The sequence below is a fragment of the Acomys russatus genome, chromosome 15 (assembly GCF_903995435.1).
Source record: "Acomys russatus chromosome 15, mAcoRus1.1, whole genome shotgun sequence".
NCBI classification, from domain to species: domain Eukaryota; kingdom Metazoa; phylum Chordata; class Mammalia; order Rodentia; family Muridae; genus Acomys; species Acomys russatus.
Window position 1 is genome coordinate 45,303,674 of NC_067151.1, and position 72,089 is coordinate 45,375,762.

Sequence of the window (72,089 nt, forward strand, 5' to 3'; positions counted from 1 at the left end):
GAGGGAGGGAGGGAAGGGAGGGGGGGAGGGAGGGGGGGAGGGAGGGAGGGAGGGAGAATGAAGTGGGTTGAGTAAAGAGGCAACGGGGACCTTGGAGGGAGCTCAGAGAAGGGAAAGGAAATGATCACACTATACTGTATGAACAAAATAATTTTAATTTAAATAAAAAGAAAGACCAGCTCCAAAAAAAAAATTACTTTAAATTTATCCACCCCATAAATTATCTGACATACATCAAGCATTTTTTGTTTGCCAGGGGGGCATATTTGCTTCCACACAGAAGTTTGTAAGTCATAAAGAAGCATATCAGAGGAAATTGTTGTAACTATCACCAAGTGATTGTCTTCCAGGACACAAGAGGTCATGTAGGCGAAGTACTGAAAGAGAAATACTAAGATTCGAAGTGGTACTTAAGGCATCAGAATGATTAATGATTAGAAAAGTGATCAGATTTTACCACTGGGGCCGAGATACGATGACAACAGATAATGGTGTCCTTTAGGCCAAAGAAAGAAATATTTTCAAGGAAAATGGAACAATTAGTTGTGAAAATGCTTCAATTAAATTGAGTAAAAGAAGTACTGAAAATTTCTCATTACATCTGGCAGTAAGATAATCACTGAAATTGTGTTAGATACTTTTTGTTTAATGGAGGAAAGAATATGATTTTTAAAAGAAAATGTTGGGGACATACAGAAGCAGTGTAGTCTCCCTCTCATTTCTAACTTGTTCCTGCCATCTCCTCCAGATGAATTTAGACTAGGCCTTATGTTTTGCTGTCTTCTATTTCCAACTCTGGGCCACGTTCTTGTTCCATAAAATAAAATTAATACTCAATATAAGAGGGAAGTTCGTGCTTAAAGTGAAATACAGTATGGGTCCTACAGCTCTTCTGCCTACTTTGAAAATTCTAAGGTTACAATGTGCAAAGATGATAGGACCAAAGGTAGTTGATATTCTGATTTGGTCATCATCTGGAGCATAAACTTAGACAGCAAAAAAATATATTGAAAATTAAGATAGTAGGCCACCATGTTAACAAGAGAAAAATTGATGTAAAATAATTTTAGAATGTGAAAAACTGTGTGTGTGTGTGTGTGTGTGTGTGTGTGTGTGTGTGTGTGCTCATGTGTATGTGAACATAAGAAAAGTAAGACAAACTTTTCTTCCCACAAGGGTCTCCTGACTTGCTGGCACCAGTCTCTCAGATTTCTCTTCTGTAGTCTGCATGCAATACTTCCTTACATAAACTTTTTCTCATCTTCAGGCTCAATGTTTTCCAACAACCTTGTTGTGTTTCCATATGCATAAATGGTATCAACTTTTACTTTTTATTCAACCATACACTAGATCAATATTCTTTCCTCTCCCTCTAACATCCTATATGTACCTGTCACCAGACCTACAGACACTTTCTCTGGTAAATCATCAAATGTGTTTCCTTCTTTCCGCATAGCTTGCCTGGTTTACGCAACCTGTCATACCTCACTAGAATAGCACATTTTCATGCTAATGTCTACACATGTAGACCATTATATTTGTTGATGTGTGCTAAAAGAAACCTAGGTTGCTTATTTAAAAACCCAGCAGTTTCACTTCTCAGAACCACTTGAAGACAATCCCATGGCACTTAGAATAAGTTTAAAATTCTTTAATGATCAGTATGACCTTGTCATTGTCTTTATGAGCTCCTCTTCCTTCTCTTCTGTCTTAGTTCACACTGTCTTCATGGGGCTTTATTCCAACACTTTTTCAGGTACCATGACTGCTCCTCCATTTCAAGGGCTTTGCTTTAAGCTGTATTTTTCTCTTATCATTAGTTACTTTTTACTTACTGAATCACAGTTTAAATGCTTTCTGGTATGAATCCCATCCTCTCAAGCACTTTCATCATGCACTTCATGACACATGTATGTGCTTTGGTTAGTGAACATTTCCCTTACTGTGTGTGACTCTGTTCTTTTCTTCCATTGTAGCCTTGATGCTAGCTCTGAGAATGTTATTGGCATAACTTGTATTTTTTCCCTCATTCTGTAGCCTGTCACTTTGCTCATATGATGGGGTTCTTTGCTGTACAAAAGCTTTTAGCTTCATAAGATTTCATTTACTAATTGTTGGGTCTTAATGAATTGTATGGTACTATTGGTGTCCCGTTCAGAAAAACTCTTCCTGTGCCAATGAGTTTATTTTCTATTTTCTCTTCTATAAGATTCAAGGTACCTAGCCTTATGTTAAAGCCTTTGATCCATTTTGAGTAGAGTTTTATGCAAGCTAGTAGATATGGATCTATTAGCATTCTTCTGCATGCAGCCATCCAGTTTGCCTAGCATTCCTTGTTGAAGATGCTATTTTTTCCCCCAGTGTGTTTATTTGGCTTCTTTGTAAAAAAAAATCAGCTATCCATAACTTCGTAGATTTATATCTGGGTCTTCAAGTCCATTGATTTATGTGTCTGTATTTATGCCATTTCCATGAAGTTTTTATTTTTTATAGCTCTGTAGCACAATTTAAGATTGGGTCCTATCCTGGGGGGGGGGTTGTTCAAACTATTGCACTGACCAAGGGCAATACAAGTAGTAAACATCAAACCCCTACTCTGATCTAGCCAATGGTCAAAACATTCTTCACAATTATGTGAGAGTGGGGACTCACTCTGACATGAATTCTGGTGACCCATATTTGACCACCTCCTCTGGGTGGGGAGGCCTGATGGCACTCACAGAAAAAATAAGCAGGCTACCAATATGAGACTTGATAGCCTATGATCATATAGAGGGGGAGGAAGTCCCCCTCAGTCATAGACCTAGGGGAGGAGAATAGGGTGAAAGCAGGAGGGAGGGAGGAATGGGAGGATACAAGTGATGGGATAACAATTGAGTTGTAATATGAATAAATTAATAAAAAAGATTGGATCTTATGATACCTTCAGCAGTTATTATTCTGGGTTTTTTTTGTTCATTTTTGGTGTGTGTGTGTGTGTGTGTGTTCTCATATGAAGCTGAAAATTATCTTTTCAGTTTCTTTGAATGATTGTGTTGGAGTTTTGATGGGGATCTCATCAAATCTGTAGATTGCCTTTTATAGGATGCCACTTTCACAATATTAATTCTGACCCACGAGCATGGGAAATGCTTCCATCTTCTGATATCTCCTTCAGTTTCTTTCTTCAGCATCTCAATATTTTTTTTTTGTCATACAAGTCTTTCACTTTCATGGTTACAGGAATCCCAAGTACTTTGAGGCTATTGCCAAAGGTACTGTTTCCCTGACTTTTTTCTTCTTACTCTGTTTATCGTTTATACATAGGAAGGCTGCTGATTTCTGTGTGTTAATTTTTTTTTACCCTGCTTATTTACTATACATGTTCATCACCTGTACAAGTTTCTAGGTGGATTTTTAGGGTCTGTTACATATAAAACTATTTCTTTTCCAATAAAGAAACTTTGACGTCTTCTTTTCCTATTTTTATTTCCTTGATATTCTTCAGTTGTCTTATTGCTCTCTCTAAGACGTCAAGTACCATCTTGAATGTGTTTGGAAAGACTAGACACTCTGTACCTCATGTTTCTCTAGTTAGGCTGACGTTTGGATGTAGGGAAGCTATAAACAGCCTTTATTATGTTGAGGCAGTGCCCTCTGTTTTTTGGTTTTTGAAACTTATCTTTTATTTTATTGATCTTTGTGGCTTGTACCTAGGGTTATTTGGGATAACAAGTCCTTATTCCAAGAGTTTTTCATCCTATCTCTTTCAAGGACATTGCTTTTCATGTATAAGGGTGTACCATACTCAACACAGATGAGACAGTGACCCTGACAACTCATAATTCAAACAGAGATTTTTTTTTTTGTCTTATATTGGGACATCTACTTCCAATTAAGAAAGTTGGAGTTTACTTTCTTCTGGCTGTTTTTAAGTCCAGTATTTCTAAAGAGTCATAAAGTCAGCCCTAAGCTATCTCCACTTCTGGCTAAAACTTTTGTATTTGATGCTTGAGACATGTCTATGACTTTCTTGAGCTTTTACGTCCTAAATAATTGACAGCTGTAACTTGAGAAATATCATCCTCATTTCACTGGTCTAACTAAAAGACAGAGATTGCCTCACGTGGTGCTAAAAGTGGCTTTTATGCCCTTATGTCAGTTTTCTGTCTAATCAGAGGGCTTTCTTAGGCAAAAGGAGAACCCTTCAGCTCACAAAGGCCTTCTGCTCTTTTGCGGTCTCTAATGTCTTTTTGCCTGCTTCTCACAGCCTCTCTCCCTTTCTAGTCAAAGAAACACTTTCTGTAAAATGATCTTTAATTAAGATATAGTTTCGGGAAGCTGTCAGTTGCTGTCAGTTGGAACTCCAGAAATCTATCATTGGGAAAAGGCAACTATACACACCACAACAATTAACTAACATTGTTTATATTTTCATAATAATCCACCAAGAAGTATTGTTATATTTATCCCTAAAATCACTTGAAAAAGGATTCAGAATGGATGAGTGCATTTTTTTGCCCTGGAACAAAGAAGGGAAAGAGATAAATAAATGTCTTGAAGTTTCTTTCAGGCTTTTGAGTTTATGATAAAACATGTGTTTGGGGTTTTGTATAATGATTATGACAACAGAGATGACAGTCACCATCACTTGCTGAATGCTCACTGTATGCATGCCACACTCTGAACTAAACACTTTATATTCCTATTTCAATTAACTTTTTAGCAAGCCTGGAAGGTGGACATCATTCTCTGTATTTAATAGGTAAGAGAACATAAGCTTACGGTGGCTGAGAAAATTGGCATCATCGTTGCTCTTAAATCTAGTTTGAGATTGTTGTGGATGTATTACGGAAGGTGCAGAAGTATTTTAAACAAACTACCTTAACACTACTTTTTAAATGATAGGAATTTGTATCTTCAGGACAAGCAATGGACTCTGGCTTTTTTAATTCTAGAACTATAAGACAGAAGGAAGAGTGGTATGTGGTTCACGACAAGTGACTCTCAGAGTTCACATTTGGCTTGCGACAGTGGGAGTGCCATATCACACTATGAACTTCCATTTTCTTATCGAAAAAGGTTACAATGGGATGGCATCTAAAGCTCTGAAACTCTATAAATCTGTGATGGCTGAGGGTATTTAAATTTCCATCCAGGGGCTGGAATAGCAGAGTAAATTTTGTGCCATGGACCAGCTCTCATAGGCACATCTCTGTGGGATGCCTCTGATCATTTCACGAGTGGCAAAATTATGCTTACCTTTAAATTTCAAGTGGCTACTTCCAGTCACAACTTACCTCTTGAGTAATATCTCATGCTGTGTCAGAACAGCACTGGGATGTCACTTAGGGCAACAGCATTGCCCTGCTAGACGGCCATCAGTGTCAGGCTACGAGGCGGAGTCCTGTTGCTTGATAAAGATGTTTAAAATCCCATTCTGCACCAACTGAAATGTTTGGAAGGATATAATGAGAGGTAATAGTAATTTTTAGATTGCCTGTCAAGCCTAAGCTTATTTCTATCCATCACAGAAATGATAAAACTTCCACTGCTCAGCCTTTGCTGATTTGCATAACGAACAGTATCAATGGCACCTCCGCTTCAGGACTTTGAGTTGCAATGCCTGAAAATAGACCTAGATTTATTTATTTTCTTTGTAAATGATATAACTCAACTAGCGATTAAGACAGAAGTAAGCAATGAAATGTTACAGCAAATAAAAGGTTTATGCACTATCATTATCAATACTTTTAGTTGCAAAAACATTTTGCAGTTTCTTTTCAAATGCATAGTTTTAGGCATTATCTTCATCAATACTCCTAGTGGCAAAATATTTTGCATTTTTCAATAGTTTCAAAAATATTGTGCAATTTTATCAACGCACAGGTCTATCTTATTATCTCACTATCATATTTTTAAAATTTTATAATTATATTTAGGTACAGAAAACTTAGCTGTGTACATTTAACCCAGTTTATTGGCGAGTTCTTTAGCATTTGCCTTTTCCCGCTTGGCAGTGTGAGCAACAGATTTAGGATCCAGGACATTGCCTACTCAGTGGCGGTGGGTCTCATCATATCTGTAGTTGTAATTGGTCCTAATAGCTTCCACCAGCTTAGCCAGAGCACCCTTGTCCTTCGAGTTAATCTGTGTGAAGGCAACAGTGGTGCAAGTCTTCCTGTGGACCAGCTGCCCAAGCTTGGCCTTTCCCTTGATGATAAAGCAGGGAAACCCCACCTTTCAACACAGGACAGGTAGGAAAGACCACAAGGTCAATGGGGTCTACGTCACGGTCAATCACCACCAGCTGTACCTTCTTGTTCTTCACCAAGGCGATGACTGTATTGACACCTGCTCTAAGACCAGGTGGTCCCTTGTTTGGTACGTCTCCTTTGCCAATAGCTTTCTTCTCAGCACCAGCCAGGAACCTTTGCTTCTTCTCCTGGTCTATCTCTAGCATGTACTTACGGGCAAGCTTAAGCAGCTGGGTAGCTGTCTGTGCATCCAGAGCCTGGATGAACTGGTTAAAGGCAGGAAGTACTTTGAACTGCTTATAGAGGATGGCCCTTTGCCTCTGCAGTCTGATGTAGCGGGGCCATTTGATGAAGCATGTGAGCTCTCTTTTGGGCTGGATATCCTGTCCAGTGCAGAAGTTAGTGGACCTTTTCTCAAGCAAAGGATTGACTACCTTTTTGGCCTCCTCTTTATCCATGATGGCAGGGGCCAGGATCGTATTCTTCCCTTTAGCCTTCTTTCATTTGTAGGTCTTACTGGCTAGGAGGAGAGAGCACTATCATATGATTTTAATTTGCCAGTTCTTATATGTACAGGATTCACACTCAACAAATATGAGTGGAGAAAATCACAATGAGGGTTGGAACTATTGTCATGAAGTTCCTCGTTGAAGAGCTGTTAGCAATTTATGGCTGCTGGAAAGGAAGTGTCAGCTTTCTTTAGGGATGTGGCCCCTCAGAGGCTATGCAAACTCCAGTAGATGGCCCCACTCCCATGCAAATACAGGCAACACTCAGTGGACTTAGTGTTTGTTTGTTTTAAGAACATACAAGGTTGGGAGGGAAAATTGTAACATCAGCATTTGACATTCTTTGATCATTTCTTTCTTTTTGGAATTTTTGTTTTGCTGGCCTTCCTGCCAATCAAATTACTGCACTGGCTGCTTTGTCTCACACTCTGCTCACTCTCTCCTGCCCATCTCCTGCCTCTCCATGGCAGTGGACTTATGGGGTCACTTTCTAGTCTTTATTTATGTATTCTCACAAATGAATGGTTTCTCATCTCTCTCAGCCTTCACTATTAGCTGAATTTTCATGTTTTCCAAGTTTATATCCTTATCCTTAGTTTCAACTTCATTTCTGAATTTTATGGTACCTTCAGACTCTAAATACTCAGAAGTAAGAAAAGAAATTATGAATTGCCTGTATGATAAAACCAGATACATTCTCTCTCTCTCTCTCTCTCTCTCTCTCTCTCTCTCTCTCTCTCTCTCTCTCTCTCTCTCTCTCTCTCTCTCTCTGTGTGTGTGTGTGTGTGTGCACGTGCATGTGCACACATGGGGCAGCAACTGAAGACAAGATCCTATATTGAGCTTAGTCTGATCTTGAAATCATGGTTTCAGTGTTGGGATTATAGGACTGCACATGCCTGGCTACAGTGCCACTTTTTCTGGATGGTATATGTAATATGAGATAAAGAAACACTTGGAATGGACCTAATTCAAGTCAGTTAGTTGTCTTGTATGAGGGTGGCTACATTCGTTCTGTTTTGTTTTTGAAAAATAGTTTCAAAAATTATTCTGCTTGGCAGACATTTTTCTCAACAAAAAGTTGTTATCATAGTACTTACTGCTAAGTGTCATGTTACTGTTCTGTATGCCATGTGGATGGCCCTAATACCAATGTGTTTAAAGGATTGGTTTACATAGTCACTTAGGGATCTAGTAGGTATCTCAGGTCTAACAGATAACAATGCAGTAACAAGCCCCTGGGTCTTTTCCATCCTAGAAAAGTACCATCATTGTCTAACTATATAGGTCGAAAATTCTATGTTATCCTGATTCATATTCTTTTTCCAGTCCTTACACTTTAAAGTGATACTATGAAATCTTGCCTGCTTCTACATTTAGAACATAATCTACATATGATGACTACTTACAACTCCCATCGCCTCTGCTGTAGGCCAAGTCATTGGCTTCCCTTTCTGAGAAACCTCTAATGTTTCCTAAAGTCATACTTCATAAACTCCAGTGTATGAACCATCTGGCAATAGTGTGCACAGATTTTGATGTAGTCAGTTTGGTATTTGGCCCTAGAGTCTTCATTTCTAGTGAATGAGGCTAGAATTGCTGGTCTGCAGCACTCACTAATCAATGACTACTCAAGTAAAAAAGAAAAATAGATATTGATTGGGCTGCGAGGAACCCCAAACAGGGTAAAAGAGTAAAGATTTACATTTATTTTTAGACAAAACAATCTTTGACAACAGTGTATCATGTACACCCCTGCTTTATTCCTCTCTCAATCTTCAGCTCTCTAATTTCCCTTTATACTTTGTTTAAAACCCTGGTGCTTGACAAATGCCTTTATAAAAAGAAGGATCAAGATATCTCTTTGGCCCTGCTTCTACCACATATCCATTCTACTTGGTATGGTTGATATACAGTAGCTTGCTTTGCCCTCAAGGTCTTAGCTCTTTCTTCAGTATATATGAGAACACAGCTCTCCATATTACATAAAAGATTATGTCTTCTCTTATTTATTTTTTTAGACATAAATTATCACCTATGATAGTCTGCAGGATGCACCCATTCTTGCAATGTCCACTCTTAATCCCAGAAAGTCATAACTTCATATTGTAAAAGGGACTTTTTTCAGCAGAGGTCAAGAACTTTAAGGCGAGGAGATTATTATGGACTTTTCTAGTAGGCTCAGTGTTATAAGGATTAGCATTAAGAGGAAGCATGATGGGAGCCAGTGCAGGAATGATACACTTTGAAGAAGAAGGAAGAAACCTGACTCAAGGAATGCAACCAGCCTCTAGAAACTAAAGTCAGTGAAAATGTTCCTTAGACTCTCTGAAAGGAAACAGCTTTGCCAATGTTTAGATTGTAGCAAGTAGTCATTCCAGATTTTTGACTTCAAGACTACAGGATAACATATTTGCATTCCTTGATGTACTAAATTTGTTACAGTAGAAATAAGAAGCCAACAGATTGAAACACTTTGTGTTAGCCTATACATATTCTAATTTATTTCCACTTCCCTGGTATTATCCATGTTCTATGAGGAGTAACATCTGTCATGTTATCTTCTACATCTGAATGGTGTCCAGTGTCCAGGATTGTATTTGACACATAGTGGATGCTATAGAACTCAGCTGAATGTACTGAAGTGTGACATGTGATACTGCTGTTAGTAGATTTGGATAGGCTGTGTATTAGTCAAGGCTTCGGAGGAAAAGCAGACCCACCAGGCTGCAGGGACATAGCCAAACGTGGATTATACTCTGTGTGATTGATGATTCTGATTTAGAGGCTCTGGTCTAATAAAGTTCACAAGACAGGTATGTAGAAAGGAAGATAGACATGAGCAGTGCGAGAATAAGAACCACGGGAACTGCACCACAAGGATGCAACTTTCAGTTCTTGTTTCTGACATGATGGCATAGTGTCTTTAAGGAAGCCATAGGTTATTGTGATATTGATAAACACAAGGGCCTGGCATATGAGCCGAAGATGCTGAAGGAGACTTGCAGTGAGATGAAGCAATTGCAGACTGGTTTACTACTCTTGCATGTCAACAACATGAGCCAGAAGACTAAGAAAGTACATGAACAGCAAAATGATGGCTGCTTCAATTTTACCATCTAAATTGCCCACTAGACTTTCTTGTGGTGAGCCCAGTTTAACAGAAAACAGAGGGGCAATCCAGAAAATACCATCGCGCCTAGCCAAGTGGGCACTTTGGGAAAGTCACGACTACATTCTGTCTCTTAAGTTGTCAGATTTTTAAAAAATATATGCTTAGTGACTATAATTTAAAACCAAGGATAATATACAATCAGGATTATAATGGTTTCAGATTTCAACTTTTATTATTGATGTCCCTCCGTAACGGACACATTTCCATCTCTTCAGCCACATAGATCCAAGCTCTTCTACTAGGCATCCAGTTCTCAAAACAATGCTCCTGAGGTCTTCCTCTCTCTGTCCTGTACAAATTTATATATTTAAAAACATTATCATGTGTTAAGATGGGCTTGAAGTAACAAGAATCCTTGTTATGCCTGTCCAATCAATAAACTTCAGCTAGAAGGTCTACTTTTTATGTTTTTAAGAATTACAATTATTTTAATTAATTAATTTTGTGTATATGGCTCTATGTGTATATGAAATGCATAGGTGCGTGCATGTTTGTGTGAGTGTGTGTGTGAGTGAGTGTGTGCGAGTATGAGTGAGTGTGTGTGACTGTGTGTGTGTGTGTGAGTGTGTGTGTGTGTGTGTGTGTGTGTGTGTGTGTGTGTGTGTGTGTGTGTGTGTGGGTATGCATGGGCATAGGCATGGTATGAATGTAGTGATCAGAGGAAAACTTCCAAGAACCAGTCCTCTGCTCCTTCTACCTTGGAGTCTCATGCTTGAACTCCAGTTGCCCACCTTACAAGTTGTATACTTTTGCCTGCTGTGTCATTTAGTTACTTCTACATTTATTTCTAATTGTTATGTAAAAACATTAAATTGTCCATATTGATGGGAGAAGTGGGTTATGTTTCCATACCATTATACAGTTTAATATTTTCAGATTTATTTATTTTACTTTGTGTGATGAAAGTTTTGCTTGCACAAATATGTATGTACCTCATGCATTCTTATTGAATTTCCTAGAACTGGTTTTGTGGATGGTTGTAAGCCATCATGTGGATGCTGGCAGGAATTGAACCTAAGACCTCTGCAAGACCAAGAAAAGCTCTAACTAATGATGGCCAAATGTATCTTTCTCCCCAAAAGTTATTTTTCAGTTGTTTGTTTGTTTTAGCATCTTATTATATATCTTGTTTTTCTCTCTTTGCATTATATATAGTTAACTCATGTTTGTTGTGTAAATTCCCTATGACAAGTCCATATATGCATTTATCATACCTTGATTATGTTGGCTGGCATTTGAATTCTTTTCAAAATATAGCAGTTCTTTTGGCAAATAAGACTCACTCTTTGGATTAAGATTCTGATTACATTGTTTTCAGTAATGCCATTTTCTTGTGTTTGAGACACTAACTGAATTGGGAGCTTTGAGAAGATTAATAAAAACCTGACACAGTTTTTTATACTGAATAGAATTATAGATAGAAGGCCAATCTTAGTATTAATTTTGTTTTATAAAAATATTTTCTTTCTTCACATACTTTGGGAGATATACTTTTTCTGTTATTATTACTATACCTTTTGCTTGTGAGTAATATAGAATCATAAAAAGGCATTGGTTCTGCTGCATGCTGGGAGAAAAGCATCTCAGGCATATTGTATTTTGTTTAGATATCCCTGCCATGTATAATTAGGGATTTTCAAAGCTAGAAGGGGATCATCTATGAAATTGCATTCCTTGCACTTTCTTTCTTTTTTAATATATTTTATTAATTTACTCATATCACATCTCAATTGTTATTCCATCCCTTGTATCCTCACATTCCTCCCTCCCTCCCATTTTCCCCTTACTCCCCTCCCCTATGACTGTGACCGAGGGGGACCTCCTCCACCTGTATATGCTCATAGGGTATCAAGTCTCTTCTTGGTAGCCTGCTATCCTTCCTCTGAGTGCCACCAGGCCTCCTCATCCAGGGGATGTGGTCAAATATGGGGCACTAGATTTCATGTGAAAGTCAGACCCCACTCTCCACTCAATTGTGGAGAATGTCCTGTTCATTGGCTAGATCTGGGTAGGGGTTCGAAGTTTACTGCATGCATTTTCCTTGGCTTGTGCCATAGTTTGAGCGGGACCCCTGGGCCCAGATCTGCCCATCATAATGTTCTTCTTGTAGGTTTCTAGGACCCTCTGGATCCTTCTATTTTCCCATTCTCCCTTGCTTCTCTCACCATCTGACAAAGGTCTAATATCCAATATATATAAAGAACTCAAGAAATTAAACATTTAATCCAATTGAGAAATGGGGCTCAGAACTAAACAGAGAATTCTAAACAGAGGAATAGTGAATGGCTGAGAAACAGTTAAAAAAAAATGCTCAAGCTCTTTAGTCATCAGGGAAATGCAAATCAAAACAAGTCTGAGATTCCATCTAATACCCATCAGAATGGCTAAGACAAAAAACTCAAGGGACACCACATGATGGTGAGAGAGGAACACTCCTTCATTGCTGGTGGGAATGCAAACTAGTACAGCCTCTTTGGAAATCTATCTGGCACTATCTCAGAAAACTTGGAATAAGGCTTCTTCAAGACCAAGAAGATGCTCCAGCACACAAGAACATTTGTTCAACCATGTTCATAGCAGCCTTATTCATAATAGCCAGATCATAGAAACAGCCTAAGTGTCCCTCAGTAGAAGAATAGATAAAGAAACTGTGGTACATTTACACTCTGGGATAATATTCAGCTATTAAAAACAAGGAATTTCCAAAATTTGTGGACAAATGGATCTATGCTGAAGAGGAGGGGGGAATATTGTAATATTTAGAGAAATTGCGTGTTTGCTTCTATTCCTGCCCATTCTTAAATGTTTTTTCATTCCTTAGCTAATTAATTACTTCACTTTACATCCCAATCCTAGCCCCCTCCTTCCTCTCCTATCTGTCCCACCCTCTCTCCCTCTTCCCAGTGTCTTCCCTCCCCCTCCCTGTCACCTACCCATCCCAGTGCATCAAATGTAACAAGTGAGTGCATCCTCTACCACAGTGGGCTGGCAAGGGAGGAAAGTGATCAAAAAGCATGCGAGAAAGTCATTGTTAGAGATATCCCCGCTCTCCTTACTAAGGGACCCACACAAAGTCCAAGCTTCCTATCGGGTACATATGTGTAGGGGGGCCCTAGGTCCAATCCATAAATGGTCCCTCTTTGGTGTTTCAGTCTCTGCAAGCCCTTCTTGGGCGTCCCAGGTTAATTGGCTTTGTTGGTCTTTTTGTGGAGCTCCTGTTCGTCTCTGTGATTCCTTCCACTCTCCCACAATGCTCTCTGCGCTCTGCCCTATGTTTGGCTGTGAGTCTCAGCATCTGTTTTGGTCTGTGGCTGGGTGGGGCCTCTCAAAGAACAACTACACTAGGCTCCCATCTGCAAGCATAGCAGAATGTCGCTGATAACGTCAGGGGTTGGCTCTCTTGCATGGTATGAAGTACAGGGTTAATGTAAGCGCAGAGTTAAGGGAATGTCCAGTCCATTCTTTTTTTTTTTTTTTTTATAGATTTATTCATATATTTAATAACACACACAATTCTGGCCGTCCAGCCAATTTGCTGAAAGAAACATGGCATGGCTTTTGAAAAGATCTTAGTACCAAATGAAACCCTTCCTACTTTTTAAAAAAATTTTTTTGTTATTAATTTATTCTTGTTACATCTCAATGGTTATCCCATCCCTTGTATCCTCCCATTCTTCCCTCCCTCCCCCCTAGATGAGAGAAGCATGGGAGAACTGCAAAGTAGAAGGATCCAGAGGGTCCTAGAAACCTACAAGTAGAACATTATGATAGGCAGATTTGGGTCCAGGGGTCCCACTCAAACTAAGGTACCAGCCAAGGACAATACAGGCGGTAAACTTTAAACCCCTACCCAGATCTAGCCAATGGTCAGAACAGTCTCCACACTTGAGTGGAGAGTGGGATATGATTTTCTCACGTACTCTGGTGCCTCACATTTGACCATGTCCCCTGGAGGGGGAGACCTGGTGGTACTCAGGTTACCGAGAAGAGACTTGATACCCTATGAGCATATATAGGGAGAGGTAATCCCCCTCAGGAACAGTCCCATCCATTCTTACACTAAAGCCGTTGTTCTATTTTTCGATCCTGACAGCAGGATTCTAGTAGATCCTCGTATTAACATTTTCTTCTCATTTTCCAGCCGTTATTCTATTTTTCGATCCTGACAGCAGGATTCCAATGTATCCTCGTTTTAACATTTCCTTCTCCTTCACTTCATTCTCTGAAATGTGGTCCACCGAGCCTTCCTGCACTACCGTCTTCATGGTGGTGCTCATAAGCCTTTAACACTATTTCCCTGGTGAGATCGTGAAGTCGTACCCAAGACACAGCTTTGCCATTTGTTCACTCTGGCTCTTAAAACTCTGTTTAGAAGCATTAGAAGGATCAATAGAAACAAAGAGTATAAGAAGCAGCCTTGATTAGGAAGTTGGAGTGCTTGAAGGTGAGGCATGGCGGAAAGTTGGGGAATGATGTGGCCAAAGTCTGGGAAGAATAAGGAAGGAGAAAGGGAGAAGAAAGAAGGGGCAGATATAAAGAACATCTCAGGGATTTCCTGTAGATTAAGTGGAAACTTTTCTGTTACTTTGACTGGACCAGGAATCATGCATATTAATTTTAATTATTTTCTTCCGCCCAGCCATTTCACAGGAGCAAGAAAGGCCAGGTTGGTGTCTCTCGTGAAGTGTTTTACTTGAGAAATATAAAATCTAATGCAAGGAGGGGCAGAGGCATGAAGGGAGATGAGTGAGCTTATGGTGAGTTTATGACACAAGAGTCTGCTGTAGATTGGACAGCTAAAGGGCCCCTGTGGGAGTGATTCACACAGAAGCCTGTCAGAGGACGTTTGGGTGAGTAAAGGGCATAATACCTGTGAAATCTTTCACACAGGACATCACAAAATAATCAGCTTTTCTTTTTGACTGGTTTTTAAATTCTTCTCTTGTAGGTTATACTGCATCATAGTTTCCCCTACCTCCTCCCTAGCTCCCCTCTCCTCTATCTAAATCTACTTCCTCCATTTCCATATAGAAGAGACTAGGCCTCCCAGGCATCCCCACTGAACATGACATAATAAGTTACAATAAACCTTGGCACATACCCTCATATCAAGGCTGGACAAGGACAGTGTGAGGAAAAGGGTCCCACAAGAATACCCCCTCTCCCATTTTTAGGAGTCCCACAAGAACACCAAGCCACACAACCATAATATTTATGCAGAAGCTGTAGGTCAGAACCATATAGGCTCCTATACAGGTTCAGTTTTTCTGAGCCCTTATGAACCTTGGTTAATTGATTCTGTAGGCCTTTTTTTCCCCCTGTTGTCCTCGACCCCTCTGGATCCTACAATCCTCCCTCCTCCTCTTCAGTAGGAGTCCTTGTGCTGTGCATAATGGTCATCTATGGGTCTCTACATCTGTTCCCATCAGTTACTGGGTGGGGCCTCTCTGTTGATGATGATGCTAGGCTCAGGTCTACGAATATAGCAGAATGCCATTAGGAATCATGTGTTTTTTTTTTTTGCCAGTCATATTTGGTTCTATCTTAGGGCTCGGGGATATCCAGCCTCTGATTCCTGGCCCCTATGCAGTATCAGAGGTGGGGTCCCTCTCATGGCTTGGGTATCAAGTTAGACCAGTCATTGCACGGGCATTCCCATAAGTTCTATACTACTTTTACACCAGCACACTTGCAGGCAGGAGAAATTGTAGGTGGAAGGTTTTGTGGTTGGGTTGTGGAAGCCTTGCCTGGTTACAAAAGATGGCTGGTTCAGGCTCTATATTCCACATTATTCACAGCCCTTGCTAGGGTCCCTCTCACAGGTTCCAGGGAGTTCCCATTGCATCCAGTTTCTACCTTGCCCCTGAAAAAAAAATCCAGTCACTTCTCCCAGTACTCTCTTCCCTGACCCCAACCTGATCCCTGCTGTTCCCATTCCTACCTCCTCCCAGTCCACCCACAAAATCTGTTATATTTCCGATTACCAGGGAGGTCCATGGATCCCACCTTGAGCCCTCCTTTTTACTTAGCCTCTCTGGGTCTATGGATTGTAGCATGATTACCATTTGCTTTACAGCTAATATCCACTTATAAGTGAGTACATACATGCTTGTCATTTTGAGTCTGGGTTAACTCACTCACCATGATTTTTTTTAGCTCCATCCATTTGCCTAAAAATGTCATGGTGTAGTTTTGTTTTAACAACTGAGTAATATTCCATTGTGGAATTGTACCACATTTCTTTAAAAAAAAAAAACCATCCTTTAGTTGAGGGACATATATGTTGTTTCTATTTTCTGGTTATTATGAATAAAGCTGCTATGAACATAGTGTCCCTGTGATAGGATGGAGCATTCCTCAGGTGTATGCCCAAGAGTGGTACAGCTGGATCTTGAGGTGAATACAGATGGACTCCCAATTTCCTGAGAACCACCATATTGATTTTCATAGTGGTGGTACATGTTTGCACTCCCAACAACAGTGGTGGAGTGTTCTTCTTGCTCCCCAGCCTTTCTAACATGAGCTGTCATGTGTGTTTTTGAACTTAGCCATTCTGACAAGTACAAGAAGGAATCTCAGAGTGATTTTGTTTTGCATTTTCCTGATGACTAAGGATTTTGAACATTTTTAAGTGTTTCTTGTCCATTTGAGATTCCTCTGTTGAGAATTCTATTTAGATCTGTATTCCTTTTTTAAAAAAATTGGACTACTTGGTTTGCCTAGTTTTGTGAGATCTTTATATAGTTTGGATATTAGCCCTCTGTCAGAGGTGGAGTTGTCAAAAGTCTTTTCCCTTTTTATAGGATGATGTTTTGTCCTATTGATGATGTCCTTTGACTCACAGAAGTTTTTCAATTTTATGAGGTCCCATTTACTAATTATTGATTTTAGTGCCTATGCTTTATGTGTTCTTGGTCAGTTCTTTCTTTAAACAGCCATATAGAGTTCTTACATGTCTAAAACTAGATTACAAAATTCTTCCATATGGGCATAATTTTCTTTTCTCTTTTCTTTAGTTTCATTTATTTGAGACAGGGTTTTTCTGTGTAGCTTTGGCTGTCTTGGAACTTGCTCTGTAAACCAGGCTGGACCTGAACCTAGATCTCTGCCTGCCTCTGCCTCTCGAGAGCTGGGATTAAAGACATGCACCATCACTGCCTCAGAGATGATTAAAAATAATCATATTGTGTGGCATAAAGCAGACAGAAGGTAAACAGCATATTAATAGTTTCATATTTCTAAGCAACAGTTTTGCAAATAAGAAGAAAATTCCACAATGAAAATGAAAACCAATTTGAAATTTATACTAATTTATTTGGAAGTGAGGAATATGTGTGCATCATTTATAAAGGACAAAGATTGACTATTAGGGAAATATTGTAAGAAATCTTTTTTTTTTTTTACTTTTTTTTCTTTTTTTATTAATTTATTCTTGTTACATCTCAATGTTTATCCCATCCCTTGTATCCTCCCATCCCCCCCCCAACTTTCCCATTATTCCCCTCCCCTATGACTGTTCCTGAGGGGGATTACCTCCCCCTATATATTCTCATAGGGTATCAAGTCTCTTCTTGGCTACCTGCTGTCCTTCCTCTGAGTGCCACCAGGTCTCCCCGTCCAGGGGACATGGTCAAATGTGAGGCACCAGAGTACGTGAGAAAGTCATATCACACTCTCCACTCAACTGTGGAGAATATTCTGACCATCGGCTAGATCTGGGAAGGGGTTTAAAGTTTACCTCCTGTATTGTCCTTGTCTGGTGCCTTAGTTTGAGCGGGACCCCTGGGCCCAAATCTGCCTATCATATTGTTCTACTTGTAGATTTCTAGGACCCTCTGTATCCTTTTATTTTGCTATTCTCCCCTGCGTCTCTCATTTAGAGTTCCAATAGGATGCCTTCCCCTCTGTCCCAGTTTCCTGGTAAGTGAAGGCTTTCGTGGGACATGCCCCTTGGGCTAGTATGCAGATATAAGTGAGTATATACCATTTGATTCTTTCTGCTTCTGGGTTAACTCACTCATTATGATCATTTCTAGCTCAATCCATTTATCCACAAACTTCGGGAATTCCTTGTTTTAATAGCTGAGTAGTATTCCATAGTGTATATGTACCACAGTTTCTTTATCCACTCTTCTACTGAGGGACACTTAGGCTGTTTCCATGTTCTGGCTATTATGAATAAGGCCGCTATGAACATGGTTGAGCAGATTTTCTTGTTGTGTGCTGGAGCATCTTCTGGGTATATTCCAAGGAGTGGAATACCTGGGTCTTGAGGAAGCCCTTGAGGCTGAGAAGCTTCTGTAAGGCAGGAGACACTGTCAAGAGAACAAAGCGACAGCCTACAGACTGGGAAAAAAATCTTCACCAACCCTACATCTGACAAAGGTCTAATATCCAAAATATGTTTCATGGGAACCAATGTAACTGTTGGTTCTTGGAATTTGTGTGTTTGTCTGTGATATGCATATGAAAATCATGTGTTTGTCTGTGATATGGATATGGAATTCATATGTTTAACTGTGATATGCATATTGGAATCATGTGCCTCTCAGTGATGGACATATGGAAATCATATATTTTTCTGTGATGTGCATATAGGTACTGAAAATAAACTTTATCTGGCTACATAAAAAAAAAAAAAAAAAAAAAAAAAAAAAACTCAAGAAATTAAACACCACCAAACCAAATAACCCAATTGAGAAATGGGGCTTGGAACTAAACAGAGAATTCTCAACAGAGGAGTATCAAATGGCTGAGAAACACTTAAAGAAATGCTCAACCTCCTTAGTCATCAGGGAAATGTAAATCAAAACAACTCTGAGATTCCATCTTACACCCATCAGAATGGCTAAGATCAAAAACTCAAGCGACACCACATGCTGGCGAGGATGTGGGGAGAGAGGAACACTCCTTCATTGCTGGTGGGAATGCAAACTGGTACAGCCACTTTGGAAATCTACCTGGTGCTATCTCAGAAAAATGGGAATAAGAAATCTTGATATATACTGATGTCTATGTTAGTTCATTTTCTCTTTGCTGTGATTGCATCCTGACAGAAACAAGGTGGAAGCCCTCACAGTGTCTCTGAGGTGTGCTAAGCATGGCCAAGTTCTTAGCACACAACTCTGAACCAGGAAACAGAGAGAGTACTGAGATTAACAATCAGGCTGTAGTCTTTGAAAGGCTAATCCTCAGTGACCTTCTGCCAGAAAGGCTCTACCTCCTAAAGTTTCTACAGTTTCCCCAAATCTTGCTATTTTCTATGGCACAAATGTTTAAAACATGAGCCTGCGGGGGCACATTTCAAACACAAGCCATAAGAGTCTTAAAGGCTTTTTAGAGAAAACAATCAGTGTTTCAAAAAGTATGAAACAAAAACAAAAACACTATGATCCTTTTGGTTCCTGTGTTTAGACTGTATTTGAAAAAAATCATAATATATATTTTTACCCATAATTCATCATTTATTTGTTAAAAAAGTGCTTTGGAAATCTAAATTTTAAAATTCTATAATACTTATTTTCAGCCTAAAATAACTTATTGTAGTATTTTAACAACTATCTACTATATCTTCTAGTATTTTGGACTTGTTTACAATTTAATTAATTAGACCATTATGATGATTAGTATAATGTACAAAGACTTACACTTAGATGCAGGATACTCTGGTTATTTTAATATGCCGTACCTATATCATGTGCTATAGAAGCAAGTTTCTAGTTCACTGGGAAAGGTATTACTTTGGAGATGATTTTTTATCTATAATTACATTTCTTTTCTGCTGTCACAGGGAACCTGATCCTCATTATAATATGTATTGCTTCATATTCACCAAACTGTGTAGGAAAGAAAAAAAAACTTTGTTTACAGTTTGAGGAGACTTTTGAAATTACTGCACGAAGATACTTGAAGCCTTTGCCTCATTGAAAGGCACTAGATGTTTTGAGAGAAATCAATAAACCATATTCCTTCTTCAACCCAAAGGGAACAAAGTTATTGAGGTTTGAAATAGCTTACCCCCAAATCATAATTCCTCCAGCTTGGGGATTTGTGAGCGCCCTGTGCAGCTAACAGCTAATCATACTGTACTTGGTGAATTACTTTCATTATATAAAATAAACTCCATCATTGCACATTATAAGGAATGTTTAAAGCTTTTCATTAAAAGTCCAGTGCTGTGCATACTATTAATTTTTAGGATACATTACTAACTGGGTCATGAATATTAAGTGAATACATTTGTTCTTCCCTTTATAAAAAATATCCAATATTAATTTGTAGTTAGGGCAGAAGCTTCAATTTCACAACGTAAAACAGAAGACAGACAGATTATCCGTTCAGCCATGAGATCTATCAGAAAATCCCAGATCATTCAAAGCTTAACAAGGCTATGACATTGCTGACATTTCTTATTCACTGTTCAGAGCTCTGAACAAGCAAATCTCAATTACTTCTTAACTTCAGAACCTTTGATGTTACCTGTTCCCAGTGACTGGCAGGTGACTTCTTCTTTGTGTGCTCTTGTACCCCGTCCACTCCAGCTGTGTCTCTGTTTAAAATTTACAGCCAGTTGGATGCCAGTATCATTAAGTTTGCAAGTCTCAAGAAGACTATGTTTTTGAAAACCCATCTTAAGACATGGTTGTCTTTGTGAAATATGGTTTGTAATGGACATTTTCTCATTAATAATTAATAGTTATTGCTCATATATTTCAAGCCTTAGAGGAAAAATGAGGTGTGTTTGTGATTTTTACCACTGAAACATAAAAACAGTCTGTGTGTATACCATTATTTTCAAACGTCACAACCCCAGGCTGAAAAGAGACAAATGTTTAACCACACTAATGTAACTTGGTTAGTGCTGCAGAACTGTGTAAGCAAAATGTAAGGTGTCAAAGAGTTGGAGTGGAAACTTTGTTTTGGGTGACGAGGAGAAAAGAGAAAATGGCGTTTGAGTCTACTTTGTTTGAATTTCCCCAGTTCTATTCAAATTTTACTTCTTTCTTATTTACTTTGGTAAATAAGTAGATCCCATCCTCTATGTCTGTAGCCAAGTGCTGTACTATGCATTTCACTTATTTAATTGCTTGCACCCTTCACTAGAATATGGATATGAGGCCTGGGGTTGTTGCTAGGCATGATTGCTCTCCTCCGTAAGCCCTTTCATTGTGACTGGCAGAGTGTCAGCACTTAATAAATAGGTGCTGAATGAATGATTGAACAAGCCAAAGATAAATGCTGGAGAATTTGCAAAGCCAACAAAGACCGAGAAGAAAAAAAATGAAATAGAAAATTTATAATATTGTCAAAGCATTGATTCCATTACAGTGTGTACCTTGAAGGATTATTTGCTGTGTATTTGTAGTTGTGGCCTTTGTTTTATGTAAATCAAACCACACATCCTTGTCAGTACTGTTTGCTACAGACAGAGAATATAAAAAGAATATGAGAATACAAAGAGATTAGGGGTAAGAATAAAATCCAAAGAGCAACTGTATGCAGAGTCATTTCTAAGTCTTTGCATGTTCTATGCAGCAAGGCAATTCTGCCTGTTAAAGAGCTTCAGATCCACTTGTGCCGGTCTTTGCTCCCTTACCGGAGTCAAAGCTACTCTGACACTTTAACTTTTTTGCTTGGGTGTTTGCAATTACTTTTTGAGTAATTACTCTCTCACATGTATATTTGCCTGCCCCTCTATTTCCTGGTCTTGTTTTTAACACAACGATTTTTTTCTTACAATAAAGAGATTGACTCTCTCACAGAATATTTACTTGCTTTTGTTCCATACTTAATATTCTTGCGTGGTTTCCAAATGACCTTGGGATGGAATCCTTACAGCTCCTGCATGGTAGAGTTAATGCTTGATCTTGCTCCCATTGTCATTGGCTTGTACTCAATGTTTTCTGGTGTGACAATTTCCTTTCTTTAGGTCTCTGTTGAAATGGTGCTTTGGGTGGATTGTTCTTATTACTTATATCTTCTTGGTTAAATGCTCCTCCTTATCCAAAGTTCCCTTTAGACGCTTTCTAGTTCACTCTCCAATTACCATGATGTCATTAATATTTGTTTCATTGAGTTCATGTGCTCATTACATCTTTCTCTATAAACCGACTTTTAAAGATATTCATCACCATTGTGTTTATATTCAGGAAGAAATATAAGATAGTTGACATGCATGTTTTTAGTCAGATCACTTAGTTATCATTTGCAGCTTAAAATCGCATGAGTCAAGGTGTCTAATATGAGTTTTACAGAAGCAGAAAAAAAACATCACTCATGTTCCTTGGCAATAAAATGGCCATTATGTTGTTTTATGAAGGTTTGTGTGGAAGGAAAAATACTTCTTCTGTCATAAATCACCTAGCAACACCCGTCAGTGTAGCCCAGGTGTAGTTTTAACAGCTTAACTGTAATAGCAATTATTGTGATGCAGTGGCAGTGGTCATTGCTCTAAGGTAGCAGTTTTCAATATGTAATTGGGGTGGAGAGTAAGAGAATTGATTGAGATTTTCATGTTAATCAAAAGGGACCCAGAATAAAAGAAAAGACATGTAGTAGCCTATAATGAAGAACTTTTCAAAGAGCCTCATATACCTATTGCAGAATCTCCTGCAAATGTGTGACATAGTTTGGAATGGGGAGATACTGAGAAATTTTACTGAGTTTCAGTCTTGTTGAGGTAGTCATACATGTGGGACTCTGCTGGGTAAGGTTGAAGTCTGATGTCTCCGGAAAGCCATTTTTGCACTTGGTCTATGACTGTGAACTCCCTTTTCTCAGTGGGGTCCTCACTCCACCTGATCTGCTAACCCCAGATTTTGTAAGAAGCGTCCCATAGCCCTCAAGGAAGATTAAAGGCCTGACCTTTTCCTGATAAGGAACTTGTTCAGCAAGCACAGGGAATTCCTGGAAGTACCCAACCCTATGCAGAGGAGATCCTAGTCTCCAGCAAATGACCTTTCATCATACCTGGAAGATCCTCACCAATAGGATAAGTAAATACCTTTTTCTCCTTCTTGTTACTCCTCTTGAGTTATGGCTTGTAAATGAGGCTATGTACCACTGTATGTAGATTAACTATCCTGGCACCTTAATCAGACACCTTCATCCTCAAAGCCTTACCCACTGCCCAAGGTTTATAAATAAAGACTGGCTGGGTGGGCAGAGCTGCCACTGGATGCCTGGTGGTCAGGTGGTCAGGCAGCAATGGCAGAACTGCCTTTCAGCTGCTAAGTCCTGCTCCATTGCTGCCCCTGGCTCAGTGCTTACCCCTGTTGAAGAGCCACTGGACCTGAGTCTCACCAGACCTGTCTTCCCGCTAGGCTGGTTTGGGGCTTCTACCCACTTCCTTTGCCCTGGTTAGCGTGGCACAAAGGGCTGTAACACTTTGTTATCATGACAGGCTTGTGGGGCTCCAGAGTCTCCACTGCCTCTGATACCAGCCATCTCATTCTAAAAGAGCTAAACTGTAATACTGTAGAAAACTCATTTTCCACCTCCCCTGTGAGACTGGGAACCCAGACCAGCCCCCAGCCTCAGGCCTCACCCGGAGTATTCTAAGCTGCCCCTGAGCAAGAAAAAGGACCTTGGAACCTTTCATCTCAAGGTCTGCCCATTCTTGCCCAGAAGCAAGCAGCACCTAGACCAACCTACCAGTGGTGGGACCAGGCCAACCCACCTGACTCTGTACAACACATACACGTATGTGACAATGTTCTGTTGTTTGGATTAGAACGGAATCTGAGTCCATCACTTCCTCCTTCATGCTTCTCAGATCTCCTCTGGACCACAGGGACAAGAACAGGCAAAGAAGCAACTATGAAAGGAACAGATGCCAAAACCTCTAGATGGATGAGAAATAACTGATCTCATCCAAAACCAATATTTTTTTCCTCCTTTTAATCTACTGAACCAGTAGGCTACTTAAGCAAGTGACCACAGGAAGCCACAATGTGTCTTCAGGGCATTTTGACGTGATACTCTATAGTAGTCACACATAATGATGAGCTGCTAGAAATTGCACATAGTGTCTCTTTTGGGGGTACCTGTACATTTTTTTTTAATGTTAAAGCCTAAAGAAAAGAGAAATCTTATCCTTAGTTTTTACGTGGAGTTTTTCAACCCTTGCCTCTAATAAGCACGTAATATTCTTATCTTTCTTTTTATTTTCTTCCTTCTTTCTTCCCTATATCTGCCTATGCCCATTTCTTTTTTTCAATGTATTTTTAATCTGAATGTCTTTTCAATACAGGCAATAGATTTTTTTCAAAAGACAAATAGTCAAGAACTAAAAGAAAAATCTATGTCTCATAAAGAACTTTTTCTTTTATGGATCTTGAATTTCTTTTGTATGATGCTACAAAGACAGAGAGAATAACAACAACAAGAAAGTCCTTATAAAACTGTGGACAGCGTTGCTCAGTTCTGTGCAGCAACACAGTGTGAGAGCTTTGAGGGCACTGCAATTCAAAGATACTCCCTGTCACTATTAGTTTGGATAAGAGTATTTTCGTAATCTATATTGCTTCACCAAAAATTCCAATAAAACGTAGTCCTTCAAAGCAACCACAAAATTTTCACGTCAGGGACTCTACCGGGACTGTCCATTGATTCTCACTTAAATCTCTCATATAGTTGCAATTACATATCTGTCGGGGTATACTTTTCTGAAAGTTTGATGTTGGCTGGAAGATCCACTTTCAAAGCCTGCCCTTTGTTGCTGGCTCATGGTATAAATCTGCCACATCTTATTATGCAGCTGGCAAGTTTAAGGTTCAAGATGTTTCTGGCCTCACTTCCTTTAGCTGGCAGTATCTTCATGTTCAAGTGTTCTCAGGGAAGTTCACTGCCTTCCCCATGTCAAGCAACCCTAGAAAGCATGGTAGAAGCTGTGATGCCTTCCTTGACATACCCTGGAAATCACACACTGCTTGATTTAAATTTATGGGTCATACTTGTCATTACTGATTCATAGTACGGGTAGAAAAGATAGTGAGATGACTTTAATATCGAGTTCCACAAAATAAAGCATATATATATATATATATATATATATATATATATATATATATATATATATATATATATTCATGAAGAATCCCTGATTCTTTTCATCCTCACTCCTGGTGTGTGCTGTGCAGAAAGGGAAAAGGATCCTATTAGACAACAAACATTTTGTCACTCTTTTAAATATCAGCATTAATTAGAAAGCTTCTTCCATTCTGAAGGATCTGTAAGGAGTAGTGATTTCTTTTCCAGAAGGAAGCAGGAACGGCCGTCTTCTGAATGCTGGACTGTCTCACTGGTGGTCTGCAACTGTCAGAAAGCAGGAGACCAGACTGCACCACAACGATCCTCTGGATTCTGAGTAAGACCCTGGTCCACTAATGAAAGAACTGATTTTTCCTAATAATTGAAAAATGTTAACTAGAATATAACTATAAAATTTGCCCTCTACCCTTTCTTCAATGCAATTGTTTCCTTCACTTGTTCTCTACTTCCATTTCCTTTTAGGTCCCCCTTCCCTTACTCCTCATATAAATGGCCTCTCTCTCTCTTTGTGTGTGTGTGTGTGTGTGTGTGTGTGTGTGTGTGTGTGTGTGTGGTATGCACATACTTGGATGATATAATTTAGGATTGATTGCTTGCTTTGGACTTCAGGGTCAACTACTTGGTATTAGATGCCCGATTAGGTGTCTCATCCCAAGAAAGACTGATTCTCCCTCTCTCAGTGGCCGGTAGCTGCCTATAGTTCTTTGCCTAGGGGTGTGGTTCCCAGAGCCGACTTCTGGTTCCTCTGGCTCTCGTACTCTTTCTGTCCCCTATCTATTCCAGGATGTTGCTTGAGCCTTAGATGCAGGCATTATTTTGTAGATGTTAGAACTAGGCACCTGATTTTAGCATCACTGCCATTTACTCACTGACTTGTCGAAATAGTTTTAAGTATCTTGTTGCTAGCCTTTGTTTCCAGGTCCTGTTGTGAAACCTTTCCCATGTTAATGGGCACACGATTTGTTTGCTTCTCAAAGGACATAAGGCATTATAAAAACAGAGTCAATTTTGTTAGTTACCTCACCCCATGTCAAACAGGAATTCTTCTTGTATCCACTTTATACACTGACAAAATACTTGTACTGCTAAGGGGGGGGGGGTAGGGAGATGCTGACCCACCACATCATCTTGAACAGCTGCACTCTGTGTGTAACGTAAATTATTAAAACAATTCTCCTGAGAGTATTTGTGTGGTTTCTTGCTTTTTCCTGCTTTAAAGGTTGGTGGATGAAAATATCAAAGTCAACTGTTTGTGCTCATCTCTAATTACATATGCATTTCATTCTTAGAAGTACAATACCTTTGCTGAATTTTATGAACTTTTAAATCAGTTTGCTCTTTGGCAGTTCATGCATGTGAGTAATATATTCTGGGCACAACACATTGCTCTTCCCATCTTTTATCATTTCCCCCTTCCCACAGTACTCTCTCTGTCTACCAAGTCCTTATATCTTTTTTTCCCTTTGTGATCCACTAGGTTAACCAGAGACAACTGTATGGGCATGGATATGAAGCCATGAAGTCATGAAGAAGGAGCAGCAAAACTCCAAGGGCCAGATGATGGCGAGAAGGGGAGCAGGGCACTGAGATGCTGTCTTATGGGCATGGCATGGCTGTGACAAACATTAACACACAGCAGGCTACATAAGTGCCATAGAAACTGATCCTATAAACTTCCAGGCAGGGGCAACAGATTTAGTAAGAGACCCTTCATTGAAAAGTAAAGTGGAGATCAATGGAGGGAGACAGTGTCAACCTCTGGACTCCATATACACTTGCATACATCCACATGAACACACACACACACACACACACATACACACACACATACACACACACGCATGTGCATACTCATGTGCTCCTCTCCCATAGCCTAATCATCCTATAGAAATAATGAATCAATTTATGCTTCCACCAGGTGTACTCAATGTTGAGTTGTCCATGTTGTTTTCAAAGCCAAATAATATTGTTAGCAAAGTATTTTCTATTTTGATTTTGTGTATATAATTTTAAATTTATTTTCCAAATAGGCATTTTCTTGTGTTCATTATTAGTTGCACATGTCATAATATAAACTTTTCATTTCTCTTAAACATCTAGGAAAACAATTATGATGGTTAAATTTTAATTTTTAATACTCAGTTTCATAAGGCTAGAACATCATAGGGCAGCGACCTATGTATGTAAACATACATATATGTATGTATCAACAATTAATGAAAAGGACTGGCCATGAATTTGGAAGACTGGTATGTGGTACGGTTTGGAGAGAGAAAGGGTAAGGAGAAAATTGTGAAATAATCTTATAATCTCAAAACAATAAAATAAATAATTTAAAAAGAAGCCATCTAAATAGACTTATTACATTGCAAAGGGAGTGCTAAGTGCAAGGATAATATGTATGTATATGTATATATACACATACACATATATAATATAATTTAAAATTATGTGGGAAAACTAATAAATCTATTTTAAGAAAGAAAGACAGCAAAATAGTGCATGCATTGTCCTTAGTTGGTGCAACAGTTTATGCGGGGTCTCCTTGGTCAAGATCCACTGGCATTGATGGTCTCCTTGTGGGGCTCCTGAACTTTCTGGGTCCTTCTATTCCCCAACCTCACTCTTCCATAGTACTCTCAGCACTCCCTCCAGAGTCTGGCTACAACTCTTAGTATCTGTCCCCTTCCCCCCACTGAGTAGTGTCTCTCAGAGGACATCTATGTTGGACTAATACCCACGTATAAGGGAGTATATGTCATGAATGTCTTTCTGGGTCTGGGTTACCTCACTCAGGATGATCTTTTCTAGTTCCATCCATTTGCTTCCAAATTTCATGACTTCCTTGTTTTTAATACCTAAGTAGTATTTAATGGTGTAAATGTACCACAATTTCTTCAGTTGAGGGACATGTATGTTGTTTGTACATTCTGCCTATGAATATAGTTAAGCAAATATCCTTGTTGTATGGTGGAGTATTTCTCAGGTATATGCCCAGGAGTGGTATAGCTGAGTCTTGTGACAGAACTATTCTCAATTTTCTGAAAAAGTGCTAGATTGATTTCCAATGTGGTTGTACAAGTTTGCACTCCCACCAGAAGTGGAGGGGTGTTCCCCTTTCACTACATCCTTGCCAGCATGTGCTGTCACTTGAGTTTTTCATCTCAGCTATTCTGATGGGTGTAAGGAGGAATCTGAGAGTTGTTTTGATTTGCATTTCCCTAATGATTAAGGAAATTGAGCATTTCTTTATGTACTTCTTGACAATTTTCAGTTGGCTTATTTTGTTTGTTGGTGTTTAATTTTTTAAGTTGCTGATTGTCAGATGTTGGATTAGTGAAGAACTTTTCGCAATCTGCTGACCACCATTTTGTTCTGTTGATAGTGTCCTTTGCCTTATGGAAGCTTTTCAGTTTTAAGAGTTCCCTTTTATTAATTGTTGATCTTACAGCCTGAGCTGTTGGTGTTCTGGTCAGTAACTTGTCTCCTATGCCAATGAGTTCAAGGATTTTCCACACTTTCTCTTCTAATAGATTTAGTGTGTCTTGTTTTATGTTGAGGTCTTTAATCCACTTGGGCTTTAGTATTGTACAGGGTGATAAATATGGATCTACTTGCATTTTTCTACATGGAGACATCCAGTTAGACGAGCATCATTTATTGAAGATACTGTCGTTTTTCCATTGTATGGATTTGTCCTTTGTCAATAATCAAGTGTGTCTAGGTATATAGGTTTATTTCTGGGTCTTTGATTCAATTTCATTGGTCAACTAGTCTATTTATTTGTAAGTGCCATGCAGTTCTTTATTTTTTTAAATATAGTATCTAGCCCATTTATATTTGTCATTGATACTTTTTTAACATATACATTTATTATATTACACACAAATAAAACAAACTACATACAGCAGGGAGTTATATAAATGTTGTATTCATAGTGGTTTGGCTATTTGTATTTGTCAGACTTGAAGTAAACATCTTTCCTATCTTGTTGGGTCTAAATTTCTGAATGAAATTCAATAGCTATCATATCTCATCTCTATTAATGTAAATCCTTATCTTGATCTAAAAAATCTTATCCTCTAACCAACTAAACTCATGCAGTTCTTATTAACATTCCTCTATAATATAACTTGAATCTAGGAAGGAGATACCTCCAGAAGTTCTTTTATTGTATAAGATGTTTTAGATAGTCTAGTTTTTTTCCATATAAAGTTTAGAATTGTTCTTTCAAGGCCTATAAAGAATTGTGTACGTATTTTGATTAGAATTGCATTGAATCTGTAGACTGCTTTTGGTAAGATGGCCATTTTACTATGTTAATTCTACTGATTCTTGAGCATGGGACATCTTTCCATCTTCTGATATCTTAAATTTCTTTCTTAAGAAACTTGAAGTTCTTTGTCATACAGATCTTTAATTGCTTGGCTAGAGTTACATCAAGATACAGACTGAAAAAACAATAGGGAAACTACTCCTTTTACAATAGCCACAAATAATTTAAAGTATCTTGTTGTTACTCTAACGAAGCAAGTGCTTACCAGTCTTGCTTGTATTGATAGTAAAATTTTATAAATTGACCAGCCAACTATTATTATACCTTGGCAGTTTAAACATATTATTTCTATTCCCATAATACCTCTAGGGAAAACACTTTTTAAAAAGATCTCCTAACTATAAATGATGAAATTTAATAGATAAATGTTTTTCCTGTATAAGGAAACTCTTTTCTTGATTTGGAGTCTTAGACTGAACTATGGTGTTTCATGAGATAAAGGACTCTTCCCAATTTGCCCTGTAGTTTCCACATGTTCTTTATGACCAACTTTACAATGCGATGTATTCAGCTTTAGTTTTGGTTTGGAATATTCCACAACCTGAAGTGCGCTCCTCCTTTCCCTTCTCATATTCCTCATAACTCCATGGCTAATACATATTCTCTTTCTTCCCTATTTATAAGACATCTCTTCTGCATTTCTTGATCACTAAAAGAAATAATAATGTCACGTTTACAACCACATAATTTTTATTTTAGTATCCATTTTCTAACACTTGTGAGTTTGTGAAATGACTTCATATTAATTTATAAAATATGCTTTGCAAATATAATTTTGTATAATCCTTCTTTCATTCCCTTGTTGTAGAGATATCATATCATATCCCCATTCATATATATGTATATAGAATTTCATTATATATAAATATATATTCATTTATATATATAAATCATATGTATATATATGAAAATATATTTGATTGTGAGCCTAGCCTTTAATGGTTGAGCCATCTCTCCAGCCATGAAAATATTTTTAACATGAACATATATATTCTATGTGCAAGAATCATGACAAAATATTTAAAAAAGAGAGTAGTGAAGGACCATGGAAGCAAGACTACCCATTTTTGAAAAATTTTATTTAATTAATTCATTCATATTACATCTCAATGGTTATCCCCTCCCTTGTATCCTCCTATTCCTCCCTCCCTCCCATTTTCCCCTTACTCCCCTCCCCTATGACTCTGACTGAGGGGGTCTTCCTCTCCCTGTATATGCTCATAGGGTATCAAGTCTCTTCGTCTGACTTTCACACGTACTCTGGTGCCTCATATTTGACCATGTCCCCTGAATGGGGAGACCTGGTGGCACTCAGAGGAAGGACAGGAGGCTACCAAGACTACCCATTTTAATCTCGTGGTTGATAGTTCAGTTTCATGAATAATTATTTCCCTTATAGTCAGAATTAATCTGCTCTTGCTTCTGTATCTCATCCTATGGGTGCCTTATAAGCATGGCATGCTCATTTTCTCTTAGAGAAGTGTTTCATGCTATTTCTAAGGGGACTATTTATCTACCCAGGCACTCATATCTGTTTCCTTAGCAGCCTGACATGTTGCTAAGCATATTATTTTAGATGAATGATCTGGTATGTGGTGTGATGTGCCATGGCTCAGCAATGAAGTGGGTCTTGATCTTCACCCTTATCAGCAGGTGACGAGGAGAAGGACATCATTTTTCCTGTGAAGTTCTAGGGAAGAATGGAGCCTGTCTTGGGATAATGAGGAGACAAACTACCAAAGTGAACAGGGAACATTTAGGTTGTAGACTTTCTTTTTGAATGTTTCAGTTTTAACTCCCATGAAAGAGATTATTAAAATAAAATGTTGGCCGTATCCTGATGGGTGTGAGATTTAACCCTATGTGTAGTAGAGGAGAATTTGGAGGAGTTGGCGGGGGGCGGGGAAGAAATCATTGGAAAATTGTGTGGTATAAAAAATGTATTTCAATAAAAACAAAGAAAAATTAGGAGGTATCATGTTTCTTTAAATGTATTAGGGTGTGATTATATCAAAGAGCGTGCAGAAGATATCTGCAGCTTTAGGTGAGACACAGATGATTATTTTCCAAGGTTAGTGTGAACATTGCTGTTGTTGTTGAACCTGAAATGCCACTTATGTCAACCCATAGTTGAGCAGTTTTTTCACTCTTTATTGCACTTTTCAGACCTCTGCATGTGGTGTACATATTCTGCTTTATTTTCTAGAAATTCTTTAAAGCAAGAACCCAAGGAAGCAGCCATTTATAAATTATCTTTATAAAATAGTCTAATTGTCCAGAGGTCACACAACTCAAATATAGTTCTGTCTCAGAGTAAGGAATTTAAAGTGCTTCCTTGATTTCCAAGGGGAGTCACCTTTAAACCCAGCCAGAAGTGACACATACAGAAATGCAATTTTTAGGGGCGTAGAGTAGTTCCTGTAGCCATCTATCGTGGGTGGAATGGATGTGTCATTTTACTTGAGCAAACTTGAAAAAAAAAAATAAGGTTGGTTCTCACAGCAAGACTTGCATGACAATAAAGGAGAATTGCTGCTAACAAAGAAATAGCTTTCATCTATCACCACAGAAGTGAACATGACCCTTCTCTGATGAGCTACAGATTCTCACCTTCCATCATCCATCTCCCTAATGGGGGTACCATGATGTTTCAGCTGATGCACTGAGATTGGAAGATGATTAGGGAGAGCTTTGTCCCTTCATGTTTTAGAATATCTGAAGGGTCAAATGAGGGGACGTTGACCAAAGGATGATAAAATATACAAATTGTGAAGAACACTTGGCCTTTGAAAGCACAAATTCTTTACCTCCTCTGTTCATTAATCTCTGTTTGAACTCCATTTTTAAAGTCACATTTACAAAAATATTTCTTTAAGGACAGAAGTTCCACATAATGAAAGTGGCCTGCTTTCACTCTACTCAGATGCTGTGGTCCTATGGGGGAAAACCAGAACAGAATATTTTTCTTGACTTAATATTTTATTTTTTTAGAATAGGGAAATGTTTTTTAGTGTAGTAATCAGATGTTTACACAAAGCCGATAGACTTTGATTGGTGGTATAGTGACCTGAAAGGTTGGTCCCTGGGAAATGTTGTTGACAGGTGATGGTGGGGTCTTAAGAAGATGGAGCCTAGTGCGAAGTCCTTTTTAGGTATCAGGGCCAGGTGTTTTATAAGACCCATGTGTCCTCTTCAGTCCTCTTTTTACCCTCCTGACTATGAGGCAAGCAGCTCTATTCTTAGATGCATTCTCATCCTAATGTGCTCGTCTTAAAAGGAACAGGACCAACAAATCATGCACTGGAATCTCTAATACTATGAGCCAAAATAGACTTTTTTCTCATTATAAAACAATTGTCTCTGGTATTTGTGGCCTAATAAAAAGCTGACTTAACAGAACCGGGAGTTTTTGTGAGTAATACCATTTTAAGGACTGGAGTTGCTGTATACTGGAGTGAGACAGTGATTCAGCCAGTTTTTATTTCCCTTCGTGATTCCTCTAGATTTTTGCATAGCATTAAAATAATATAATGGTATCAAAACAGTGGCTCTGTTTCTTTAGACACTTGCTTTAAAGACTTAAAAAGATAGAACAGAAAATTAATATCACACATAAAAGATCTGAGATGTACTTTAAACATAAAAAACTTTTAAACTGTAAGTTGACACAAATAAACTTGCTTCAGTTTTAGAAGTAAAAGAAAATCTTCATACTAGCCTTGGAAAATATTAACTATCCCATTAACAAAAATGGTCTATTTGTTCTAATAACACATGTTTTAGATCTAAATATTTTTTTTCCATAAAATGCTACCAGTAGCCACTGGTTGGGTATCAGTTATATCTAAAGAAATGTATCAGACATTTGGCACCATGCAAGGTGTAGATTTAGAGCTTAGGTTTAAAAATTGTTGCGATGGTCTTGGGGAGTCCCGACACTCCAGCTCTGCTGTCTGTTGCACAAGTGAATTCACTATTGGGTCTGTTTCACTCTAGGGTTTTTCTACAGTTCTACATTCCTGGGATCTCTAACATGCTGGAGGTTCTATGAGCACCTGGGCTTCTCTTTTAGAGTTTCTCAAGCTGGGTGTGGTGGCACACGCCTTTAATCCCAGCACTCGGGAGGCAGAGGCAGGCGGCTGGCTGTGAGTTCGAGGCAGGCCTGGTCTACAAAGTGAGTCTAGGACAGCCAAGGCTACACAGAGAAACTGTGTCTCAAAAAACCAAAAAAATAAAATAAGATAAAATAAAATAAATAAATAAAGTTTCTCGTGGTGACTTCCCAAGGCCTTCTTGTAGGGTTTTGAACCCTGCCACACTTTGCCTGCCATCATCAGCTTTGTTCTGGAAGTTAGTGTAGCCTTTTATGACCCCATTGCTCTTTCATTTTCTTTGCAAGACAAACACCATGCTAAAAATTCCAGATGCAACATGGCTTTTCAGTATAGCAGGAATGTCTTTGTGTGTCTGTTAAGCTGAGCTTGGAAAAACTCTTTCCCTAAGAAAGCATTTGAGCAGGAAGTCTCTGGCAGCAGCACTTTTGTGCCTGTGAAATGAAAATTTATTTTTCAGCCTTGAATTTTTTATGGGTGGAATTTATTATCCAACCATCTTTCCTGTTGCCCAGAACAAGGTGTGAAATTTCACTTTAATTAAAATGGTCTCTTTGATATTTGATACATTTTTTTTTTTACAATCTTTGATTCATTCTTGCTCATTTCCTTGAGAAACTGAATATTTTCTATATGTTTCTGATCCTCTTTGTTTTCCCTCTCTACAAATATGTCTAAGAGCAGCAAGTCATAACCATGTTATAGTCTGAATGCTATGCTGTATTGACATTTTCTTTACTAAACAACCTAGTGAAGAACATTGTGAGCCTCTCTTAAACTTGTAGGAGACAAACCAGATGTAGCCATATCATTTGCCAGACTATAACATCATCAGTCTCTAGACCAATTCCCCCAGTGTCCTAACTCCGCCTGAACCCCTGTGAGTCTGGACTTTACTGCCCACCTTTCTTCCAACAGTCTGGTCTTCTGAACTCCAACGAGAATGACCTATTACGTTATTTTCTGGTTTTGGACTTTAGGACTTTTCTAGTTCCAAATGTTTCCACATTTCTTTCACAAACTAATTCTAATGCCCTAACTAATAGTTTGGCTTATAATAGTCAGTTCCCAGTCTCTGTAATAGTTAATTTTTTTCTTAACGATGACAAAATTCCTTACAGGAAGCAGTTTGGATGAGGAAGGCTTTCTTTTCCTTCAGCATATAGTCCACCATGAAGAGAAGGACATTGCAGAAGGAGTAGCTCCTAGTGTGTGGAAGCAAGAGTGTGAGGCTGCTGCTCAGGCCACAGGAAATAAAGGGAGAGAAATTATCTATGAACATGGCTGGGTTCTAACTTCTATCATCTGTCCCCTGACCCCAACACTTGCCTTTTGCAGGGTCCCCTCCTAAAAGGTTCAATTGCCTTCTTTCAATAATGCTATAAACCAGGAAGCAAGTGTTCAACTCGGTGGGGGGGGGGGCATTTTATACACAAATAACAAGATACTCAATTTTGTGTATGTTATTTAGTTCCCACAGGAAAACTTCTTTTTTCCCCTTGTAGTTAGGGATTCAAATAGGTATTCTTTCCTCTTCCTTCTCCTCTTCTTATTTTTCTTCTCTTCTTCCTCTTTCTTTTTCCCCTCCTCCTCCCCCTCCTCATCTTCCTTCTCTTCTTCCTCTTCCTTTTCCTCCTTGACACCATGTTTGAGACAAGACTTCATGCATTCCAGGGAGGCTTTTAATCCAGTTGATGACCTTGAATTCCTGATCTTTCTGCCTCCACCTTCTAAATCCTGAAATTAAAGGCTTGTGCCAGTATTCCTGACTCTTCCAAATATAGCATTTATTAAAATGACGTGAAGGACCTGAATGAAATCATGTGAACTTTGTCTAGGTGTAGAGATAAAATCCCATTAACACACACACACACACACACACACACAAATTTTGTACATATCATCAGAATTATGTTTACTTATGAAGATGTTGGAAAGTTTGGATCACAAAGCAACCTTGACTTGAAATAAGACTATGAAATTTTGCTGACTAGATTAATTTTATCAGTTTAATTTTCCTCTTAATTTTAAATATTTTTTCATGAAATTACAATCAAACACAACTTTACTTCAGAGTCATATCTGTGATAAAAATAAAAAGAGGCCGTAAATTGATTATTTCATTAATAACTTTGAGATTGTTATCTTGACTAATGCATCATACTCTACTTCTTTACTACAACATATAAAATAAGAAAATACAGTGTTCTTGTGTAAAATGACGTTTACATGGATATAAGTGTTACTACTATGTCTTTAGGGATACCTTACAGTTCTAGTCATTTCTGTGACTTGTAGGTGTTATAACTTGGTAAATGAGATGGGTTGGTTATTATTTGTTGATTTGAAACAAACTAGAGTCATCTTGGAAAAGGAACCTTAATGAAGAAAATCTTTTCATTAATTGGTCTGTAGGCAAGGCTGTGAGACAATATGTTGATTATTGATGGAGCTTGGGAAAAAAACCAAAACAAATAATTAGCCATTGTAGATGGTACTACCCTGGACAGTTGAGCCTGAGTTGAGTGAAAATAAGAAAGCAAAGTTAGCCATGGAGAGCAAGCAAATAAATAGTATTCTTCTACAATTCCTGCTTCAGTTCTTGCTTCTAGATGCCTACTTTTCCAGTGTTGGACTGTGACATGGAACTTGAAAAAGATTCTTTTATCTACAAGTTGGTTTTGGTCAGTGTTTTTTCTTAGTAAAGTAAGACAGTAAGACTATTGATTACTTTTCTCCCTTGACAGCTTGGGTATCTGTTTTCAGTACTTTGAGGACCAGCTGGCTTCTAGGTTCAACCCTTTCAAGTCCTCAACCCAAAATACATGGTATGGTTTCTTTATTGAGACTTACCTTCAACTTTCTGGGAAGCAACCAAGGGCAGGAAAATAGCCTATGCTGTTTTTAGAGTCTCTCAGACTCTCCTGACCAGACCAACAATTTGCAAGGAGGTGTCCCATGATTGACACTGAGGCTTTTGTGGGGGAGTGTTGCCACCTCAAATTGTATAACTTCATTTAAACTATTTTTGTATACACATAAACCTAATACAATGATTTTGAGAACAATGTTTGCAGTCAGAGATTAGAAGGTTGAGTGAAGTGATTTTGCATAGCATATTTTATGGCTTTGTTGTATAAATTTAAATAAATCAGAATTTTAGATCAAACAAACATCTTCATTTTATTCTCCTAATCACAAAGTGCTTTATATTATTATTGTGGCTGAGAGTATATCATTAAAATTTAGGCCATACTTTATTAGAAAGTCTCTCAGGTTTGGAATTGCAATGGGGTATTTAATAGTGTATTTCAATAGTCTATATGGCTAGGTGTTTTGGCAGCAAAATGTCAGGGAAATCCATGCAACTTATTACCTCATTTCTTCTATAAATTAAGCCTTCTTAGTGAGAAGTAATATTGTTTGGGTTAACTTCATAATGAATAGACATTCAGGAAGTCAACAGATGGTATTGTTGGCAAAGAGTGGCAAGCAGAGCCAGCAAATGCAGATCCAAAATAAGTCTGTATTCTAATAAAGAAAACTCCACTATGGAGAAGGGCCCAAAATAACCAACTTGCTGCCAACAGGCTATCTGCTTTCCTCTGGATACGGGGACCTATCTGCGGTTCAGTGATGGTGGCTCTTGCTATAAAATTGGGCATTCAGTCCTGATGGTAGCCAAGTTTGTATTAGTGAGGATAAGACCATTTGTGAGTCTATTCAAAATCCCCTTACACTGCCATGGCTGCAATTTAAATGAACATGTTGAGTAAATACGGCTGGGATTCTAGGGAGAAAAACCAAGATTGACTGGCATCTCCATTTTAGAACAACTTGTCCCCTTGATTATTGAAAGGCTCATCTTTAGTGGGAACTTTTTGCTGAGCATTTGCATAAGATAAAAATAACTTCGAATTCTTAGTTAATTCCGGGAGGTTTATCCAAACCCCTTTGTCTCCCACCATCTGGTCAAACCATTAGTCATTGCCCTTCAGTTGTTCCTCATGCAATGTCTCCTTCCAGGAGAAGTGGACCACAATATGTACCCACGAATTCTGCCCACTAGAAGAATTGTCCTTTCCACTTTCCCCCGCCATCATTCCAAGCAGGATGGGAGCAGTAGGCCTACAGCAATTCATTTTGTACTGGTGCCAGCATACTGGATAGAGCTCTTTGTGAACAGGGCTGGAAAAGTTTTCTCTGTGCTCAACTCCTGGCAAAAACCTTGCCACGTGGCCACAGGAATGGTTTGAGGCATGCACTGCAGGTGGAATAGCACACTGAGTATTCCAGCTAATAGCCACATGTGTTTCCATTCAGTTATAATGTTCTGTTGCCTTCCTGCTCGTCAGCACCTAAGTATATCATGTTGCCAGCACAGAGAGCAGCATGAGGTTCTCTGAGTCAAAAGTAAATGTCTTTTATAATAAACTATGAGAGAGTCAGATAGTTGGTTTGTACTAGAGATATGAGAGTAAAGGGTATATTGTTGGCCTCTCTTAGAGTAATAAACGGATTCTTATATTCTGTATACCGTGAGTGAACAAAAGTCAAATATTTGTCAAATCAGTATTTATGAAGCAGCAGGCCAATAGGGGCAGTGTTTATTTCCTCCCCAGATGATAATAAAATTTGGATAAATGCTATCATGGGAAAAGTTTCTGATTAGGCATGTAATAATCTTTGCCATTTAAAAAGATTCATGCACCTGGGAGACAATGTGGACATGCTTTCTAGTTTTGGAGGGTATTTGTTCCAAGTATATATTTTAGAGCTGGGCTAAAAGCCAGAAAAATGGGGAGAACAACTTGTGAGAGCAACAGTATTTCTGGCAGTATGGCTCTTCTAGACCTTGTGCACTCATGCTTGAGTATGCATATCCTGCCCCTTGAACCTACTTGGGACTTGATGACTGATTACAGAAGCAGAATGGGGCAAAAAGGCACTGCTTTAGAAAATGTAGCTTCCTTCTGGGCCTGTCTACCTTTCTTGGAGTGGTGATTAACAGACAAGCACCATGCCGTACGGAAGCCCAGGCTGTACTCTGCAGTGACTTGGATAGGTTCTTGGCTAAGAACTCAAGCTAAGGTGACTGCCAATGCTGAGTGTCAGTTGCCAGCTGCATGAGTGAATGAGTCTAGAGACTACTCCAGGCCTCAGCCTTCAGTGCTAAGTGGAGAAGAGGGAGTTTTCCCTGTAAGTCTATCCCAAGTAACAAATCTACCAGTACAACAAATGTCCTTGTCACTGGAGCTGATGCAACGAGATCCCAGAGGACGCTTGAAGTAGTCGCTGGGCACACTATTAAAACATGGTCAGGAAGAGAAGATGGTATTCTATGCTTTGGGGCACTGAGTTTGAAGGTGTTATCCAGTGATCTCTGAGATATTTGCCTTTGTCTTTTTCCCCACTGAACATTTTTTCCACTGGTTATTTGCTCAAGGTTCCTTTGAGAAGCTCCAAAAGGAAGATTTACAGTAGAAATTCTGATGCTCCTTTAAAGCATTCTTCAGTCATCCCTGATCTCATCTCAGAAAAGTCACACTGACCTCCAAACTGTCAGAAGTGAACTGCCCAGTGGTCTCAATGGTCCGCAACTCATCAGGGAAGATCCCTGCACACTTGGCCATTCTGATCACCCTGACACTGGCCTTTATGAGCAGAACCATGCCCTGATTTTGCTGCCATTTAGAAGCTGTTTTGTTTTGTTTTTTGTTTTTTTTTTTTTTCCATTCAAGATCTCTGTCTCCTCTTCTGTGATAATCCATTTAAAAGCATCAGATGCATCATATTCCCAGCTGACAAAGAATAGCCATCTAAGCACTTTTTGAATGTATACTGATGTTCTCTAGGGAAATACCACTTTCAGTTTCTCCCTGAAGGGTGTGCTTTCTCTGAAATGATACCGTTTGGGTTCTTCAAAGGCACCAGGGTAATAAACACCAGGCTATAATGCATACAGTCCAGGTTTCCTAGATCCCTAAGAGTTCGGATTACTTTTTATGCATCATATTGAGAATTATTTACCCAGGTATGAGTCTATTGTTTTTTTCTACAATCTGAGTTTGAGTTAAGATTACAAACCATCAAAATGTTAATATACAGAAAACTTTTATCTTTTTTTGTAAACTTAAAAATATTCATATAAGTTTCATGCAGTTATGATTTACATGCCCCCGTCAAGGTCAAAAGGACTCCAGATAAGTACTTCTGTCAATCAATGTCCTAAGCTTCCTTGTCTACTGTCTATTCCTTCAGGTTCAAGTGTAAACTCAAGATAAAGGTTTTCCTCTAGGCTCTTTAACTTTACGTTCTGTCCCTAGTCTATATCTGTCCCAACAGATTTCCAATCAACTGAAGGCTGCAAGCTGCTTCAAATAAAAATCAGCTAGTCCTGGAATTGCTGAAAACCCATGTAAACTAGATGCTTCTGATAGAATTTTCCAACCAGCCTGAGGACCTGGCTTGAACTAGCACTTCCAGACTCCTCCAGAGTTGCCTGCATTTCAGTACCTCAGGTGGTCTCGCAGAATCTGGGGATCAAGAGTGACCCCAGGCTGAATCCTCTCCTTCCCAGAGCCTTTGATCAGCATTCTAGCCTCCCTAAGCCCTGACAAGGACACCCTAATTTCTGCAAAGAAGCAGTTGCAGAGCAGATTAAGTCACCCCTATCGTTAACAAAATAATGGGAAGATCAAGTCCGAAAGAAACCTGGGACAAGGTTAACTGTGCTGCCTATTAATGTGCTAAAGTGCATGCTGGACTCCAGGTTCACTCAGCAGAGCCTGCCTTTACAGTCCTCAGCTCTTCATCACACTCCTACATAACTCTACCATTTCATCCCTCTTGGTCCTCTTTCTTGCTCTCCTCTCTTCCTCCTTCTTTCCTCTCTCATGGCCCAGTTTGGTCTATTGGCTGTGTTTTCACCTACTACTTTCTCTCCCTGCACTGGGCAATTCCAGATGCCTCTGGCTGCAATCTTCCTCATGTCTACAATAAAACCATTCCCCTCAACCATAAAAATAAATCTTTACCCATTTCTGTAATTTAACCATGAATCAAGGTTTCATTTAATTAGCCTGCTAACTATTAGGTACCTTCTTAGCTCCTTAAGTGAATATCAGCAATTTCTGCTTAGTTTACTCATCATGAAAATGTAGCTTATTTGAAAATAGATTCTTTTTCTTCCTAGTTTATCATCAGAATCTACACTCATATATAGATTCACACACACACACACACACACACACACACACTTTTTATATTTTCTCTTTTATTGGTAAAAAAAAGTTAGTAGGTAAAATAGGTCTCTAAGAGTAGTCAAATGTGTACTTGGTCTCACCTCCCCCAAACTCCAACTGACTGAGCAGGATTTTAGATCCAACACCACCTAGAAAAATGAGAGTATGTGAAAGCTGGGTTTTGTGAATCTGGGTCCTGGTCTTGCATATTGATAATTATCTATGCAGAGAAGTACAGAAGAGGCACAAGTGAAGGGAATCTGTCTATACTGCTTAGAGGGGCCCAGCAAGGACCCTGCAGTACTCAGGGTCATTTGAATTTTCTTTTTTTTTTTTTAATTCTTTTTTTATTAATTTATTCTTGTTACATCTCAATGTTTATCCCATCCCTTGTATCCTCCCATTCCTCCCCCCCCCATTTTCCCATTATTCCCCTCCCCTATGACTGTTCCTGAGGGGGATCACCTCCCCCTATATATTCTCATAGGGTATCAAGTCTCTTCTTGGCTACCTGCTGTCCTTCCTCTGAGTGCCACCAGGTCTCCCCCTCCAGGGGACATTTGTAGGGGCTGTTCTCTTGTCTAGCTGATGCTCTGAATTTTGCCTAAAGAGTCTGGAAATATATTTAGATGCTATTTGGCACAGTTTAGTTACTTTGTTACCTGAGATAAGGAAATCCTTTTTAGCTTAGTCATGGAACATTCCTTACTGTACTTGGAGGAGAGAATTTGGGATATATGAGTGTATGCTATCCTTGTTTTGTTTCTTTTGGGATTTGATTTCTTTATGCTCATTCACACTGTTACGTTATGATGATTTCTCAGCCCCCTGAAGACAGACTTCAATTAGACCTTCCTTCCAGTTAAGTATAGGTGATAATTTAATTAAATGTAGAGTCACTGTTTCCATGGGTTACCTGAGGCTTGGAGCTTATTATCTCTAAATCCACGTTTCCAGTTTCCTCTAAAACCAGTTTCAGGTTTTGTTTCCATGGGGATATGGTACTTACTGCCATGCCTGCAACAACTCAATATCTGTCAAAATTCTGGTTAGGAACAAGAGAAGCTGCTTAGCTTGTTTAAATAGAAAAGAAGCTGAGAGGTGGCTTTTGCCTGTAATCCCAGCACATGGGATGCAAAGGAAGGGAGGAATGCTATTCCAACTTGGGCATTATTTTGAGTTCTAGGACAGAGTGAAAGCTGTCCTCAAAAAAAAAAAAAAAAAAAAAAAAAAAAAAAAAAAAAAACTAACAACAACAAAAAACAAAAACGAAAACAAAAACACAAGCAAATACAAATAAAACAAACAGATGAAATTGCCAGCAACCCTTAAACTGAGTGTTTACTCAGAAACAAAAGATGGAAATTCAATTTGTTAAAATATGTATTAGGTAGGTCGTATACTCTCCAGGAAAATTAGAGAGCTAGGTTTTAAAGCTGTATCACCATGGAAAACATATTCACAGCACTGTGAGTAATGCTTCAGCAAATATATCACTGCCGCCGCCACCGGGAGACAATGCCGCAGCGTGTGTAGACTCTAGATATTAGGAAGCAGAGACTGTTCACCTTGCTTCCCAAAGCTGATTGTTCTTTCATATTTTCAGTTAAAAAAAAATGACCTAGCCTCATTATGAGCAACAGCCTCATGTGTTTTGTTTCTAAACTGAAATTTTCTGTGAACATACCTGGCTTGTTTAAGGTATCACGTGCTAATATTTTGTCTGGACAGGGATTAAGAAAGCGAGCTCTGACTTCTAACTGTGGTAGCAAGACATAGCAATTAATTGTCTAAGACTGATATCCTGCAGGCTAGTCTGTAGGAGAATTTACCTCCTTCCTAGCAGAATGATTTAGGAACTAAACATTGCTCCATGGAAACTGGCTACAGCTCATTGCTTGAGGTAATCACCCTTGGTGGAGTGCTGAGGTGGTAAGGCAAGTCTATGGGCTTGAGTAATGCTGTATCTACAAGGCTTGCACTCTCCATTACACCAGTGGATGGATTGGTTCTTAAAATGGTACAGCTTAAATGCCTATGGCCCAAGGACCAAGATGTTTAAATATCCGTCCTTGCTAAATCACAGTAGCTACACTGCAGTGTGAAGAACAGTAGGAGAATTGTTCTCTTACAATTGTCTTTTGTAGGTCTGAATAGTGACTATAGTTCTAGAAGGTCTAACATTTATGATGTCTGATCAATTGCCTTTGATTGATCTGATTGACAAAGCTCATGGCAACAGGGACGATGAGATGAGCTTGATAAAACTTTATTGCAGATGAATAAACCCATATTATTTCAATTATATTAAAAGTACTGTTTTAATTGCAACAAGTTACTCAAAATTATTGGTTTTGGAAGAAGTATACAAAATATATGAATAATGTAAAAATAAAAATATATGAGCACATGAAAGCTTTTATAAGATGCCAGATTTGATGTGCGAAATTAGAGTCTTCACCAAATAAAATAGTTAACAATCTATTTCTTTGGTTCTTATCCAGCACAGTATGGTCTCAGTTTGACAGGTGACTTAAATGTTTTGTTATCCATCATTTTACGGAAATGTGTTATGTGGATGGTGAAGATGCCTGCTAGCCTGAGAGAATAGCATGGTTACATTGTTCTGTCTGCCTTATAAGAAGGCGTGGTCCAGAGTGCAATTTTTACTTCTCTCATTGATTTTTCATGTTTTGTCATTTTCACTTATTTGAATAATCAGATTTGATAGTTAAGTTTTTCTTATGATTTTTCTGAGGTGTAATGGAATGGATAACAAAGAGAGACAGAGAGGCTAAAATGTTGGAAATGTGAGCGGTCAAGTAATAGGTTTATTTCACTCAAAATTTTAAGTTAGTGTTCCAAGTAATGAGTTACACTCTGATGTTTTCACACATGTAACAGTGTATTTTGCTTATCTTCAGCCTAATTGCCTTTCCACATAGCTCTTTACCTCTCTTTTTACTTGCTATTTTGCCCCCAAATAGAATCCTTTCTACTAACACGACAAATATATAAGTATGTGTGTGTGTGTGTGTGTGTGTGTGTGTGTGTGTGTGTGTGTGAGAGAGAGAGAGAGAGAGAGAGAGAGAGAGAGAGAGAGAGAGAGAGAGAGAGAGAGAAGAAAGAGACAGAGACAGAAAGAGATGCTGAATCAAGATTTTAAATATGAGAAAAACCGTATTTTTTCTTTGCTTTCCCATTATATTTTTTCCTCATCTCTTCCCTCCCTTAAGACACCTTCCGTGTATATAGATTGGGATGATTATTTTAATAGAGGTGAGAATTCCTGCTTACTGTGTATGGTATTCTCCTTGGGGTTGGGAATCCTGACCTCCATGAATGGAAAAGGCAAGCTGAGCGTTATTGGAACACATACATTCTCTCTATTCTCTCAACCACGAAAGTTGACCATCTACTTCAAGTTTCTGCCACTTCGACTTCCCTTGAGGTGATGAATTTTAACCTAGCATTGTGACCCAGAACAAATATCTCTCCCCCCAAGCCATGGTACTTTATCCCAACAGTAGGAAAGACTATTAAGACAGCTGTAGCTGGAATTTACCTTATTCTTTTACTTTTCAGAGAATACTTTTCTGCTAATTTTTTCAGCTTGTTTCTTCCAGGTAAAGTGGAATCAGTAAAATCTGGTCCCCTAAGTCTGCCATGTGCCATCTCAGGAAACTAACATTCTGTGAATGTCCCCTTTCTTCTTCCACCTTCCCTCTTCTTCTCGCTGCCTTCCTCGCGTAGAGTATGAACCTTGCCAGGCAACCCAATTCTCTTCACTTGCTGTTGAGTTGTTCTGCTCCATTACTCATGAAGTAATAGTCCTCTTGCACTTTCTCCTTTCCAAAAGCTTTGGCTCTCTTTCTCTGCAGCATAAAATTCAAACCCTTTATCTGTTCTTCATTTGAGGGACATCTAGGTTATTTCCAGATTCTGGCTATTATGAATAACGTAGTTGAGCAAATGCTCTTGTTGTGTGGTGGAGCATCTTTTGGGTATATGCCCAGTAGTGATATAGCTGGGTCTTGATGTAACGCTATTCCCACTTTTCTGAGAAAGCACCAGATTGATTTCCAAAGTGGTTGTACAAGTGTGCACTTTCACCAGCAATAGAGGAGTGTTCCCCTTGCTCCGTATGCTCACCAATATACTGTCACTTCAGTTTTTGATCTTAGCCATTTGACAGGTGTAAGATAGAATCTCAGAGTGATTTTGATTTGTATTTCCCTGATGACTAAGGGCATTGGGAAAATAGAATAGACACAAGAAGTGGATGAAGAGGGAGAAGAGAGTGGAAGAGAGTTTGTGGATAGGAATGAGGGTGGGGATCAGATATGGTGAGTATGAGAGAGTTGGGAAAGAGAAGGGAAACCAAGGAGGTGGGGAGTCTCTGGGAAAAGCTGGAGTCCTGAGACAGGATAGGCTTCTAAGAACATATGGTGATGACTGTAGCTGAGACTCCTAGTAGCTGGGGACAAGGAGACTGAAGCGGTGACTTCCTAGCCAGGCAAGAGTTCCAATGGAGGAAGGAGGACACCAACACACCCAAAAAACCTTTGACCCCTGGCTACAAGATGTGCAGGGATAAAGATGGAGCAGAGATCGGGGAAATGGCCAACTAATGCTGGCCTGGTCTCAGACCTACCCCCCGGGGGAGGGCCAAACATTGACACTATTAATGCTGCTCTCCTGTGTTTGCAGATATGAACCTAGCATAACTGTCTGCTGAGAGGCTTTACCCAGCAGCAGGTCAAAACAGACATTCAGCCAAACATTAGGCAGAACTTAGGGAGTCTTGTGGAAGAGTGAGCAGGCGGGATAGAAGAAGCCACAGGAGACAATAACTACACAAGAAGACAAACAGTGTCAACTAACCTAGGCCGCAAGGAGTCTTACAGAAAATGAAGCAGTCAAAGAGCATGCATAGACTGGATCTAGGCCCCAAACACATATGTAACTGATTGGCAGCTTGGTCTTCATGGGGGTCCCCTAGCAAGCAGAGTGGGGCCTGTCTCTGACATGGACTCTTTTCTTTGTTTTTGGATAATTTCTCTCTAATGGTGCTACCTTATGTGGCCTTAGTGGAGGAGGATGTGCTTGGTCCTGATGAGACTTGCTGTGCCAGGGTGGGTTGGTGGTGCAGTTCTTAGCAAAAGTGAAAAGAGTGGGAGAGTAGGACAGGGAGGAGAGGATAAAAGGGCTGTGATTACAATGTAAAATGAAAAAATAAAAACATAAATATAATAAAAAAGAAAAATGTAGGTATACAGAAATATCATTAGAAAATATATAGAAATAATGGGAGAAAGGGTAGATTACTAAACATGCTCCTCAACTATAAAACTATTGTCAGTCTTAAATATTTTAAAATTTATTGGTATAGAATTTTGTATATTGATGCAGAAATAAGGATATTTTTGATACATGGGTAAAGAATTTTATATCCTAATTAAAATTTAAAATTATTTTTGGTGGGCAGCAATGTGGCTTAGTTGGTTAAAGCGCCTTCCTAGTAAAATTATTTTTGATACGCATATGTATGCATGTTCTACTCTGTAATGAGGTATTGGACCTATACAACCCATTTACAAGTGTAAGGTTACTTTCAGTACTGTTAAAACCTGCTGTTACAAAGGATTTAGAATAATTAACTTACACAAGTTAATGGTTAATCAGACACATTGTCATGTCAGACACTTGTCTAGTTTATCACAGAAATATACATCCTAGGTTGAATAGATAGTATAAATATCTAAAAACAAGAAACACTTGCCTATTCAGATTTATGATAGATAGAAGGACAGATAGATAGACAGATAGATAGACATAATTATACACCATGTAGATGTAAATAGATCATCCTCAAAAACTTCAGAGACTGACAGAATATGGCATTTAAAGATTTTTAAAAAAATAATTTAAGACTTTTTCGACTTGAGACGTCAGCTTCTGGAAACTCCCAAGACTACCTCAACGAATATGATAAGCATCATAAAATCTCCTTTCATAGGTAGCTTCATTAATGGCAAACTAGCCACTGGACAAAAAATGTCCCAACTCTCTCTACAGACAATATATTGTCCAAAATGGACAAGACGTGCACACAGGCTGAATTGATTGCCAAGCACAGTCATGATAGGGTAAGCAAGTCCTTCATATTTCCTGTTTCACAAGTATGTCTGCCAGATATACTGGGCCAGAAGGCTGAAGATGATGCTCCAATTTTATATAGAGAGAATGGGTGATTTAGTTTTAGAAGCTGCTTTCTTGTACTTTTTACTTAAGTAATAATTTTATTCCTTCTCAAGATTCTGATGGGGTTGAAGACTAGAAAGTTATAGTTTTATAGTTAGGCTTAAGTTGCTCATACTTTAAGAATATGTTTTAAAGTCTAGAAAGATGCTTCTTTAAGTTGATAAATCAAGATATGATAGAGATTGATTTAGGTATAAAACTTTTGACTTATCTAAATAAGATAGTATTTTCCTCAAGGTTGCCAAATACAAATAAGATAAACATTTTGAATGTAACTTATGCATATGGATTTCCTGATAATTTCATAATTTTTCTTACTGTATGTAATTTATTATAAAAAACCCTGAGATAGATAGGTATGAGAAGAATTACTACTTAGTATAAAATATTAGGAACAAAGACCTAGGAGTTAAAAAAAAAATACAAACCCTTTCATTACCGTGAAAGGATACAAAAAATGCATAAGTGCCACTGCCTTTGCAGTGTTGCATTTCCACTGAGTTCTGGGACAATTAAAATATTTTTTCCTTCTTTTGAGCCTACATTTTCAAAGCATGCTAGTTATACATTGTCCAACATTGCATTTGCAAGATTTTGGTAGAGAGAAGTTTTACACTATCAAGTAATCCTCATGGAAAAATTGTGTCAAGTACATATTTCTGAAGTGAGACTATATTGGTAGTCTAGTTCTGAAGGGTTTGCATGGTTTATTTTTTTAAACTAAAAAAATTTATTTATTTTTACATCCCAATTGTAGCCTCCTCATTCCTCTTATCCAGGTCCCACCGTCCCTCCCTCATCTCTCCTGTACCTTTCCCTAGTCCTCAGAAAGTGGTGCCCTCCTTCTCTATGATCTGACCCCAGCCTATCAAGTCTCATCTTGACTCCTTGTATCCTCTTCCTCTGTGGCCTGGCAGGTCCACGCTGCCAAGGGGAAGCGATCAAAGAGTGGGCACCAGAGACCATGTCAGAAGTAGTCCATACTCCCCATTTTATGGGACTCAGAAGGAGAATGTACTGCCACTCTACTACATCTGAACAGAGGCTCTAGGTCCTCACCATGCTTGGTCCTTGGATGTGTACCAGTCTCTGCAGAAACCCCTAGGGGGAGACCCAGAATTGTTGGCTCCATTGATCTCCTTGTGGAACTCCTGTCCCCTTCAGATCTTTCTAACCCCCAACTCTCCCATGAGACTCCCTGAGCTTCACCCCAAAGTGTGACAGATGTGAGTCTCAGCATCTGCTTAGATCCCCTGCTGGGTGGAATCTTCCAGAGGACCTCTATGGTATGCTTTCTCCTGTTCCTTCTCTTCAACTGCTTCAGTTTTCTATTCTATTTGTCTTTCTGAATGAGAATTAAGCATCCTTCGTAGGGTTCTCTTTGTTATTTAGGTTCTTTAGGTCTGTGTATTGTAGTGTGGTTATCCTGTATTATGTGGCTAATATCTGCTTATAAGTGAGTATAGGGTCTAGGTTACTCTACTCATTATGATCTTTTTTAGTTCCATCCATTTGCCTGCAATGTCAAGATTTCCTTGTTTTTAATAGCTGAGTAGTATTCCATTACATAAATGTATCAGTTTATTTATTCAGTCTTCAGTTGAGGGACTTCTAGATTGTTTTCAGATTCTGGTTATTATGAATAAAGCTGCTATGAACATAGTTGAACAAATGTCCTTCCTGTGTGATGGAACATCTTTAGGGTGTATGCCCAGGAGTAGAATAGCTGGGTCTTTGAATAGAACTATTCACATTTTTCTGAGAAAGCACCAGATTGATTTCCAAAGTGGTTGTACAAGTTTGCATTCCCACCAGTAATGCAGAAATGTTCCCTTCTCCACATCATTGCCAGCATGTGCTGTCACTTGAGTAGTGGGTCTTAGCCATTCTGACAGGTGTAAGATGGAATCTGAGTTGTTTTTATTTGCATTTCCTTGATAACTAAGGATGCTGAACATTTCTTTAAGTGGTTCTCAGCCATTTGATATTGCTATGTTGAGAATCCTCTGTTTAGTTCCCCACTACATTTTTTATTGGGATTATTTGGTTTAATGGTGTTTCATTTCTTGAGTTCTTTATATATTTTGGATATTAGCCCTTTGTTGGATGTAGGGTTAGTGAAGATCCTTTCCCAGTTTGTAGGGTGTCATTTGACTTTGTTAACAGTGTCCTTTGCCTTACAGAAGCTTTTAAGTTTCATAAGGTCCCGTTTATTAATTGTTTTTCTTAGAGCCTGAGATAATAGTGTTCTATTCAGGAGTTTGTCTCCTGTGCCAATGAGTTCAAGGATCTTCCCCACTTTCTCTTCTAATAGATTCAGTGTGTCTGGTTTTATGTTGAAGTCTTTAATCCACTTGGACTTTAGTTTTGTGCAGAATGATTAATAATGATCTATTTGTATTTTTCTACACATAGACATCCAGTTAGACCAATATCATTTATTGAAGATGATTCTTTTTTCCATTGTATGGTTTTGGTCTCTTTGTTAAAAATCAACTGTCTATGTGTGTGGGTTTATTTCTGGGCCTTCAGTTTGATTCCATTGATCCACATGTCATCGTTTATATTTACAATAGCTTTTGGTAACATGATTTATTTTTTCAACTCTTTCAGTTGCAGTTCTTTTGGCATCATACTTACTTGTATAGATTGTTATTATCTCATGTTTACCAAAATCTTGAGCTTTGGTTTATGCACATATGATGTCCTTGATATAATTGTATTTTAAATCAATTGATAAGTAGACAAAAAAATCACATAACTTTTAACCTATAGACATATTTTACTCCTTCCCCGAAATCATTTGTATACTTCATTAAACTCTAAGTTTAAGCTGATGCCTTTTATTTTCATTTTAGAAATATTACCATCAGTAGCTCTTTTACATTATATCAGCTTGAATGAGGAAAGCCTTATTTGAATTTGACTAATCTTAATATTACTAGCATACTGAAATAGGGCAATTTATAAAGGGTCAGTTGGGAGAACTAAACCTGGCATTTTATGTTGTATAATTTGCTACATTTTATCCCACTGGAAAATAACCTGAAGTCGAATTTACATAGTTCTAATTTTATAACTGCTTTATATATCAAACTGGGTAGGAATAGAATATGCTTTCAACATAAATTCAGTACATAATAATAACAGTATATTTATTTTGCACTAACTATACCCAGCATTGTTCCATCCACCTTGTATGTCATAAAAAACAATCACTTACAAGGCTCAGTGGCTGTCCTGCGAAGCAAGGGCTGTTCATGTTTTACTTCACATCTGTGACCACAAAGGTGCTGCAAGATAAAGTAGTTCGTGCAAAGGTCGTTGCTCTGGTCAGATTGGTACTTAGAGTCTTGTACTAAAGCCACATATTGCATAGTCACATTATACCTTTTGCTTTTTTTTTTTTTCTGTTTCAGAACGTATTTTCATAACTTCATAGTGTATACAAAGGCTTTAACATTTTCCACTTTAAACTCAGTTTTGCTTTGAGAAACTGTTTTTCTTTTCTTTTTTTTTTTTTTTTTTTTTTTTTTTTTGCTTAAAATGTATTTTTCCTATACCATATTATGATTATGGTTCGCCATAATCATCTCTTCTGAAAATCTCCCCACTTCCCCTCTCATCTGAATCCACACTCTTCCTGCTCTGTTTAGAAAACAAGCAGGCATCTAAGGAATAATAATAAAATAAGATTGAAAAAAAACCCAAACAAACTAGATTAGGACAATACAAACAAAGAAATTCAATTAAAAAGAGCCAAAGAGAAAACATGAGATACACATGTAGACACAGAGGCTCACGTGTTTATTTTCACAGCAATTCCCTTTTTAAACCCCCCCCCACAAAACTGGAAGCCACAATATACATGCAAAGGGCCCATAAGGAAGCCCCAATATATATGCAAAGGACATGTAAAAGAAAAAAACATTCCTCACAAAATCTTGTGAGACCAAGAACCTCACAATGTCCCCGTGAGTTTGCTTAGTGTGGCCGTAGCCTGCTGGCACACGGCCTGCTCTGAGGACTCTTTGTATTCTAGTGTGACTCTGTTGCATGAAACTAGTAGTTTGCATGAGAGATGAGAGTGGAGATAGTTTCTGGGTTGCAATAGGAGTTTGTGTTCACTTCTTTCAGTGCTGAGACCCCCCATCTGGTGCAGACCTGTGCAGGCCCTGTGCATGCTGACACAGGCTCTGTGAGTCCAGATGTATTGATGCTGCTGTGTTTTGAGGGCCTCTAGATCCATCCTTTCTAGATCTTCTTATCTTTCTGCCTCCTCTTTCCTTGAGTTCCGAGGGTAGGAATTGGACGGAGACATTCCATTTAGGAGTAGGTGTTACAATGTCTCTCATTCTCCTCACATGGTCCATCCGTGGGCCTCTGTATTTGTTCTAATTTACTGCAGGGGGGAAGCTTCTCTGATGATGGTTGAGCAAGGCACTGATCTATAAGTATAGCAGAATGTCATTAGAACTTACTTAAGTGCTACATTCCTTTAAGAGACAGGAGTTTTTGGCTTTTCCCTAGGATTCTGACCTATCTGTCTCAGGGTCTTGGCTACACAAGCAGGGTCAGGCATGGGTTTCATCTCATGAAGTGAGCTTTAAATCCAATCAGATATTGATTGGTTATTCCCACAAGCCTTGGGCCACTATGGAGGAATTTTAATACAGCAACCTGGCTGTTCTGATCACATCCAGAGACCTTCTAAGCCTGGGTGATCGGGCTGGAATGCAGATACATCCATAGTGCACACCTTTCATCCAAACAGTGAAGCTAAAGTTAGTTTGTAGAAGGAAGAACCCATGTTTAAAAGTGATGTCTAACTGAGAGGCAAAGTGACTAATCAGAGAAAGATTTGACAGAATAGGATATGCCCAACTCTCATGAGAATGTAAGCTACCTGAGAGGACGGAGAGGAGAGAGAGAGAGAGAGAGAGAGAGAGAGAGAGAGAGAGAGAGAGAGAGAGAGAGAGAGAGAGAGAGAGAGAGAGAGAGAGAGAGAGAGAGAGAGAGAGAGAGAGAGAGAGAGAGAGAAGAAAGCAATTTTATTGGGAATTATACAAAAAGGGTTGAAGAGGAAACAAGCTAGACACAGGTGATGACAGAATGAGCCAGAGAAGGAGAATGAGTCAGAAGGCTGGAACAGATGGCTAGAATTAGTTTGAGGCCAAACAGAAAAATTCATTCAGAAGCTAAGATAAGCCAGTTTGAATCGGTCAACTTGGAGGGCAGTTTGAACCAGAACAGCTGAGTTGAACCAGTCAGCCAGAATTTAGAAAGAGGTAGAAAGAGTGAGCTTATTCAGCAGTAAGTCTCAGAGGCTGAAAACATTCTAGGCATAGATTAGTTGGTACAAAGGCTAGAAGCTTCCAGTACTAGGCCTAGGTTAACAGACAGATGCAGTAAGCCTTGGAGACAACTGAGTCAGGTGAATAAAAGTTACTGTTACAGGGAAAGGTAGTCTTGACATCACATGAAGATATTTGAATAAGTTGGTTGTTGTAATCTTATTTGTGCCACAGTTTATGTTTAGGGACCATCATGAACAAAGTCCACATAAAATTAGGGGGGAGAATAATTCTTGCTACCACAGTGCTGGCACGCTGAAAGACACAAAGATGGAACAAAGTTGCATTTTCCATGTTATACTTGAGGCAATGTGATACTTTAAGTGACGTATTTATCTGTGAGCTCTTTCTTGACTTGGTTCTGTTTTGCTGAAAACTTTAGTAAATATTAAGGGAAGTGCTTTCTTAAAAGACATGTTTATTTGAGAAGGAATTAGAAAACAGTAGCAAGTGCAGGCACAAATAGTCTATAAGGCAGCATTATAAACAAGAAATTAGTGTAGGTCCATCCGTTTGCCTGCAAATTTCATGATTTTCTTTTTTAAAACAGCTGAGTAGTATTCCATTGTGTAATGTACCACAATTTCTTTACCTCTTCTTTGAGGGACATATGGGTTGTTTCCAGATTCTGGCTACCCAGGACCCAGAAAGACACACATGTTATATACTCACATATAGGTGGATATTATGCATATAATACAGAATAACCATACTACAATCCACAGGCCTAAAAAGCTACGTAACAAGGATGAGCCTAGGTAGGATGCTTAATTGCCATTGATAAGGGCAAATAGACAAGGGAAGCAGTTGAAGACAAGAACAGGACAGGAGCCTATCAGAGATGACTTCTGAAAGACTCCACCTAGAAGGAGAGCAAAGCTGATACTGAGACTCACAGCCAAACTTTGGGCAGAGTACAGGGAGTCTTATAGAAAATTGGGATATAGAAAGACCCAGAGGGGACTGGAGTTCTGCAAGGAGACCCACAGAGCCAGCAAATTTGGGCCTGGGGACAGAGACTGATGCACCAACCAAGGACCATGCATGGAGAGGACCTAGACCCACTGCTCAGATGTAGTAGATGGGCAGTCCAGTCTCCATGTGTGTTCCGTAATATGAGGATCAGGGGCTGTCTCTGACATGGACTCTGTTGTCCACTCATTGATCACTTCCTCTGCCTGGCAGGGCGGCTTTGCCAGGCCACAGAAGAAGAGGATGCAGGGAGTCCAAATGAGACTTGATAGGGTGGGGTAGGGGAGGAGGGCTCCCCTTTCTGAGGCCTAGAGGAGGGGGCTTGGGGGGAAGAGGGAGGGAGGTTGGGATCAGGAAGAAACGAGGGAAGGGACTACAATCAGGAGGTAAAGTTTATAAATTAGAAAAATAAATTATAAAAAGAAAAAATGAAATTGCGTTTCAAACTTAGTTTCAAAAGAGAGGACGTTGTGACAAATTCAAGTGACAATGCCTGTTTATTCTTTCTCTCCTATATGGCATTCTTTCTACTGAAAGAATGGTCCTTATTAATTTAGCTGAGAATTGCCTATCACTCTTAAGTGTTAGAAGTAAATAAATTAAGTAAAATATAATCTGTGCATATTTTATTAAAATTTCAGTGCATGAGTTTTATGATGAAATTAAAATAAATTAGACATGAGTGATTTTAAAGGCAGATGCCATTAAGAAAGGTAATTAACAGCTATGAGAATCTTCTCCATTAGGTAGAGAAACTTAGGCAGAGAGAACTGAAGGGTGGCTGTGAATACATTAAGTCAAGAGGCTTTGATCATAAATCAATACCTCTCCAAAATTTAACTATGTGTGGAGGATCATGTACAGGCTGGTGTTGGAACCTAATCAGTCTGCTGATAACTTTGTATTACTATGTACAAAGTAGAGATACCTTTAATATTGACATTTTAGGTGTGACATAGAAATGGCCATATGTTGGTACATACGTCCTTTGGAATTTGCTTCTTTTGTGCTTGTATCCATCACTGCTTTTGTCTTAGATAAAAATTATTCTTATTGTCCAATGACTCTGTGGAATTGTGCCTTTGCTTATCTCCTGGAGAGGGGTTATGCCTTTTTTCCTAGCTTTGTGTCTGGAACTCTGGCTTCCCAGGCTTTTGCCTGAACTGAGAGATGAAGTACTCTTTTCATGGGTTCTAATGCCTTCAAACGTGGAGTTGCTTGTTGGTTTTCATTATTCTCTGGTTTGCTCATGGCTTATGAGACTTCTAGGTCTTTATAATTACGTACGCAAATTTCTTAACAAACTTCATCATGTACGTATGCATGTATGTATGTATGCATGCATATATGTATGTATGTATGTCGCTATCTATCATTATTGCCTACCATTAATCTTAGTGATTTTGTATTAAAAAAAAAAACCCTGACTAGTTAACAGTAGTTAAAGATGCTGTTGATCGAAGCAAAAACTTTTGTCTGAAGTAAGAGCTTCACAAATTATGTTTTACTTTTTCCAGTTTGTTTTAAAAAATAAATAAGTACTTCTTTATTCTATAATTGCAACTATTTGGATTACATGAGTTTATAGAAATAACTTAAAAGAAATATACCCCTGACAAGGACCCAGAGAAAGCCTGAGGTCTTTCTTTACTGTGTACAATATTGAGATAAGTGACATTTGCTTTTATCAAAATTCCTGTGAAAGCTGAAAAATTAGTTTTTGTCCCCCGATACTGTTCTGTGTTTTATTCCTGGTAGGGTAAAATAACTTTTTTAAATTCATGGAAACAAGTTTTCAGTACATAAGAGATGAACAATCAGACCAAACGTATTTTTTTTAATGGTCTTTTTTTTTTATTAATTTATTCTTGTTACATCTCAATGTTTATCCCATCCCTTGTATCCTCCCATTCCTCACCCCCCCATTTTCCCATTATTCCCCTCCCCTATGACTGTTCCTGAGGGGGATTACCTCCCCCTGTATATTCTCATAGGGTATCAAGTCTCTTCTTGGCTACCTGCTGTCCTTCCTCTGAGTGCCACCAGGTCTCCCCCTCCAGGGGACATGGTCAAATGTGAGGCACCAGAGTACGTGAGAAAGTCATATCACACTCTCCACTCAACTGTGGAGAATATTCTGACCATTGGCTAGATCTGGGTAGGGGTTTAAAGTTTACCTCCTGTATTGTCCTTGTCTGGTGCCTTAGTTTGAGCGGGACCCCTGGGCCCAAATCTGCCTATCATATTGTTCAACTTGTAGATTTCTAGGACCTTCTGTATCCTTTTATTTTGCTATTCTCCCATGCGTCTCTCATTTAGAGTCCCAATATTTTTAAAGTTTGTCTTATTTGCATTATTCTTGTGGCTTTTTAAAAAATCCAATTTAACAAAAAGGACTAATTTGTAGTCTGAGTCACTACTATGTCAGTCCTTATGCATCAAAGCATGCATTTTGTCTGGTTTATATATTTTTTAAATAAATGAATGTTTTTACTTTTTTATTTGCTTTTTAAAAAACTTTCTTGAACTAAATGTTAAGTGAATGTTGGCTGAAACAGAAACACTATTTTGGTAACATGTATCCAGAAGTGTGGGAATACATCCCTATTAAGATAAGCTTTTACTGGTGGGTGGTTTTAACAGAATACTTTTCTATAGACCACATTGTCCTCATCCATTCTATCTGAGGGATTCACCTCACAAATTCTTTCCTGAGCTGGAAGCATAGCTCGGTGGCAGACACTTGCCTACTGTGTGTGAGGCCCTGGGTGTGCTCTCCAGCAGAAAGAACCCTACCTATAGGTTCCTTTGCCATCTCTTGGTGTATAATGTTCTTTTATGCCTGATTCTGACAATAAAGATTCGTATCTTATACTATCCTGTGTGATTCACCATTTGATGATCTCATATCTATGTGCTGTTTGAAAGCTCAGATAACAGTATTCTCTTAAAGCTTGCCAAGCAATTCAGGAGAAGGAAGAGAGAAAAATAGACAACATTCAATATTTTCTGAAACCAAACCAAACATTTCTTGGACATATTTGTAGATAAGTTGTGCTTCTCTGCTTTCGTTTGAACTGAATGGTCACCCATGTGTGAGGAAATAAATTTGAAAGCTAACTGAAAGCTTTGGCCAGCCTTCCCAAGTATCGCATGTATCATCTGGACTTTTAAATTTACTCTCTCACACATGGGTGGCTGGGCTCTCCAAATGAAGTTGGCAAGGGGCGATTCTTCTATGTTTGTGTTAATCTCAACTCACTGAGAAGGCAGCTGTCTGTGCAGAGCTTTGTGGTGCTAACCAACTTTTGATTTCACTTATTCCTTTACTCTCAAGTCTTTGCTTTATTCTTTCTTCTTAATAGGTAAAAGTCCCTGCTCATTAAGAAACATAAAATATGAATGAATTACCCAAATCAGATCATAGATCAAGGAGAATATTTGGGATGCAAACAAAATAATTCTTGAAATATTCAATTTGAAAATTACCTTTTCCTCTGACCACTACCAGAAACACACACACACATACGCACACATGCACACGCACACATATACATGTACACATGCACATGCACACACAAACACACCACATCCCATTGTAAAATTAAAACTTGACTATTTAAGATAAAATTGTATTTTTCACTACCCAAATGAGATTATAAAAAAAAGTTGAAACATCCCAAACTTAATAACATATTTTCAAAAACATGTATTGAATAAGAGTAATGTTCTTTTCTTTCATTTAATTATATATTTATGTGTTGTGTTTATTGGTTTGGACTGTCACTCATCAATATTGCCTCTATTGGAAAAAAAAAGAATGGGCAGAGTATATTTTTATTTCATCCCTCACACTGAGTTGAACTGATATGTGTTGGTTTACTGAGATGTTTTTCACTTGCAGTTTCTGTGGATTGGCAAATCTGGGTTAATAGCTGTGATCTGCTAAGCATAATGAAAATGTGTATCTGAATCATACCATTTCCCCTTGAAAGCAAAGCTATAAAAATATAGCAAAGTGAATAAAAATTTCTGATTTCATTAAACCAAATCTATATTTTAAGAAAAGGCACATTTTCAGTACCCATTATTTATGATTACTCTATGTAACAAAAACATAATGTGGCAACAATAGAATATCAAATATGAGGCACACAAAAACGCCAGGTTTTGTAGTGAGAAATGAAACAACAAAATCTGATTTATACTACAAATTGTATGATTTGGTTACACTGGTTTTTGGAAACTAATCTTGGTGCCACTTTTGAGATGCATATAATTATTATTATCTTGATTTTAAAACCTCTGATTTATCATTATTGATCTTTACAGACGTAAACCAGGCCTTCTAACCATGGTTGTCTTGATACTATGGAGTTGAAGATTGTGTGTAAGACCTTTTGTTCTTAACATAACATGTGTCTCTTTCATGTTTGTCAACATGTAAAGTGCATAAAGGCAAATTATAATGAACTTCCATTTGTACCATCAATAATAAAAGTATAGCATTCTCCAAATCTTGATACAACATTTTGTGTCATTTTTCCTTTTTCCAAAGAGCTAGAGGCAGCAATCTGAAAATAACATTTTATGGTTTATAACATCAAAACTGAAGGCAAAGGGAACTGGAATAGCTAAATTTCACAGCGGCATCAGGATTATTGCCCTTCGCCAAGCCGCAGTGTGATTGTTCTGTATTGCTGTGATTCTGGTGATAAGGTTTGGGTGGAGAGAAGACTCATTGAAGAGACTGTAGTAGCGGGTCCTTTTCAGTTTGAAATTTCATTTCAAATGCAATTTTCTGTTATATTTTTAAAATTATCTCAAACTTTATGAAAAGTCATATATATACAGTACAAAAGCCACTTTTGTTTTTCAAACATTTGGGACTGCTTTTGAAATGATGCCTTGCTTTATCTGTACTGTGGTATTTCCTATAACAGAGCAATATCCACCAAATTCAAGACACCACACAGACAAGTCATGCACGACATGTGGTTCATAATAGTTAAGTCTCGGACTGTGTTTAAAGTGCATGGGTTGTTGTCAGTAGTATCAATTACAAGAAAATGATGAAATCAGAATCTTGCTTTGGAGTTATTAATCTGTTCTTTTTTAATGAAAAGTTACTTTATTTACTTTTTTATTTTATTAATTTATTCTTGTTACATCTCAATGGTTATCCCATCCCTTGTATCCTTCCATTCCTCCCTCCCTCCCATTTTCCCCTTACTCCCCTCCCCTATGACTGTGACTGAGGGGGACTTCCTCCCCCTGTATATGGTCATAGGGTATCAAGTCTCTTCTTGGTAGCCTGCTATCCTTCCTCTGAGTGCTACCAGGTCTCCCCCTCCAGGAAAATCTGTTCTTAAAACCATTCATTACCATACCTTTTCTTTGATTTATATAACATTATAATGCTGAAATATGCAGCCAGTTTTTTGTAGAATGTCCTAAAGTTCATGGTTGTATATTCCCTCATAATCATATACAACTCACTAATTATCTGATACCATATATATATATATATATACATATATATACACACACATATATAATGTGTGTATGTGTGTTCTTATGTGTTCTCATTACATCTCATTGAAATTGACAGTTTCAACTTGGCCCATTGCTGTTGATGCTCACTGTAATCATCTGATTGCATTGTTGTTTGCCTGGATTTTCTTCTAAAAATAATGAAAAAGGAGAATGGAAATGGGTAGATATTTTAATGGATATATATTTTCTGGGGAGGTATTATGGAACTATGTATATAACCTGGTTTACATTAAGCTGTCAGCTTACTTATTTACACATATAAGAATGGATAATTGCATATTTCTTCCAATAGTTGACAACCTGCACTTTTTGAAGTTCAAATTGTCTTCAGTTTGCTAGTATAAACCATATCAAGTTGAGTTTTCATTTTTCTTTTATCTCATTAATATAGCCACATAATATTTTTTGAAAAATTTTTCTACTTTTAGGCACCACGTGATAGTGTATTTCAACTTTCAGACTTTCTGTACCATAGTTTTAGAGAAGCCTTCTTTTTTTTTTTTTTTTTTCCTGTTGGAGGAGTCTTGAATCTCATAGTACAAATGGCATTTAAATACCAAGAAGCTTATTGCTTTTGAAGGCCACTGTGTACAGAGGGAAATGGAGAAAAATTAGGACATATAAATGCATGCATATGTAGGGGGCATGATTCTTCTCTGCATTACATAGTTCTTAGGTAGGGCAGAGCTTTATAACAAACGACAGAATGACAGAAGAAACGCAAACAACATGAACGCTATTTGAAATTTAACAACATGAATTTCTTATATGTACATGGGAAGTCACCAGAAAAATGAGAAAACCTCAAACACAGCTTTGCGTTCAGTCTTAAATACCATTGTGCACGCTGTAATAAGGAAAGAAAAGTGTGTGTGGGAAAAGCCAGGCAAGAGAAAGTGACCGGAAAAGCAAGGCGAACAAGGGCAAGTAGAATTCTACCAATACCTGTCAATCAATCAGAGCCCCTAGAGACTTGGAATCATCTTTCTGTTCCTGGCACAGAGAGGAGGAAGGCCTTACAAATGGAGGATCCCTTATGGTACTGGATATCCATTATACAAGGACTACTGATCCTCAACCTTCAGGTCTCCTGAAGTTGCTGCTCCTCAAAATAATCTGCCTGAATTGATACTTGTGACAACAAGGCGGATTTAGGGTGGTATATCTAGCTTCTCTATACATACGCAAACTTATTTAAGTCCATACTACCACTATAGCTCTTTGACGTTTGAAAAAGGAGCAGAGACAAGAAGGTCATTCTTCCCTGTTTGTTTATTTTATTAATTTATTCATATTACATCTCAATGGTTATCCCCTCCCTTGTATCCTCCCATTCCTCCCGCCCTCCCATTTTCCCCTTACTCCCCTCCCCTATGACTGTGACTGAGGGGAACTTCCTCCCCCTGTATATGCTCATTGGGTATCAAGTCCCTTCTTGGTAGCCTGCTATCCTTCCTCTGAGTGCCACCAGGTCTCCCCATTCAGGGGACGTGGTCAAATATGAGGCACCGGAGTACATGTGAAAGTCATACCCCACTCTCCACTCAACTGTGGAGAATGTCCTGTCCATTGGCTAGATAAACAGGATATAAGACTGTGTTTAGAGGCACCTTGGTTCTACCCACAAAAGAAGAACATATTAGCTCTGAAAACACAGAGATAGAGAAATGAATCTGAACAGAGTTTGCTGAACCCCCTAAGTTTAATACTCAGACCCATCCACTCTTTATCAAATCAAAGCATGCCCCTCTTTCTTTGTATATTCATCCTGGCAGCTTTCATGTGACATAAAATATGCATGAACATCATTTTCTCACACATCTGTCTTTTGCTTTAGAAGCAGTCTGCCATTCATTTCTGTGAGCACACATTCCTATTTCCACCCCGACCTCCGAGTCTCCATTCTGGCACACCATGTGGGGAGCCATCATAGCTAGCAAGGCCAGACACTTAGAACCTGTTTGTGTCTCTTTGCCTTTGTTGCATGACCAAGTTGCCTCTTTTGGATTGAGTCACATTGTCAAGCTTTGACTTGATACCTGATGACAGACAGCCTTCCTTAGCAGCACCTTTTCTGGTCTCTTCTCCACTCATACTCTATCCTTAAGGCCTTAAAGCCACATCCTGAGCAGCTTGTATGGCCTGAAATCCTATGCTAACTCGGCCTTTCTCCCGCCTTCTTTCTTCTCCAGCACAAGTGTCAGCATCTACTGTCTTTGGTCCAGTTTATTGGTTTTGAGCTTAAATTGTTCCTCAACAACAAGGAAGAGAGAGAAAAAGATAAGCTACTGTTTTTTTTTTCTTTCTTTCTTTCTCAGGCTCGCTTGATATGTTTCAATTTTCTAGTTGGAAACCTCAGAATATTTATAAGAAATTACAGAGTAGAAGCGTTTACTGTGTTACCATCAATGTGTTCTTCTAGCACACATTTGAGTCATGTGACTGAAGTAGGACACAGCAGAGAACAATGCAACATGTCCCACAATATCAGGATAGATTTGTGCCCTAAAAGTGATGGGTATTATGCAGATGATACCAAATGTGCACTTGAGACTTGACTTCAATCTCTCTCTCTCTGTCTCTGTCTCTCTGTCTCTCTGTCTCTCTGTCTCTCTGTCTCTCTCTGTGTCATGAGTGCACATGTGCATGCAAATGTATGATGTGTGTATGGGTGTATTTGTATTTTGTGGGTGTAGGTTTATAAGTACCACCGTACACTAATGGAGGACAAAGCCCAATTTAAGTGTTAGTTCTTGCTTTTGACATTGCTTACCACTGTGGATGTCAGGCTACCTGACCCAGGACTTCTGGAGAGTCTTTTCTCTGTCTGCCATCTTGCTACAGGGCCATTGGGGTTAGAGGTGGGTGCTGTAATCACGAGAATTCTGATGATTCAGACTCAGGTAGGAGGCAAGTACTTTTCTGAGCCATCTGCCTATTCTCAAATCTTACTTTTCTTTCTTTTTTTTTTCCTGTTTCTTTTTTTTTGTATTTTTTTGTATTTTTTAAATTAATTTATTCTCGTTACATCTCAATGGTTATCCCATCCCTTGTGTCCTCCCATTCTTCCCTCCCTCCCCTTTCCCCTTATTCCTCTCCCCTATGACTGTTCCTGAGGGGGATTACCTCCCCCTGTATATGCTCATAGGGTATCAAGTCTCTTCTTGGTAACCTGCTGTTCTTCCTCTGAGTGCCACCAGGTCTCCCCCTCCAGGGGACATGGTCAAACGTGAGGCACCAGAGTATGTGAGAAAGTCATATCCCACTCTCCACTCAACTGTGGAGAATGTTCTGACCATTGCCTAGATCTGGGTAGGGGTTTAAAGTTTACTGCCTGTATTGTCCTTGGCAAGACCCAGCTATTCCACTCCTTGAAATATACCCAGAAGATGCTCCAGCACACAACAAGAAAATTTGCTCAACCATGTTCATAGCAGCCTTATTCATAATAGCCAGAACATGGAAACAGCGTAAGTGTCCATCAGTAGAAGAATGGATAAAGAAACTGTGGTACATATACACTATGGAATACTACTCAGCTATTAAAAACAAAGAATTCCAGAAATGTGTGGATAAATGGATTGAGCTAGAAATGATCATAATGAGTGAGTTAACCCAGAATCAGAAAGAATCAAATGGTATATACTCACTTATATCTGCATACTAGCCCAAGGGGCATGTCCTACGAAAGCCTTCACTTACCAGGAAACTGGGACAGAGGGGAGGACATCCTATTGGGACTCTAGATGAGAGAAGCATGGGAGAATAGCAAAGCAGAAGGATCCAGAGGGTCCTGGAAACCTACAAGTAGAACATTATGATAGGCAGATTTGGGCCCAGGGGTCCCGCTCAAATCAAATCTTACTTTTCAACCTAATTGATTTTAGAATTTCTCTATGCTATGTCACACAACTCAACAAAGGTACTTATATTTTGAAGTAGTTGAAATGAATACCATTCATTTTACACAGTTTAGTAGAACTGTAATGAATGAAAGTGTATGAACCTTAGTAGGCGTTTTTCAAAAACTGGAGCTTGTTTATCCATAAAATTTAATATTAAAATATAAAAGGAATTAATCTGAAACAAAAATGTAACAACCAATTGATGATGAAACCAACTTCCACACAGTAGAGTTTTATATGTTATAGGTCGATCTTACTTGAAAATATTGCTAATCATTTGTATGTTTATAATACCAATGAAATATGCATTCAAGAACATTTTTCTGTGATCTGATCAAGGCTATTGTGTTTTATATGTCTGTACCTTTAAATAAAATAAAGAACAGGGTCAGCTTTATTGATAGTAGATCTGGATGATACCATAGCAACTTTTGCTTTTTGATAAATGTGGTTGATTTTAAATAATCATCTATGGCTTTTTTTGGGGTCCCCTATGCTCTTATGTTCATCTCTGTCTAAAGCCTATTTCTGAAAAAAAAAAAAACAAGTTTAATTTTATGAAGATAAGTCAGAACAGATTCCAGTTTAGAATAGTATTGTACTCTTCAGTGAATTGTAAGCTGTCATTTCTCCATTTATTTCAATAATTATAATTTCTAAGACCAGTTCTTTTCCAGCATATATTTTTTTGTGTTTTTATGCTAGGTGATTATCTGCCTTATATAATTGTAAATTCTGGTTGCTTTAGCAACAAAATGCCTGACTTAAATTTAGAATCTCATTTGTTTCCTGTCACTTTATTCTTTACTGTTAAGAGACAAGCTATTTTCCGTTAAATAAAAAATAAAAAGAGATACCATCATAATGGGTGAAATGCCAGCATTTGGTCTTTGTTTCAGTTTAAGCTAAGTGAAGAAGGAACAACCAGTTTTGTCAGAGAATTAAAGACTTTCCTATGTGTGTAGGCTCTGTGCTGGAAAGGTTTACACATCAGGACCCCTGCTTCTGAGCCATGTAAGTCCCTGGGATACAGGCACTATCCTCTGTGAAACTCCATGGATGGCTGAATGATTTTGAGAATCTTCCATCTGTATGGTCTAAGAAGGGTGGGCCGTAGAAAACATAAAACAAAACAAAATTAAATAAGAGATGTAAGCCAAGGTACTTACTGCTCAGGGTAAAAATCTTACTGTTCTAGGTTAAAGTTATTGTATTTAATTAGATGTAAGGCAGTGCACTTGTGCTACACAGTGTGCATTGTCACTAGGAGCTATAATTTCTACCAAAGAAGCAAGAGTAGAAGAAATATCATAGTGCATTCTGTGATAAAAATGAATCTGACTTTAAGTTGCCATTCCATTGGGCCTTTGGGAAATTCTGTCTCCTTTTTCACTCCCTTAGCCTCAAATTTTCTGAAGGTTTACAGACTCCAAGGCAGTTTACCTCAGTCACCCTGGGTTTAGGGACCCTAGTGTTTAAATCCTATAAGTTGCAGCATCCCTAGAAGGCACATGGACCTTTGAATACACCTCCCCTGTGAGGCCCTGCTCACTATGGATGCAGATTCACAGAAGGTTGGTAGTGACACTTCTAAACACCAAAAAAAAAAAACCTTCTCTCATTAATCTGGGACCAGCAGTGTAACACAACTTTCAGCTCAGGTGCTTCTGACATAACATGGCAAAATCATGTTTAAAAATCTAGAATGTCAGAAACAAAAGGATCGAGGTGGTTTCTCAGATAACTATGAATTTCAAACCCAGTCAATTTCTTTAAATTAAAATGAAGAGAAAGTGCAGAGGGATATAAAAAATAACAACAATGAAACACCTCCTATTTTTGCTTTGAATAATTCCATGTGATTCATGAGGTTCTTTATAATAAGTAATAGAAGTGTTAAGTGCCGATATTTCTGTAGCAAAGATACATGATAGATTTATTTAAAATAATTCAGATTCATAATACATAAACAAATTAAAAGTTGTATATGGGGTGGGGGGGTCTCAAACATTTATTTTCTAGTGACAGCTATGGCTGTGCACAGATATACTCCACTCATTTATTGTGCTTATAAAGCATGGTTTTGATTTAAGTGCCATAATGTGACAAGTGATAATTAGGACGTTGTGCTATTGACTTATATCTCTGAGTCCTGATAATTTGAAAAAAAATTGGAGCCTTGGATTTGTAAGATTGAAAAGTCATTTTAGATTTTGAGTAATTTGAGTGCACCTATCCTTTCCGAAGAGACATTGTGATTTACCAAAAAGGAATCTTTTTCATGTCCACTCATACTACAGACTTCTTGGCTTTTAATTCTGTAATTCATAATTCCATGGGAAAAAGAAGAACAGACTTTTGAGTTTTGTCAGTTCAGTTTCTCCCTCTCTTTTTTTACGTGATGAAAGGAGACTGTATATACAATTGAAACTATACTTTACTTATTTCTTGAGCTTGCCTTCAAGACTCAAGACTGTTTTGTTCGGCTTAGAGGTGGCTCAGAGGGTAAAGTGCTTGTCTCACGAAGCAGAAACGTGGCGTTTGAAGGGCAAGAGAGCACACATCTGTAATCCCAGTGTTCCGATGGAAGTATGATAGGCACAGGGAGGGGAATGGCTTTTTCAGGAATCCCTTGGGCCAGGTAGCCTGGAGTATATTTTGTCTTAGAAATCAGAGTCACATTTCAGGTCTAAGGTTTTATGTGTGGTGTTCCCCTTCCTCCACTGGAGGTCCCACCTGGGCTCCCTAACTTCCTGCTGCTAGAAGTGTCAGCTAATGTCACCCTCATAGACTCCTGGGAGCCTCACCTGTCCCAGAGATGCCCTCCCCCAATTTCTGTTCTCTCTCCCAGTTCTTTCCCCACCCTTCACCCTTGCTCCCCAAACACCTGATTCCTGCCCCGGTTTCCCTCCACAACCCCTCTTTCACCTAGTTCTCTCCCTCCATCAAATTTGTCTTGCCTACAGGAAGTGTAAGGGTAAAAATGGAGCAGAGATTGAGGGACTGGCCCATCTTGAGACACACCCCCCAGGAGAGAACTAAACCATGTCACGATTAATGATATTCTGCCATGATTGCAGAAAGGGACCTAGAATAACTGAATTCTGAGAGACTTCATTCAGCAGCTCATTGAAACACATAGAGAGACCCACAGCCAAATAGGCCGAGCTCTGGGAGTTCTGTGGGAGGAAGGATAGAAACAGCTGGAGGGGTCAAGCACACCACAAGAAGACCCACAGAGTCAACTAACTTGGGCCCATGGGGAGGTCACAGAGACTGAACCACTAACCAAAGAGCATGCATAGATTGGACCTAGACCCCCTACACATACATAGCGTATGTGCATCATGGTCATCATGTGGGTCCCCAACTATGAAAGTAGGGTCTGTCACTGACTCCATTGCTTGCCACTGGATCCCTTCCCACTAGCTGGACTTCATGGTCAGGCCTCAATGGGAGAGGATGTGCTATGACCCGAGGTGCCTGGGTATGTTAATACCCCTTGAGGGAGCCTCCCCTTCTCTGAGAAAAAGGAGAGGGGGTAATGTGAGGAAGGGGACATGGGAATGGGACTGCGGGAAGAGATGGGGCTGTAAAGAGATTAAATTAATAAAAAAATGGAAAAAAAGAAAGAAAAGGAAAAGGAAAAACAGAAACAATAAGAGAGCCACTTCAGAACAAATGGGAAGGTTAGAAGAGATTTCTGAAAGTTGATCTCTCACATTCACACATGCATAAGTAAACCTACCCACACAAATATATACACAAATGCATACACACACACACACACACACACACAGCATCATGCTCTTTTCCTTAGATCCACCCAACTTGTTTTGAACTCAATGTTCACACAAATTTCTCTTCCTTCCCCTTATTTCTCCTTGAGGTAGGATGTAAGCCTGACTGATCTGGAAGTCACCATCTGCCTCAGCCTCCTGACTTCATGAGTTCATCTTTGAAACAAATTCATCTCACCGTACTTAATTTGTTACAGGGTGAAACTAGGCAGTGAAGAAGTTGTAACCCTGAAAAGCCCAGGTGTTCAAATCTCTGCATGAGATGGATCTCAGTGAGTTTGAGGCCAGCCTAGCCTACAACGTGAGTCCAAAAACAAACAAACGAATGAACGAACGAACAAACAAACACCAGTCAACCAACACCACCACCACCACCAACAACAACAAAAAAAAGCAAAAAAAAAAAAAAAAAAAAAAAAAAAAAAAACCCAAAACAAAACCCAAAAACAAATGTCTGCATGAGAATGTCAGAGGGACTGTGGTCTCCTGTGTGCTGTGTATTCTGGTTCTTCCGCACAGGTGTATAAGGGCAGCCATATCTACAACAGTTTGGGAATCATTCCAGCATTCTCACATTAGGGGTGACTGAGAGGGAATGAGTTCGTATAGGACACTATTTAGTGCAAGCAGTGAGCTCTCCCTGTTCCCCAAAATACTTAATTTCTCTAAAAATCTTGTGTGATATCTATGCCATATTTTGCATTTGATAAACTCTACAAAGATGTTTCAATTATAGTGGAATAAAGAACGGATGTGCATGGGCTCACATTTAGATCTATGCTAAGCTCTTCATTTTCTTAATCAGAGTCAGACCTTTTATTTTAACCAGGTTGTTAAGTACTTTCATTTCAGTCTCGTCTGCCACTTATTATTTTCAGAGTTTTGCTTACTCTGTCCTATTGCCAAACATTTTATTGATTGAGTAGCATGTATTTTCCATTTTATTCATCCTATTCTTCATCTTTACCTGCTGAAATGTCACCCATTTTTTTAAAAATACATTTTAAGTATGTTTTTAATTGCAACAAAATTTCATCACTCTCTCACTCCTCCCTCTAACCCCTCTCAGGTACCCTGCTTCCAACACCTTCCATATCCTAACCCCAGTCTTAAGTTGTAACCTCTTTTTTATTATTATCAAATGCATATCTATCTATCTATCTATCTATCTATCTTCTATCAATCTATCATTTACAATATCAGTCTATCATCTGTCATGTATCTATCACCTACCTATATACATATATACATTTGCATATCTAGTGTATATACAAACATATTAATACAACCTTCTGACTCTGTTTTTGATGCTAGTGTGTGTATGGTTTCAGGGATGACCACTCTGCATCAGATAACCAATAAGGGTAAGGGAGAGGCTAACTCGCTCTTTCCCAGCAGTCATTAGCTGCCTGTATTTTTTTCCTAGATATAGGACCTCATGAAATTTCCCCTCTCCACGTTAATAGGCCTATTGGTGTTTCCATTGTTCCAGTTATGTTTTCGCAGTCCTTTCTGGGAGAGACTGTTCACAACAGACTTCTTGATTTTCTGGCTCTTACAATCGTTGTACCTTTTTCTTTCTCCCCGATCTACAGCTCCTGAGCTGTGATATAGATGTATCCACTAGGTCTTGGCTCTCTCCAGTCTGTGGATCTCTGCATTGTGCCCGCGTTTCTCTGATGGTCTCTGTTTGCTGTAAAGAAAGGTTTTACTGATGAGCTGGTAGCTGTACTTTTCTGTGGGAAAGGTTCCCTTGGGTTTTGGAAGCTTTCCATTAGAATCACAGCTGCAGTTTGATTTTTCTTTTGTTTTCTCTGAATTCCTACAGGATTTTGGTTTCATTTTTCAAAACTGTTCACTTGATTTGGAATCTTTTAAAATAGAAGTGGTCTGTCCATCATTAGACTTGAAGAGATTTCTGTGGGCAAAATAATCTATTTCATATTTTGGAGCAGACTCTATTCTAGTTGCATAAGCATAATAGTCATTTAATATTTGTTTGTTTAATAAATAGGAAAGGTTACGCAAAACTACCTTTTGATTTCATAGCTATTAGTAGTCTAATAGGAATCCCCAAACAATCCACATAAGGGTAACAACATATCGAATCTTCACCATTATAAAAAAAGGTTTCTATGTTTCTTGCCTTGGCTTTTCCAAGTATAACTTGTATAAGTACACCAAGTTTTGGTATAGACTATCTCTCTAATTTTTGTCTTTCCAACATAATGTTTTTATTGATTGTTTGATAATTACATACAATGTACCCCCATCACACTCCTCTCCTATTCCTCACAGGTCCATCCAGTCACCCATTTTTGTGCCCTCCCCTCAAAAAAGAAGAAAAATATAACAAAACACAATTTGTGCTTCCCATATACTCATTGGAGCATGGTCAAAGTCACAGTGGCCAGTTACTAAAAGATAACTGAGTCTCCCCTCCCATCGCGCTCTGGACCATCCCCCTCTAAAAGCCATCAACTGTGAAGACCTACACTTCAGCTTTTTTTAAATCACAAGTTTCTGTGTTTTTAAATTTTTAATTTGTTCAGTTTATATCCTAATTGTAGCCCCCTCCCTTGTCACCTCCTGGTCCCACACTGCCCCCCCCACTTTGTCCTCAGAAATGTGGAGCCCTCCTCCCCTATCACCAGACCTCAGCCTATCAAGTCTCATCTGGACTGTCTGTATCCTCTTCCTCTGTGGCCTGGCAAGGCCCACACCAGGAGGAAGTGATCAAAGTGTGGGCACAAGAGTCCATGTCAAAGGTAGCCCCTATTCTCCATATTATGGAACCCACAAGGTGACCACATCTGAGCAGAGGGTCTAGGTCCACACAATGCATGGTCCTTGGTTGGTGCATCAGTCTCTGCAGCACCCCCTCCCTCCAGGCTGGATTTGTTGGCTACTCTGGTCTCCTTTTGGAGCGCCTGTCCCCTCCAGGCCCTTCTATCCCTCAACTCTTCCATAAGACTCCCTGTGCTCCACCCCAAAGTTTGGCTGTGAATCTCAGCATCTGTTTGGATCCCCTGTTAGGTGGATGCTTTCATGTTTCCTTTCCCTCCCTTCCCATTTCATTCTTTCTGTGTTAAGAAAACAATGTGTCATATATATGTGTGTGTGTGTGTGTGTGTGTGTGTGTGTGTGTGTGTGTGCCCAAATCCTAGCATAATGCTCAACATAAAAAGCCTCTACTGTTCATTGAATAAAGACAATTTTAATCTAGTCTTATTTCCTTATATCTTCATGTTAGAATATATGGTCTCCTGAGAATGCTTGGTTCTCATTTGCCAACTCTAAAAACCGTGTCTTCTCCTTTGAAGTATATCCTTATTAAGATGTAACATGTCCCTTATTGGGGCAAATGGGACTTGATTAGCAATAGGCAACAGCTTATTGAGGAAGACTGTCTTCAGAGCTGTCCCCTGTCCCAGCAACTTTACTTCTCCATGAGTTGCTGCAATCTGTGGTCTCTCTTGCAAATCAGCCTCAGATGGTCTAAGATGCACTGGGTGTTCATTGACTGCCATTATTACTACAGAGATACTAAAGAAGAAACATAAGCCACTACAACAGCCACAGTGATTTTTAAGAAAGAAGTTATGAGTCATCAGCAACTGTGAAATGTTAAAACAACATTTTCTCTGACAGTTAATTTACCTCTGAGTTCCTAACATAACTTTTCTTTATTATTCATTACTTTAAAAATCATTGAACATTTGCTGTTTTAAAATTTTCTCTCATAAGTACAATTTAACCAGAAATGGAATTGGTAAGATATTCAGGGAATGAAATTAAATAAAGGATTTACTGAATATCTTATATTTAATTCTGTCTCTTTTTTTATTACGAGAGAGAGAGAGAGAGAGAGAGAGAGAGAGAGAGAGAGAGAGAGAGAGAAATATTTGCTTGAATTTAGGCAAGCTAATCTTTGTAATGGAAATGTGATACTACAAATCACACAAGTCACCATGAAATGAGATGATCAACTGTAAAGATAAAGAAAACTTCAACACAGTGGTAAAGACAAAGGTATCTCAATGTCTCACCTTCCCCACCCCGACCCCCGTGTGTGTGTGTGTGTGTGTGTGTGTGTGTGTGTGTGTGTGTGTGTGTGTGTGTATGTGTGTGTACACTTGTATAGTGGCAGCAATCACTTTAAAATAGTGGTGGGGGAAAGGATGGCACTTCTGTGTGGTTGCCATGGAGGCCATACAAAAAGGAATAGAGTGGTAAGTGGCATATTTTTCAGGAGAAAGAAGGCTATGCCTTTCTTTCTGTTTAGATCACTGTTCAAGCAAAAGCCTTCTTGATGCAAGGGTGGCAGATGACAGGTCAGCAGCTCAGCCCATTGGCAACTGAATTGATGGTGTGCTCAGTACAGGTGCAGTGAGAGGAAGCAGAAGAAACTGACGAAAGCCAGGGTTGGCATGGTGATGCGAAGAAACAGTCACTGGAAAAGACAGAGCATAATGCTCTGTGTAGACTCTGGAATTAAAAATCACGTCAGGGAAGGTTTCAAGACACCAAGATTTTCATTTAATATAGAATTTGCTTCAAAATACAAACACATAATTAAGAGGAACTTAAATCCTGCATTATTTGTTTGTTTGTTTGTTTTACATACTAACAAGTATGAGACGAGAAATAAAGCAGTGGTACAATTGTTTAAAAATGATGCAAGGAAGATTAATTCTTTTTCTACCTAGACTTTCTTAGTGAGTGGCTTTTTCCCTATTAGTTTTGAGATAATGCCCATTAATGCTCAGAAAAATGTAGATTATAGGAAACCCAAAGTTGTTTTATTCCTGAGGGCGTACCTTGTTATTCCGATAGGGAAACTCTCTTTAGAGACTTTATCTATAGAATCGTCCAGAGCTGTCATATCACAGGACAGCCCAGAGTGAAAATAAAATTACATGTTTATCTTTCCAGGTTTTCTAAGAGAGAAACAACAGAGAAATCTTTTGAGTGGGTTGGATACTACTTCTAAGCCAAGTCTAAACATTGGTGCTTTTCACAGGACAAAGTACTTGGTGAAAAGTTGTGGGTCAGGCAGGTATGTTTCTCCTCATCTTGTTGACATGGATACACAATTTAAATCTTGATTTCATGGTCGACATTGGAGTGGGTTAACTGCACTCATCCACTGTTTTGCTATCTTTCTATTCACATAGTTAAATATCAGATAGAAAGCACAAAAATAGTCACAGAACAAGTTAAAGTATCAACTTTCCCCATGCTATTTTAGCAACGCTAAAAGTTCTTTTATTTTCAGAATCATTTGGGTAGCTAAGAAAAAATAATCCAAAGTAAATTCTTCAAGGTAAAGAGAGAAACTCCTTCACTTCTGTTTGTTTCCCATTCCTTTTATTTCCCATGGAACAGTCTTCTCTATATGTGGTCATTGCAGTGAGTTTGGTCCTGTAGACCCATGTGTTATGAGTGGCTTTCAGACAACATAAATTTAATCCTTTAAACAAAGGCTGAAAGCCTAGGGCTGATGTACAGAATTGCTGGTGTCTTCAGATGCTTCCCTTTGATTTGTACAGAAATAACTCCTCCTATGGGTGTC

The 72,089-nt window shown here is 38.7% G+C and overlaps 1 pseudogene; it reads right to left on the reverse strand.

Moving 5' to 3' along the window:
- Positions 1-5,946: 5,946 nt before the first annotated feature.
- LOC127199028 (60S ribosomal protein L7a-like) lies at positions 5,947-39,052 on the reverse strand (annotated as a pseudogene).
- Positions 39,053-72,089: the final 33,037 nt, after the last annotated feature.